Source organism: Artibeus jamaicensis, unplaced genomic scaffold (assembly GCF_021234435.1).
Source record: "Artibeus jamaicensis isolate MK-2021 breed Jamaican fruit bat unplaced genomic scaffold, CSHL_Jam_final contig_467, whole genome shotgun sequence".
Classification (NCBI taxonomy): domain Eukaryota; kingdom Metazoa; phylum Chordata; class Mammalia; order Chiroptera; family Phyllostomidae; genus Artibeus; species Artibeus jamaicensis.
Genome location: NW_026521845.1, coordinates 113,650 through 180,934, shown reverse-complemented (window position 1 = coordinate 180,934; position 67,285 = coordinate 113,650). Strand labels below are relative to the sequence as shown.

Below are 67,285 nucleotides of genomic sequence, written 5' to 3'. Positions count from 1 at the left end.
CTGGAAGTCTGGCACCGAACCCTGCGTGAGCAGAGGGGCAGTCCCTTTGAACTGGGGTTCTGCGTTGTCCATCGAGAAGCATGGAGGCCTGAGCGAAACAACTACAAATTCCGGAAAACGTTTTTGAGCCGCCAATTTTCCCCATTTTTTAAAGAATTCACACCCAGTTCTTGAGAGAATATTTTTCCTCACCCTCCATCCATCCCGCCTCTCCGGGGTTTCTCATCTCCTCTGACGCCCAGACACGCTGGCCCAGTTCTCAAGTCCTCTCCAGTCGCGCTTCCTTTCTTGGCTCTTCCCAGGGAAATACCTCTCCTGTAGCGGAGTGATCTCGGTGGCCGAGCAGCGCCGTAATCTGTGTTCTTTCTTCTTCATCCTTACATGACCCCGCCCTGACTCCCCGCTTACCCACCCCCACCAGCCTTTAGAGTCCACAGCAAGTTCCTCTCATCTGTCAACTAGCTCCTCATGCGGGCCACCTGCCATCCTGGGACTTTTTAGCACAGAATGGCCTGTGTCCAGGGGCCTGGGACAGCTGGACACGGCACGTACAACCTCCCATCTCACTGATCTCACGACCTCTCAAGTGATCCATACAGTTGATAAAATACATCCTGTCCCCGCCGGCCATCTCCTCACATGTGTTACTCTCGACCCCGTAAGCCCCCCGGTGTTGACAGCAGCTCTAGATTAATTTCCCCATCTCCACTTCCTGCTGTGAACTGCGTACCCGCCGCACGCCAGAAGCCCTTCCTTACACGGATTCCTCGGGTAACTTGCCCCTCCTTCTTCTCTGGGGTCACTGGTTTTAATAGCCTTTGTAGGTAATAGTGGGTATCCTTTCATAGTGTTCCAAAACTCAAACTCAGAAAGTGGTGGTCTTTTTCTTCCTTTTTTAAAAATATTTATTTTTTTTTAGAGAGGGAAAGGGAAGGAGAAAGAGAGGGAGAGAAACATCAATGTGTGGTTGCCTCTCCTGCACCTCCTACTGGAGACCTGACCCACAACCCTGGCACATGCTGTAACTGGGAATCAAACTTGTGACCCTCTGGTTTATAGTCCAGTGCTTAATCTACTGAGCGACAATAACCAGGCCAGCAAGTGGTGGTCTGTTAAAGACTCGTTGCCATGAAGGATCTGAAACCACTATCTGTGAACTGGATAAGTCACCTTGAATGGTCTTCTCCATTGTGATTTTGTGACATAAAAAGATATTTAGCCTTGGCTGGTGTAGCTCAGTGGATTGAGCGCAGGTCTGCAAACCAGAGTATCACGGTTCAATTCCCAGTCAGGGCAGATGCCTGGGTTGCAGGCCTTTTTCCAGCAGGGGACGCACTAGAGGCAACCATACATTGATGTTTCTCTCCCCCTGTCCTTCCCCTCTAAAGATAAATAAATAAATAAATATTAAAAAAATATATTTATACTTGGAAAATATTGGTTCAACTGAGCTTACAGATCTTCCAAATGTTGACCATTACACAATATCAAGAAATCACATTTGTTAATATCACTACCACCTGGATCAGAAAATATCTTGAAGTGTTTGGGAAGTTGTCAAAGGACCAGGCCGGTGTCCAGCTCCAAGCGCAGCTCGAGCGCTTTTGCACAGAGCGGCCGTCTCACTGGGGAAGGCGGTGCCGTTGTTCCACACGGATTTCCCGCGTCGTCACACGGAAGGTAAAGGCCTGCACTGCAGTCTAAATGCGATAGACTAGCAATCCTTCCTGCTTTGTGGAGGACATCTCAGCGTGAACCCGGCATGTTTTCTCCTGCTGCATCCCGTGACACCGAGTGTTAACTCTAGTGCAACTTGGTATCACGGCCCGGACTCGTCGTAGTGGCCGACCACTGCTTTTGCACTCAGTGCAAATGTCAACACAGTGAAAAAAACAATGACGTTTTAGTGTGATCGTGAAAAGAACTTCTAAAAATTTATTGGGGGACATTGGCTAACGAGATCACACAGGGTTCAAGTGTACCTTTCTATGCCCCATGATCTGTACATTGCCCTGTGTGCCTGCCACCCAGAGTCCGGTGGCCTCTCATCACCACACATTATGTCACCTCCCCCCCCTGAACCCCCCAGCAGTCTGCTGTCTGTCCAACGGTTTCAGTTTTGTACCCCACGTATGAGGGAAATCATATGGTTCTCAGCTTTTTCTGACTGCCTTGTTTTTCCTAGCATAGTATTCTCCAGTTCCGTCCATGTTATTGCAAATGGTCATGTTTTGTCTTTTCTTCTGGCTGAGCAGTATTCTGTTGGTTTTTCTCCAGGGGACACAAAAATACTGGGATTATCTTCTGGAGGGTGAGCCGCTTGTAGTACAGGCCTCCCCCACTAGGCGAGTGTTCTAGAAACCCATCCGTGTCAGTGCGCCTACTGGCGTTGTTGTGAGAGGCTGTGTTCTGCTTCAGTGAATTTTTTTCAAGACTCAGCGTGTTCGCCCATTTCAGGGTGGATGACTTATGAGTGCATCTGCCCACGCCGCACTGAGTGTTCAGGGGGTTTTCACCAAAAATGGCATGATGCCCTATTCACCTGATCTGTGCTATTCACCTGATCTTGCCATGAGCAACTTTTGTTTTGTTTCCCCCAGATGAAAAATGCCCTCAAAGGGGAACATTTTGCTGACGTTGGAAGAGGTGAAACAAAAAAACGCCAGAAGCCAACAAAATCATTGAGTTCCGAAACTGTTTTGAGCAGTGGGAAAAAAAACATCTCAACTGGTGTATTGCATCAAATGGAGAGTTTTGAAGGTGACTGAGTTTAAACATGAAATAATATATACATAATTCTTTATAAATAAATTCCTGAGGGTTTTCTTTTGGTCCCTCCTGATATACATGTACCACATCTGTACACGGTCCTCCATCAAAGGCCATTCTTGCTGTCCCCGCATCTCGGTCACCGTGAATAATGCTGCCATGAACATAGGGGTGCGTGAAAATAGTTTTGACCTTCCAAAAACTCAGACAGTCTCCGGGCTCTCTAGGGGCCCACAGATGGCGCTTTAAGAACCGCTGAGTGCAGATCATAGAGGCAGTGGGAATGAACTAGAGAAAGATTCCCAGAGAGAGGAGGGTTCCGAAGGCTGGCTGAGTTCTCCTTCCACAGTCAGTATGGACACACCCACCTCCTGGGTTTTGGTTGGTTGGTTTGTTTTGAAGGAGAGCAATGTCCTATGGCTGTTTTCTGTTTTCCCTAACACCCTCCTGTTATCCTCTTTGTCGGGTTCTTTTTAATTTTTCTCCCCTGACCCTTACTTTTACCAACTTCTGTTTCAACATATTTCCCGTGGAAGTTCTGTCTCAGCCCTCGGATTCTGTGTCGTGTTGCTGTGCGGGCTGCACAGGGCTCCTGGCTCCGGAAGGCACCTCTGAGTGGTGCGTGACGCCTCCTCCATTTCCTCAAGAGTGAGGTCTGGGGGCTTCAAAAAAGACACAGAGTTAACAAATGATGAATTTTAAGATAATCCTGCCCATACAGGCTCCCTGTCCAGAGCTCCCTAACAGGGAAAGGCCCCAGGGACTCACCCTGTGTGGGGCACAAGGCGATCCACTTGGGACTAGAGTGCGTGTATGAATATTAACATTCCCAGTTGAGTATGGGGTCCTGCTCATAACCAAACATTACTACTGCTGCCCCCAAATATAAAAATCTCACAAAACGGGATAAATAAAGACCACCAACAGCTTCATGTCTTGCAAGTTAAGTTTTCTTGTGTTGCATCTTGGTGCCGGGAGTCTTCACCACCGGGGGCTCCTCTTAATACCAGGTCAGCAAGTTGAGCCAGGCTCAAGGGTAGTTGAGATGGAAGGCTCTGCAGACTGATCTGTTCAGAGCTGGAGAGGCTGGGTCCTGCAGGGCAGGAAGAGTCTGCCGGGGTAAATGAGACTGTCACCCAGCTGTCCACAGGCCTTCGAATACAAAGGCACGCACCAGGTAACTCTGCTCTCTCTATGGCCCAGGAAGAGTCCCCTTCAGCCTTTGTCCTCAGCTTAGAGAATTGCTTCTAAAACTCAGTTCCTTCTGTCCCCGCCCACCTTCCCCAGCTCCTGACCCTCTGACCTTTCAAGCATAGAACTAGTTGCTCCAAGTCATCCCAAATTCCAAATTCAACATGTCCAAAAAAAAAAAAACCTTTCTCTAAAACTGTTCCCTAGGTCATCAAATATCATTAGCATCCACCTAATTGCTTAAATGAGGAGCTCTATCCTCAATTCTAAAATCCAAAGAGCTGTGAAAACCAAAACCGACGTTTCAAGGTGTCATCAAACTCACTTGGCAACACAAGAAAACTTAACTTGCAAGACATGAAGCTGTTGGTGGTCTTTATTTATCCTGTTTGGTGAGATTTTTATATTTGGGGGCAGCAGTAGTAATGTTTGGTTATGAGCAGGACCTCATACTCAACTGGGAATGTTAATATTCATACATGCACTCTAGTACCAGAACTCTCCAAACCCTAAATTCTGGAACTTATCTGGACCCCTGAGTTTGGCTTAGGGGTTGGGGTCCTGTGACTGCTGGGCTCGTCCTGACTCTTCCTTTTGTAGGGTTCAGAGCACTTGTCTCCTTATTTCCTGGTCCCCAGGTCACGGGTTGCTGGCCTCCTAAGTCCTCCCTTCTATTTCCACAGGCCTCTTGCCGGCTTTCCTGTTTGTCGCCCTGCCCTGTCACGCCTGCTGTTTCCATGTTGGTTAACAGTATCTCCACGCAGCGGAGGTCTCACCACGCCACTGCTCTGCTCTGAATGCCACCTGAGCTGTGGGTTCCAAACTTCAGGCATTCTAGGACAGTCTTCTGGATTTTGCCAACTGTACCACTTCAATTGTTTTTCCTTTAAGTCGATTCATTTTTATTTAATTGATTTGCATAAGAATCTTATGTTCATTGCTGCAAATGGAAAACCCACATTACTTGTCATAAACAGAAGGCAACCATAAATGTAAATAGTAGAAAAACAAAACGACGAGAAACTATGTTTGCCAAAGAGACTGAACGGAGACCTGCTTGGCCTCGTTATTGAAAGAGGTCTTAATAGACCTAATGTTTATTGAGAACTTACTATGTGCTAAGCACCTTCCCAAGCCTTTAAATTTAATTCATTCAATTTCCCAACTGCCCTGTGAGGTCCATACTGTTTATTATTATTCACATTTTACAGATGAGGAAACTGAGCCATAGAGAAGTGAAGGAATTTGGTCAAAGTCACAGAGCCAGTGAAGGGTGTAATTGAAAGGACTAAAAGGAACTGAAAAGATAAGACATTTCTCTTTATGTGATTCAATGTTATTGGTAGTAAAGGACCCACACTTCAGGATTTTTTAAAAAAGGTTATTTATTTCTTTTTAGAGAGGGGAAGGAAGGGAGAAAGAGGGAGAGGAAGATCAATGTGTGGTTGCCTCTCCCACGCCCCCTACTGGGGACCAGGCCCATAACCCAAGCATGTACCCCGACTGGGAATCAAACCAGGGACCCTTAGTTTTGCAGGCCCCGCCCCCCCTCAATCCACTGAGCCACCCCAGCCAGAGCTTTCTCCCTGTCTTCTCCCAGTCATAGTCAGCTCCAAAACCGCACAGCGTCCCCCCGCGCCCACAGGCATAATATATTGCTCCTCTACCTCGAGTCCCAGACACGGCTTATTCTCCTGTCCTGGAACTTTATTCTCTCATATCTCTAGAGCTAAGTAGGGCTTTGTAGCCCCAGATTTAGCACGGTGTCACACACAGAGTTAGTACTCAATACATATGGAAAAATCAGATGGATTCACACAAGCCGGGGTTTCTTCCAACATCCCATCAAATAAAGAGGACAATCGTGTGTCTGTGGTGGATGGTGGCCTCTCCCGATTGTGGAAGAAACTGTACACGGGTCAGAATGGAGGGAGAACGAGGCAGAGAAGGGGAATTCCCTGCGAGGCTGGGTCGGGGAAACGCCTGCAAGTGAGCAGTCAGCACAGCTCCGTTCTACTCGCCTTTCCAGGGAGCAGGTAAGGCCAAGGCTCCAGCATCCGATCGTGGCCAGTGCCTGTGACTTCTAAACTCACCTGTGGGCTCACAGAAGACAGGTAGTCCTTCCCCATTTATGTAAACAGTAAAAAGGCAAACGGAGGCTACCTAACACGAATTACAGCTTGGGGGCTGTATAGATCCGCAGCTCACCGCACGGTGATCTGTAATGCAGTCAGCTCTCGCGGCACGTGGATGCAAATGAACACGGCCGGGCCCACTGGCCTGGAACCGCGCTCGGCTGCGGTCGGCAGGCAGTGCTGGTACGCGCAGTGACGCTCGGGAGCTGCAACCCACCTTCTTGTCACGACCTCCAGCCCTCGGTTGTCTTCAAGAGCCGTTACTACTTTTCGGGGAAGAGTGGACTCCCGGGGCCTCACCGTTGGCTTAATTTAAACTTTCCCGTAAACTTTTTGCTGAGCTGGGCTGGCTCCGCCTTCTGGGCTAAGTGGGCGCGGCCCACAGGAGTCCAGATCGCCATAGCAGCAGGGGAGGCAGGGGATGCCCAGGGGCCCGGAGGGGGCGTGGTGGGTCCGGGGCTGTAGGCGGGCCTCGAGGGGGCGTGACCGGCCGTGCAGAGGGCGGGTCTGGGAGGAGCGGGGGGCGGGTCCTGCAGGGGCGGTCCCAGGAGGCAGCCAGGCTGAGTTAGCTGCAGGCCCGCCGCAGGCCCAGCGCGCCACCATGGTGCTAGAACCCCCGCGGGCGCGGGGACCGCTGCAGCAGCAGAAGCGGCTGAAGAGGAACGGTGGCTGAGGCCAGGTTCTCCGGACCGTGGGCTCGCGATCCCCCGCCGTCCCTGAGCCCCGATCCCTCCTCCCTGCCTTCTCGGGGCGCGGAGGCGACACCGCCGGACGATGCGCGCCCACGGCCGCACAGGAGGCTGAGCCCGCCGCCCCGCGCTCCGCCCGCTCCCTTACGGCGGTCCTCGATGGCCTTGCCGGGCGCGGAGGGAGCTGCCGACAGGCCGGTATCCCCGGCCCCAGGCGCCCCCGCCGGCTCCGCGTCGTCGTCGTCCGCCTCCTCCAGTGGCTCGGCCTCCGCAGGCGCGGGGCTGTGGGCCGCGCTGTATGACTACGAGGCGCGCGGCGAGGATGAGCTGAGCCTCCGGCGCGGCCAGCTGGTGGAAGTGCTGTCCCAGGACGCCGCCGTGTCCGGCGACGAGGGCTGGTGGGCCGGCCAGGTGCAGCGGCGCCTGGGCATCTTCCCAGCCAACTACGTGGCGCCGTGCAGCCCGACCGCTCTCCCAGTACAGCCGCCCGCCAGCTCGCCACCGCGGCCCGGCTCGCCCGTGCACGTCGACTTCGAGCGCCTTGAGCTCAAGGAGCTCATCGGCGCCGGCGGCTTTGGGCAGGTGTACCGCGCCACCTGGCAGGGCCAGGAGGTGGCGGTGAAGGCGGCGCGCCGGGACCCGGAGCAGGACGCCGCAGCGGCGGCCGAGAGCGTGCTGCGGGAGGCACGGCTCTTCGCCATGCTGCGGCACCCCAACATCATCGAGCTGCGCGGCGTGTGCCTGCGGCAGCCCCACCTCTGCTTGGTGCTCGAATTCGCCCGCGGAGGAGCGCTCAACCGCGCGCTGGCGGCTGCCAACGCTGCCCCGGATCCGCGAGTCCCGGACCCGCGCCGCGCGCGCCGCATCCCCCCGCACGTGCTGGTCAACTGGGCGGTGCAGATCGCGCGTGGCATGCTCTACTTGCACGAGGAGGCCGTGGTGTCCATCCTTCACCGGGACCTCAAGTCCAGCAACAGTAAGTGGGACTGGGGCGGGGTGGGCGTGGGTAAGGGGGCAATACGCAGCCGTGCCCTCTGCAGTCCACCCTAGTGCTAGAGCTGGGCGGGCTCCCCGGGCCCAGTGCCAAGTGGAATGAGGCGGGGTTGCCAGCAGCACCTCCTGTGCAAGCCCTCCCTCCAGTAATCAGAGGTCCAGCAACACTCTTTGGTGACTTGCTCTGGGACAGGTGACACACTAACCTTGACTTTGCTTTTGGGTGCCTGTTTTACAAATGCGGATCAGACTTGATTGCAAACAACACTTGTAACATATCTGGGTCTTTTTGAAACTTAATGCTGCTGTTATTTAGCCTTTAGTTACCAGTGTGGTTTGTTCATTTGGGTAGAACTTTGCAAACCGAGGCCTTCGTGGATTGTGCGGGACCCCTGGCCCTCCTTCTGGCCTAGTGACTTTCATCAAACAGCCCTTTCCTTCAGCTCCCCAGGTGCTTATTGAGGTTGCTCCTCTCCCACTTTAAATGTGGCTGCGTGCCCTTTGACATCCCCAAAGGCTTTCCATTCAGAGGTCTCTGTTCAAGAAGTGTGATTTTAGTATTGGTGGGGTAGTGTGAGTCTTGGTGAATAGCCTTCAGATAAGAAGCACCAGTTTGCAACATTAAGCGCATTTGGGTTGATTAAGGGCAAGTTCATTGTCCTTGCACAGCTACTTGAAATCTTGAAGAGTTGGCCTGTATCATTTACTTTCTTTATAAATCTGGGTCAGTTTTCCAGATGTAAATAAGGAACCAGCAGCTAAACAGAACACACGTTCTATTGTATTTCACCATGTAAAAGAGCCAATAGAATGGCTGCTTAAAGCTGGTTCTTCGATATGGGAAATCACTCAGTATTCTTAGAATGAGATGCAATCTTACGACAGATTAAAGGATGCAGTCAGAACTGGCATTGGCCTGCCACAGCTGCATGTCTCTCAACCTTGTAAAACCTGCTAGGACAGGAGCTAACTCAACTGGAAACATTGTCCTTCCCCAAGTCTGCAGAAAGAAGAGTGACAAGAAGATATGATACATTTGTTAGATGTTTTTTCCCATTCAAAATCCTTCAGCCCTGAAATTTACTTGACAGTGACTAACGTAGCATTTTGATTATGAGCACTGTAAATAATTTGTTGGTAACTTTGTAGAAACATTTAATACTTTGGGGTTTATTTTACAACTCCCAGTAACCCCTTGTCTTATCATTTAGGTTGCAAGTGCTGAAGTAACAGGAGCAAATTCTAGCAAAATACAGCGTAGCAAAGAGGCTGCAATAGTGTTTTGTGTACGTTAGAGTTCTGACGGAGGCCATTGGAAGGGCTCCACAGTTATTTACTTTGGGGGCTGTGTATAGCAGACAAAGTACAAATGTTAATGTATTTATTTTTGTAAATGCTTCAAAGCTGACAGTCTTTGCTACCACTTGGTGCTTATTCCCTAAAATATGCTTTTAGTAAAAGAAATGTTTAACCTGCTGCCAAAGAACAAGCCTGTCTGTGTGTCCCATAAGCCTGGCTGTGTGTCTGCCCAGATTTTCCACAAAACCAGGTAGTTTAAGGACAGCGGTGGCGTGAGTGCTTGCCCTGCGTCTTAGCAATTGCAGCGATCCTGCGATTCTCACGGAAACTGGCATTCTGCAAGTGTCTTCTGCTGCACAACATCAGATCCCCAACACAGGCAAATGACTGGGGTTGCATTGATCCTCAGACTGGAAAATCTGTCTTTTGCAGGGCTATAATCATACTTGTGGTCTATGTGAGTTGTCCACAAGGAACAGTGTGTCTACTAGTGTTTGTACAAGCATAGAGAGGGAGATTAATCCATGTTGCAATCATGGACTTTTAAATATAAATTAAAAACTTTTAAAGAACCAGGCAACAGTAAAAAGAAATAACATGGCCGTGGAATAATAACTATGGTTAAATAGTTTTTATTGACACTGGAAAAACTTGTACAGTGGAATCCACTCCAGGGTCCATGGTAGATATTATATAATTTGGAGGTGATTATAGGCTGCAGCTCAGTTTTTGAAAGACTTTCCACCACCAAAACAAATTTCCTGGAGCATTTTAATTTTCTATAATTGTCAGGCAGGGTTGCCTTTGTGTTGAAATTTTGCACTTTTTATGAAAAAGACTTAATTGGCTAGGTCGGTAGCCTCGCCAAATTCGTGTTCCAATACAGCCGTTCATTATAGTTCTTAAACTACTGTGATGTGAACATTTTGAATAGGGCCTACAGTGTGTGAATCATAGCACCTAATACCTCGGTTACTCTGGATCTCTGCTGTTAATTATTCAAGGAATAAATGCAGGTACTTTGGAATCCCCTTGTGATAGCTGAAGCCTTAACGTCTTGTTCTATTACAGTATGTTTTGTTCGACTGTATTTGTTATTTGCTTATGGGGGTAGTGGCTTAATCATAATGTAAACAAGATTTTAAGAATCAATATTGAATTTTTTTTTTAATTCTGTGGTCTACTCAGGTAACAAAGACTACGTATAAGACTACTTGGAACCAAGTGAGTGGAAACTATTGTCTAAAACAAATGTTTAAATTTGTCAAAGGAAGATAATAGTTCCCGATAGATTTTCTTGCCTCGTTTTTCTTTAGTCTTTTTCAGTTTGATCATGTTGTTTGCGACGATGTTTATATTGAAATAATACCTAGTATGTTGTGATGGTACAAGCACTTTTGTCCCTTTCTAACAGACTGCAAAAGATTGAAAGTGGAGCTAAATGTGCAGGTTTTAAGCTTTTTTACGTTGTTACAACATGCTAGGCCCTGTCGCTCCGGGGTTGCATGGTAAGCAGAGGACAGTTCGCTAAGTCTCTGTCTGTGCAGCACCTAGTCAACAAGGCGGTGCAACTGGGGTTTGCAGTGAACCCAGCCAGGTTTCTATGCATCCAGGGAATGGAAAAATCATGGTGAGCTGGAACTCATTCATTCAACGTGTTGTGGGCGTCCCTTCCCTACCGGTGACTCCTGGGCCCCAGGGACTCAGTGGCAAACCAGATGATCATATCCTGTCTGGCACAGGGCACAGTCTACTAAGAAAGGTAGATAGATGGCAGCCGTGCGATGAAACATTAGTACGTGCTTTCAAGAGAATAAAGCACGGTGTGGGGCAGGATGGTGGGGGCCGGCGGCTCTGAGAACCGGACACAAACAGGGACGTGGACAGCAGGAGGCACGGGGCAAGCAGAGATCCAGGCAGAGGGAAGATGAAGCCTGGAGAGGCCGTGGGATGAGGCGGGAGTGGAGAGTGCGCAGATGGTCAGCGTGATGACCCTTGCGGGTGGCGACCCACCCTGACCACCTAGCCGTGCGCTCTGAGTGTTGCCCACCGCGAGCCCTGCGCCTGGCGTGCGGAGGAGCCGTGTGGTCTGATTTCTGTGTGTACAGGCTGCTGTGGCTGCTCCGGAGGGCGGACGCACTGCTGGCCTGAGCCAAGGCTGGCCAGGTGGTCCGGGCTGGGCAGGCACAGTGGGCCCGGCCGAGCGTGGGTGCGGTACAAGTGGTTTCCAGGAAGTCCTGCGGAGGAGTGGAGATAAAACGGCACAGTACGCAGGCTGCCGAGGACGGCGCGGATTACGAGAGTGCTTCGAAGTGTTTCGTTTACCCTGGCTCAGCTCAGGATTGAAAGAAGATTGCGTGGCATAACTATGATTCTTTTTTTTTAAAATGTTGTGTCCTGTGTTCCATCCTTTTTGTAAAAGTAGAAAATAAACATTCCGTGAGAAATTGAACCACAAATTTAGGGGGCTGCTTACTTTTATACTTTTTATTTCAACGATGAAGCAACTTTTTACGCTGATTATTTTAGCCTTCTGGGAATAATTGTTACCTATATCATTATCAACAGCCTCTACAATCTATAAATAGACATAAATGTTTATTAGGAAATATAATTTAGAGCTCTAACTAAAAAAAAAGGTACAAAAGGAATTTATTTCTTCTTAGCTTTCCTCATTAATGCAATGTACATAAAGGAACTATTTGAGAAAATTATAGCAAGTGTAATCTCTAAGGCGCTTAAAAAGCTTTTAAGAGTGACTCGGAGGCGCTATTAATTATGCTACAATCAGTTAAAAGACCCGCGCGCCTTCCTTCTCCGTCCGCCCCTTTCACTCCGGATGTGTAGCTTCACGCCACCGTGGCCACTTCCTGCTCTGGGGACACAGGGAGATCAGCCCCGACATCCCAGTGGCTACAGAGCCAGTCTGCTTCGGAAACACAGCCTGCTCCAGGGCAGGCTTTTAGAAGAACAGCAATCTCGGAGGGTCACCCCACCTTCCCCTTCCATTCTCCTGCTTGCATATCAAACAGATAGGCCTCTTCTCCTGCTTTATGGTCGTGAGGGGGCAGGTGTATAGTTCTGCTTCTGCAAACTGACTCTTCGGTGTCCACGCGGGGTCATTTTCCTGGTCAGCCCGTCTGTCTGCACCTTAACGGCAGAGGGGAGGGAAGTAGCCCCCCCTTTCAGAAGGCCGTCTGCAAGTACTGTGTTCCCACGCCAGCACACACATGCCAAACTTTTCCAGACCAGCCAGTTACTGGAAGGAGCGTTGGTTTTTCTAGAATACTACGGTTAACTGGAAGTCACTCAGACCGGTGTTTGGATATTGGTGTCATCATTTACGAGCTGTGTGACCTTGGGCGAGTTATATAACCTCATTGGACCTGAATTTCTTGATTTCTGATGCTGTCTACTGAATCCCTTTCTTGGAGCGAACGGAAGTCTTGTAGGAAAAAAATCTGTTTAATGTTTCTTTAACTCTTCAAAAGCAGTTGAATAAACACTGGCATGAAAGTATAGGGGTTTTTGAGGGGAAAAGGACGAGCTGGGTGTGGCTAGGACGAAAGGTAGACAGATGGTGGGGCGTGGTTGTGGGCAGGACACAGGCACCCAGCACGTGCCAGACCGTGGGTGCCTTGAATGCACACTGACATGTGTCCGCTGTCCAAGGGTGCGAGTGAACTATGGAAGGTTTCGAGGAGGAAAATGGGTAGATCTGCTGAAACATAGACACCTACAAAGAAAAGAATAAGCTCAGGATCATTTGCTTTGTGACTTTACCGCTGTAGGTTAGCGGTGGGGCAGTGAAACGCTTAGACATTGGTGTGGTGCATGTTGTTTACTGCCTTGGACCAAGCCCAGTTTTTGTGGTCACTGTTTGTTCAGTGAGTTCATTCAGGGCACGCTCTCTCTCTCTCTCTCTCTCTCTGGTTCACCGGAGTGAGAAAATAATGGCCAGATTTACTATATCTTGGGGGTGATTTTAATTCCAAATATTTGTGTGACTGTCCCCAAACCCTCTGCAGTACTTGAGGGGCTCCCAAAAGGTGGAGACCCCTTAATGACGGAATTCTGGGGAGCACAAGGAGGATTCTGGGGCGGCTGGGAGAACTGTGCTGGTTTTGTTTTGGGGCCTGAAACTTCAATTTGTACACTTGACCTGAGTAGTGTGAATTTAGTCATTTCTTAAAATCCATATTCTTCAGCTATCACTTCATGTTAAGTGCTTTAGCCAAATAATAGTAGTGACAGGAACAAGAACTAACATTTATATAATGCTTCCTAGGCACTGAGTACAGCCCAGACTCTCACTTCATTTATCCCTCAGAGCAGCCTCTGGGGTAGGTAATTTAATTATCGCCATGTTACAGGTGCAGAACTGAAGCCAGGGATGAATAGACTTTATCAAGTTTCCTTGGCTAGTCAGAGACTTGAATCCAGGACTCCTAGCTCCAGAATTGGAGCTTGTATCTTCTCCATGTATGGTCTCCATTAATAGTCCTCAAGTGTTTGTTATCAGCGCCTGAAAGAACTTTGGTTTATGTAGGGTATGGCTGTTGATATTTACCATATTAGAAGTTTATAGATAGTTAATAATGGAAAAATAAGAATAACTCCATTACATGTTAACATAGCATTTTAGTGGGGGGAAACACCTTATTTTCTAAGACAGTTTTTTGGAGGACACCTGATAGAAGACAGGTGGAGATTCGTATCTGCTTCTGCTTTGGAGCTGTCGCCAGCTTAGGGACCGCAGGGGCCCCCGGGTGATACTCTGAGGGGCGCCCGGCCAGATGCCCAGCTGGGCTGGCAGAGAGTGGCACTGTGTGGCAGCGGCTCCCACACCCCGGGCACCGTCAGCCACTCCCCGCGAGCTTTAAAAAGGTAACATTCCCTGTCTCACTTTTGGATGCTGCAATTCAGCTGACTTTGCTTGGAAACAAGCGATGAATTTGTTTGGAACATTTTATTTTGAAAATCTTGAATTGTACACAGTTGAAGGAACTTAGGCGAACTCGTAGGTCCTGCCATTAACATTTCACTCAGTTATTTTCACACAAATCGAACCCTATCCATCCATCAGTGCATTGGAGCTTTGGATGCAGCGTTGATTTTGTTAAGAGCTTCTGGATAATTCAAACGTAGAGCTGAGTTTGGCAACTGCTGTTCAAAGAACCAGGATTGTGGGTTCCTTCCCATGGTTGTCTGGGTCGATACATAAATCCTTCACGGCTGCAGACTTATCCCCAATCCTGTTAACTGGTGACATGGGACAGTGGGTCATAGCAGGCATCTGTGAGAGTGTGGGTGGCTTGTTCTGGGCTTTTGTCCCTAGGGGAAGGAATGTCACTAAAAATTTGTCCCCGCAACACAGGGCATGTGGTGCTATTGTGGCGTCTGATCTCCGACCCAGCTGTGGGTTCCTGGGCCCCAAGTCCCTGTGTGGGGGGCCGTGAGGGTCAGTGACGTAGTGTGCACCTGGTCAACACACTTTTCCTGTAAAGGGCCAGATATTAAGTATGTTTGCCTTGCCAGGCAATAAAGTCTCTGTTGCAACATTCAACTCTGTCATTGTAGCCGACAGCATCAAAAGGCAATGTGAAAACAAACGAGCATATGTGTGTTCCAATAAAACTTTATTTATAAAAATAGGCATTGGACCGGATTGGCCCATGGGACATAGTTTACTGACTCCTGGCATATGTCAAAACGTTGAATAAACTGTAAGCCACGATGGTGGCAGTTCATTTTTATATCTTGTTTAGAAACACTCTGACTGCCGATCAGGATGGAAGCGTAGGTAGACATGCTTGGCCTCCTCGTGCAACCACAGAAAAGAATTACAACTAAATCTCAAAACAAGTACCATGCAGAACTGCCAGAAAGTCAAACTATATGGAAGTCTGTCGTCCAAGGGTTTAAAGAAAGCACATTCATCCCGATGGGTAGGAGGAGCAGAGACGTGGAGGTGGGGTGGGGAGGAGTGGTGTGGGGTGAGGAGGAGTGGTGTGGCGTGGGGAGGCGGCAGCGGCAGGGGAACGAACTCACGCCGTCTCACAGTCCCACGTTCACGTGTGGTGGAGAAACACGGGCAGGGACTCCTTGGGAGCCAGCCATCACAGCCTGAGGCCAGTCGGCACAGCCCGGGGTCCCAGCACCAGGAAGATAAATCCCCGTGACTTCTGGCTGTAAACACCAGTGGGGGGTGGGGTGGCAGAAGAAATGGAAAGAATTTCACAAAACCTTGCAGAAAGGGCCCACATGGTTTTAAAAAACATGCAAAACCGTCCACTCTGGGACTCAACACCAGGGCAACAGCTGGAAAAGAGCCAGTCACAAATGGGCAGTGGGTGAAGTGACTGGAAATGAGGGGAGTGCCGGGCAAACCCCCAGAAACCAGGCAGCAGCACAGTCCCCTCTCTAAGCCCTCCCCCAACACAGAGCCACAAGTCAGTGAATTGGGTTGCCCTGCCCTGGTGATTACCTAAGGCTCCACCCAACGCAATTTATAGGGTGTCAAAGCAGCTCTACCTAATACATGGAAACTAACACAGTGAGGCTGCCAAATCAAGAAGATGAAGAAATATGGCCCAAATGAAAGAACAGAACAAAACCTCAGAAAAAGAGTAAAATGGATGTAACCAACCTATCAGATGTGGAGTTCAAAACACTGATGATCAAAAGGCCCTGGCTGGTGTGGTTCAGTGGATTGAGCGCTGGCCTGCCAATCAAAACCCTGGTGATCAGGATGCCCAAAGAACTCATTGAGTAGAGCAACCACAGAAAGGAACACATGAAGGTTATACTAGGTGAAATAAAGAGAAATCTACAGGGAACAATCAGTGAAGGGAAGGAAGCCAGGATTCAAATCAATGATTTGGAATATAAGGAAGAAATAAACAGTCAATCAGTACAAAAAGAAGAAACAAGAATTAAAAAAAAAAATAAAGGTAGTATAAGAAAACTCTGGGACATCTCCAGATGTGCCAATATCCAAATTGTAGGCTTGCCTATGATTTGTAGAAGGCAAAGAGAAAAGGGAAAAGAAGGAAAGGGAAAAGAGCAAGAAATTGAAAACTTATTTGAAAAAAATAATGAAAGAAAATGTCCCTAATTTGGCAAATGAAATAGACATACAAGTCCAGGAAGCACAGAGATTTCCAGACAAGTTGGACTCAAAGAGGCCCACGCCAACACACACCATAAATAAAATGCCAAAGGTTAAAGATAAGGAAAGAATCTTAAAAGGATCAAGAGAAAAGCAGAGTTACCTACAAAGGAGTTTCATAAGACTGTTAGCTGATTTCTCAAAAGAAATTTTGCAGGCAGAAACGGACTGGCAAAACGTATTCAAAGTGATGAACAGCCAGGACCCACATCCAAGATGACTCTACCCAGGAAAGCTATCATGTAGCGTGGAATGGCAGATCAAGTGCTTCCTGGACAAGGTAAAGCTAAAGGAGTTCATCATCACCAAACCATTATCACATGAAACGTTAAAGGGACTTATTTAAGAAAAAAGACCAAAACTATGAACATTAAAAAGGCAACAAATTACAAGTCTGCGAACCAGAGAATCACAGTTCGATTCCCAGTCAGGGCACATGCCTGGGTTACAGGCCAGTTCCCAGCAGGGGATGCATGAAAGGCAACCATACATTGATGTTTCTCTCCTTCTCTCCTTCCCCTCTAAAGATAAATAAATAATATCTTTATAAAAGAAGGCAACAAATTTACAACTATCAACAACTGAATCTATTAAAACAAACAAACAAAAACTAAGCCAACCCGCAAAACAGGAATAGAGTCATAGGTATGGAGATCATTTGGAGGGTTATCAACTGAGAGAGGGAGGGGGGAAGAATAGGGGAAAAGGTGCAGGGATTAAGTACAAATTGGCAGGTACAAAACAGACAGAAGGCTGTTAAGAATTTCATAGAAAATAGAGAAGCCAAAGAACTTATATGCACGACCCACGGACATGAGTTAAGGCAGGGACTGCTGGTTGGAAGGAGGGTACTGGGCAGAAGGCAAGGATGGGGGAAAAGTGGGACAACTGTAATAACACTCAATAAAATATACTATATATATATATGTACACACATTATTATATATATATAAAAGAAAAATCTTTGAGTACTTTTAATAATTCTTAATTTTTTGTGTGTGAATTCACTGATACCCTAAAACTTTTCTAGGACGCTTTTTAACCTAAGATCATTATTATCAATCATTCTGCAAAATGCAGTGCCGTGTAATCATATATTTGCTCATCTCAGCTGGGGGTGAGGGGCTTTGCCTTCTGGCTGCCCGGCCGCCCAGCCAGCCAGCAGGATGAGGAAACAGTCCCAGGCTTTGTTCTCTGTAGGAGCACTGCCATCTGGGCGCCTTGGCAGGCCTGCCAGTAACTTGGGCTGATAAGTTGAGGGTCAAGGAGGAAGCATGAAGTACCGAATCCCAGCTGTAACTGTTTCACGACCAGGGTCAATACTAGGACATTGTTTTAAGCTCCTGGAAAAAGAGTAAATCACGTGCCATTCGGGGAAGTACCTTGCTTGTACATGTGACGTTTCAGTTATTATTGGCTCAACATGGTTTGAAGGAGTTTATTTTGTTGAAAATCCTAAGGAGATAGAAATACAGAACTAGACTTCACGTACAACGAAACGGAAGGCGTTGCCAGTGTATCGACTGTGAGCGTTGAATGTGGCCGGGGCAGGTTGGCCCAGTGCCTTTTATTTGTGGGGTAAGAGCAGTGGAAGGCTCCGGGTCACCTGACCACGTGGGGATTTTCTGTACAGAGTCTGCCTCCTCCTGTCTAGTAGGCCCGTCTGTGGTTTGTATTTTATAGTCACTAACCGACTGGATTCTGTGTCCCAGGGGCTCTCCCAGGTCCCGGGCATTCCAAAGTGAGCAAAGCAGGCACAGAGCCCTCCCCTCTCGGGATTTGCATTCCAGTGGGCGACACAGACATTAAACGGTCCATAGGAGGGGGCAGTAGGACAGGGCGGGGTGTGTGGGGGAGACAGGTCTTGCAGGGTCTCCTAGGTCCCCCAGGGCTGTTGACTTCCCTGGGACACTGGAGAGTTTGGAGCCTAGAATTGGGTTGTGATTGACATTTTCATGGGATTGCATTGACTGGGGTTCTGAGAATAGACTGGACAGGCCCAGGGTGGAGGTGAGCATCCGGGTGTCACCGGCATAGAGGGGGAATTTAAGCCCTGAGAGATCGGCTGCACCTCTCTGGGGAGTGAGTGCTGACAGAGAAGACCAGAGGCCCAAGGACTGAGTCCTGGGGGTCTCCAGGAATTAGAGGTCAGGGAGATAAGGAGGGGCCAGAAAAAGGAGCAGCTCGAATAGGAAGGAAAACCCAGGTGCTCTGAAGGCCAGTGAAGAATGTGTTTCGGGGAGGGGCAGTCAGCTGTGTCAGATGCTGCTGATGGGTCGCCATTCAAGTAACAGGTGTATAGTAAGGGCCCTTTAGGGCAGTCTTCCTTTCCTAGTACCATTCCAGTTAGTGTTGTATAATGAGCTGCTGACTTCACGTAAAAAAGCTTGCAATTCATTTTCTTCATGCTCCTTCCCCTACAGTTTTCATTTACTCTTTCGTTCAACAGATATTTAGAGAGTGTATAAAAATGCTAGTTGCTGCACAGTAGAAATAAAAACAGACAGAAGATTAGTGAGGTGCCGTCTGTCCTTTGGTTCTTTGTGCTTCACTTAGGGAGATGAGACCAAGCGGTATGACAAGGCAACCGCTTAGTGTGACACCACTTAGAAATGCAGAGAAGGCCCCTCTGAGGTTCCAAGGCAAGGCACCGGGGGACGTGCTGTTTAGAGATTCACGCAGCACTGGAGCAGGGAGAATGTGGACGTCACTCGCGTCCTGCATGGAAGGAGAAGCTGAGTTCGCAAAGGCTGTGGACTTGGGAGTGGTCTCGCAGTGAGCAGCTCGGTGGGAACCCCATGCTCCTGCCTGATGCTTAAGGGGCACCCGAGGTGCGGTTTTTCCACAGGGCAGATGGGGAGACAGCCCCACAGCACGCGCAAAGGGGTACAGGACAGGTGTGGGGGTGTGTTTGTTAGAGGTGGCTTTTAGTGCCCAGAATTGTCCGTTTGTAAGGGTGGGTCATGTTGGAGAATACGGGAAGAAGGGAAAAGATCACGTAGCTGTGATGGATGGACCTGGAAGTCCAGGGTGTGGGTCTGGACTTGATTCCATAAACCTGGGTGTGAGTGAGTGGCGTGTGTGTTGGGGGGGCGGGGCGGGGACAGATGGAAAGAAATGTACAAAAATTGGGAGCTGCTTGGTGAACTTAGAAAGTTAGCATTTATTTATTCCCTGTAAATGGTCCATTGTTCTGAGTTGAAACTCATGGAGTCACCTTATTTATTTATATCTTAGACTCAGAGAAAGGCGTGTTTGTCACTCTATGCTTTCACATTGTTGCTTTTCTCCACTTGTTTTCTTTCTTATGACTTTCTGTTGGTGATAATATATTTGAGGTTAAAGATTAATCAAAGCGAACCCGTTTGACTCACATGGAACTTGGACATAGCAATCCCATAAATGTTGAGAAAGTAGAATGAATACATTGTAATTCCCTTTTTTTAAAAAAAAGGTATGCCTTATATGCCATAATTCTGAAAATACCAAGGTGAAACTTCAAAGGAGCCGGGAAAATCAAGTGCCTCATGGTTGAGTAAGTAGGCGAAGTGCAAGGTTGTAAAAGCTTGATTGCAAAGACCGGGGTGAACAGGGGTCAGAAATCTTCACTGAAGTGCCCCAAAAGGGGCTCCGACACTGTCGCTAGGTTACTAACAAGAATTTACAGTTCCTGTGGCCAAAAAAGTCGATTTGCCTGGTTTGCACATTGCACCTTCTGGGGGGCAGCTGTGCCTGTCACCCTCCCTAGTGAGTGACAGGAAGCGGAAGTTGGCATCCACCCTTGTGTCCTTAGGCTGAAACCTGGCCAGCTGCCCCATTATGTTACCTGTTGGGGCACCAGCTATTTTTGGTTTCGGTCACTTTGCCCAAAAGATAAGGAATTTCAGGAATTTTGCTCAACACCTCTGAAACAGACTCCCAAACAATGGGCCTTTCATGGAACTCTAAACTTGACATTCAGAGTGTTATTTTAACTTGTTTTCTGTTAGTTCAAAGCATGGAAGCACTTGGCTCCTGGGGAGGCTTTGGACTGGGGCTGGGGGAGGTGCGAGACCGTCAGTGCCAAGGCTGCCAAGAGCACCCTGCACCGTGACCTTTATGTAGAAATGCAACTCATTTTAAATGCTCTGGTTTTAGTTCTCACTTTTAGTTCTGTTTTCACTTATTTTTAGAGCTGCCTTTCTTTGGCCTTTGCTTCTCAAGGGCTGCCAGCCCTTCCCTGGGGTCGGGGGCATGGGATTTCCTTCGTGCATACCTCGGCTGACACAGCCTCACTCCTCCCTGTGTGGGTGTTCATGAGAACGAGGAGCCAGTGCCTCTGAAAGTGCCCTGGAAAGCCAAGTTCTACAGAGTTGAAAGCCGTTTTAATCACTAATTTGGAGTCTTTTTTGGTGGTAAGAATAATCACTGCTTAAAAGTGAAATTAGTAGTATTATCATGGAAAAATGTAATACAGCTGATGAAGTAGCTAATTATCTGTCTGGAGGGGTTGTTTTTGCGGTTTAAGAATATGGGGTTGGATTTTTTTTATAAACATGAGGAGTAAGAAGTGAGAAATAAATATAGCACAAGCTGACATGGAAGGAAGAAAATTCAAAAATTGATCTCTGAAACCAGGTACCTAAGGACGTTTCTGGTTGGTCCGCCCCACTGGTGGCCCACAGCGTTACTGGTAGCGCAGGGACTGAGGACGTGGGGACGCAGATGGCATCTGACACTGGCTGCGTGTTGTAGCCCTGCGGCCCGGGAAACCACGTCTAAACTGAGAATCACAATGGCCACTGCACAGCAGGGGGTGAGGCTCAAGTGGAGACAACCACACAGAAAGGCTCGCTCAGTGGTGGGCAACATTCTTATCAGAACTGGTGCTAATTATCCAATTGTCGTTAATGAAAACTACTCCATCCATTGAACGTCTGATGCGCAAGGTACCGTGTCAGGTGACACTGGGGGACCCAGGGGACAGCTGTAATACACAGCTCCTGGCATTGAGTGGTTCCTGTGCAATTTAGAACCATACGTTTTAGGTGACAAGGTAACCAACGAAACAATATGTGGATAACAGATGACTGGGGAGATGAAACAGTCGCTGTTTTGTAGGATGTTCTGGAAAGGTTGCCCAAGGAAGCTGGCCCTTGAATAGTGTAGGTGGGCGGAGAGAATGAGAGGCTATTCCACCAAAGTGAGGCCCACCCCAGGGTCCTTTCCCTATCCTTCACTACAGGGTATGGCGTTACGTGTGTGAGTAAGAAAATGGTAAGAGTTTTGGCCTTGCTACTTAGCACCTGCGTGACCGTGAGCATCCACCCACCTTAAAACCCGGCGTGGCCTCTGTGTGGTGGGTATAAAACTAGGCCAGGGGTCGTTGCTCTCTAGTCTCCCAGGGAGAAGAGTGCTTGGGGGAGGACACATTGAACTCCACAACACTGGCTCAGTATTGGCGACAAATCCCCACTCAAGTGGCCCTTCTTGTTGACAGGGAGCCCCAGGTTGGTTCTCTCCAGCGACACCAGTTCTTTGACTTTCATGACCGTCGTTCATTGTAAACATTGGATGCCATGCTGTGAATATCATGGAAATCCACTGCAAAGTGAAACTTCAAGCCTTGCGAGAAACCTAGTATTTCCTGCCAGCCAAGAAACTGGTTTTGAAGATTTGCTAACAACACGTGCAAACCCGTTGATAAAAGTGTGCACGTACCCGTGTGCATCCGTGAGTGCACGGTCCTTACGAAACGCTCACTGAATTTCACCATTCTCAGCACTTTGCACAACTCCCTCCTCACTCCAGCCGTATGAGGTGCTTGTGATCATGGTCCCCATGGCAGCCAGGGACGGAAGCAGGACTCCACCCCGCCCCTGCCTCCCCTCGGGAGTGGTCCAGTGACAGGAGATCGGAAAGCAGCGTGGGTCCAAAACAAAGAGAAGTTTCCCTCCTGAAAACCAATACAACCCGCCAACTGAGCAAAGCAGGCCACACTTAGGACCTGGGCCTCTGGGGTCAGACTGCTTGAGCCTCACCGCCTGTTCATTGCGTGACCCTGGGCAGGTGACTCAGCCTGGCTGGTTGCAGTTTCCTTATCAGGTCCAGATAATTAATAGTACATACCTGTACGGTTATAGTGGGGTGATCTGATTAAGATGCCTGCAGGTGTGCCCGACAAGTAGAATGGACTCCGTCAAACACTGATTTTCCCTGTAACTAACATTTGGGGTAACGGCTCTCTGTATGACCATGCTCCAAAAATGAAACATGAAGGTTGTCTAGTGTTGTTCTCCAGTTTCGAAGTAGTGAGGCCAGAGGTCATGTAGCGACCAGGGAAATGGAGGGCATTTCCCCAATGGAGGGAACTGGAGAGCATTCAGGTGTGGAGTGGGACGGCGCAGCTGTGTGTTGGAGTGCAGGGTTTTAAGGCAGGAGTGAGGAGATCAGTTAGAAAACACAGCAGCATTAGCCCTGGCTGGTGTAGCTCAGTGGCCGAGTGCTGGCTGCAAATCATAAGGCTCTCCAGTTCAATTCCCGGTCTGGGGCACATGCCTGGGTTGTGGGCCAGGTCCCCAGTAGTGGGTGTGCGAGAGGCCACTACACAGTGATGTTTCTCTCCCTCTCTTTCCACCTCCCTTCCCCTCTGTCTAAAAATAAATAATACAATGTTTTTAAAAATAAAAGAAAAGAAGAAGAAAGAAAACACAGCAGGTTTAAACTGCCCCCTTTGCAGCAAGTGGGAGGAAGGACATAGGTGAGCGGCTGCTGGAGCATTTCCGTGTGGTTATGGGCAGAGGACAGTCAGCCCTTTGAGAGAGGAGCCTGGGTGCAGGGCGGGGTGAGCTGGTAGGCAGGAGGGGAGGGAGTGAGAAGTGGCTTATTTCAGCTGCTGTCACCTGCCCGGCCTGGCGCCACCGGCCTGCGCCGCCCAAGTTGCGCCTGCGCATTCGGTGTTTTGTGTCCAGGGGCTGGGGGCTGGGAAGTGAGCATCTAGATCAAGTTTCTATAAAGTTTTCACTTTTTGCTCTATTTTGAACTTCAGGAAAGCCCTCCTCCCTCCTAAAATTTCTTCATGAGTTAAAGTACCTATGAGCATTTTTCAAATGTACGGTTCGAGAACAGTTTGGGGGCATATGTCATCTATTTGAGAGATTCTTCAATACAGTCGGTAGAAAAGACTGTGCCTCCGGGTGAGGACCGGCCTTGTAGAAGGACACAGTGTATCGGGTAAACTCGCAGGGACTTGGGACCCTGCCTGTGCTCCCTCGGGAGATGGTCCCAGCCCCTTGAAATCGCTTTCCCATGAAGAGAAGCAGCCGCAAAGAGGGCTGCGCTGTACCACGTCTGTGGGCTTCCAAAGAAACACTCGCGACTTGCGGCACAAGTGACCCACTAGCGGTTAGGGTGCAGGTGGTGTACGGAAGGTAAAATGGTAACACTGAAGTTCATTCTTATGTATTCTGTCCACTGCCTTGAAGGCTACTGAAAATATGAAGGAAAAAAATGTGACTGGAAAATGATAAAATAGTTATAAAAATATATCGCTTTTTTTTTTTTTTTTAAGTTTTGCTGCTTGAGAAGATAGAGCACGATAACTTCTGCAGGAAAACGCTGAAGATCACAGACTTCGGCTTGGCCAGAGAGTGGCACCGGACCACAAAGATGAGCGCGGCCGGCACCTATGCCTGGATGGCCCCCGAGGTCATCAAGTCTTCCCTGTTTTCTAAGGGCAGCGACATCTGGAGGTGAGCACCCGGCTCTTCTTCGCTTTGCACCCCTCTGCAGAAACGGGCTGCTCTGTGTCCCGGGGTGGGGGGGGGCCCGAAGTATTCAGTAGTTCTGAGCATAAGGGGCAACTTATGGAAGAGGGTTTGGAGGGTTTGGAAGAGGGTTTTAGAGTTTTGATCATAGGATCAGAGTGGAGCAGGTAACATGAGGTTTTTATTGTCACGACTTCCATTGGATAGGAGAACCTTTTCATTAAATCTGAGGTTTCAGTAAAACCGGCTATAATTGGAGTTCACAGTAATGCCAAGATTTTGTGAGTAAGTACAGTTAAATTTTCACTTTAAGCAAAATTTCGATTCCTTGTGATTCCCTGACAGAATAGTAGCATGGAAGGAGTTTGAGGTAGATGGCATTTTCTAAAGATTAAAGCTCCCAGTTTGAGAACAGAGAGCTGGACCAGATGGGACCCCTGGTTACCTGGGTTTTCCGTTCAGCTGCGTGTCGTCTGGGGGTAATGCTGCTCCACAGCAGAGAGACGGACAAGACCACTCTGCTGAGTAGTTACCACCCACCAGGGGCTTCCTTGCTTTTATCTACCGCTCACAAAGTCCTTTGTAGGGGAGTTTGGCATTCTGAAAATACTGTAAAAGTTAATTGGGGTGTATTAAAATTCCAGTGCTTTCTTTTGAATTTTAATCATTTTATTGAGATATGATTCACATGTCATACAATTTACCCATTGAAATGGCATCATCTGAGGGCTTTTAGCATTTAATACAACACAAACAAATTTTAGAACATTTCTATAATCCATAAAGGAAACCCTGTGCCTCTCAGCCATCATCCCCAGCATTCCGCCCCTCCCAGGCCCCCACTGATGTTCCATTTGTATCTTTAGGTTTGCTGATTCTGGAAATTTCATATCAATGGAATCATACAGTATGTAGTCCTTTGGGACTGGGATTTGTCAATTAGCATAACGTCCTCAAGGTTCATCCATGTCAGAGTGTGACAGAATTCCCGTCCTTTTTAAGGGTGAATAATATTCTCTTGGATGGATAGACCACATTTTGCTATCTGTTCATCCCTTGGTGGGTATTTGGGTTGTTTCTACTTTGGGGCTATTCTGAATGATGCTGCCATGAACATCTGTGAACAAGTATGTGTGAGGGTGTATGTTTTCGGCTCTCTTGGCTGTATATCTAGGCATTTAATTGCTGGGCCATACGGTAAATATGTGTTGAATCATTTGAGGAGCTGCCAGACCACCTTCTAAAGCAGCTGCTGTGCTCCCATCCCACCAGTACAAGGGTTCCAATTTCTCCACATGCTCGCCAACACTTGTTGTTATTTGACATTTTGATTGCAGCCATCCTAGTAGTCACGAAGAGGCATCTCATTGTAGTTAAAATTCCAAGGCTTTTGTACCTCAGAAAACTCAGGCTGAGAGAGGAAATGTCACTTTGCTAAGAGTCCATATCTGAGAAGTGGCAGAGCAACTGCTTGTTGAGTCCACAGCTTTCTGACTCCCAAAGTTGTCACCAGCAACACTTTGCCCCCTCCAATTATTGGGCGCAACAGAACTTACTCTCAGATTCACAGGTCAAGCCAGTGGCAGACACCCTGCAAGCGTAACTTCCAAAAAAATCCTTTAAATTGAAACCTGACCCTCTGCATTTAAAATATAATTTCATTGTGCTTTTGAGAAATTTGTCAACTGTCAGGGGTTCCAGAACACCCTAGGGCTATTTTGAAAACTCAAATGCTGGGCCATACTGCCCAGACTCTGTTTTGGAGGAGACCCATCGCATAGGTCTTCCTGAAACATTCAACATTTTTTTCTTGGTTTAATTACAGTGATTTTTCTGACCATGCGATGCCAAGATATGTAGATGAAATAGGTGATTCTTCTAAGAAATTATACCTCAAGGCTCTAAAAACTAGTGAAATACATCAAAATTTATTTTACATTTAAGATATTACTGACGACTACAACCGGTCCTTTCATGTGCTTCCTTTATGCACTGTGTGATTACAAGCTATGCAGATGCTGTATAATCTATATAAACCCTTCATAGCAACCCTATTATTCTAAGCGTAGGGAAGAATCAAGAGGTATGAAAAAAAATTCTAAAACCACCAAAAATATAGGTCTTTGAGTCTATGCAGTTCTTGGACAGGTTGCCTCTCAAAGCGTGTTTATTTCTAATTCTCAGTTTCATAAGCTGGAATTATCGGATTTTAAGTCAAATCAGCTAATTAGAAGAGGGGAGAGGGAGGCTAAGCTGAAAACAGTAAAAATTGGCAGCTGGAAGCAAAATAGACAGGAAGGAAGAGGCATGAGATGCTATGAAAAGGACTGGAAACGACTGACTCTGGAGCCATGGAATTCATTAGGAGAGGAACGCGTGCTGGGGCCCAGGGGTGTCGGATCCGGGCCGCCTCTGGCCTGCGTGAACTTGTGCTTTCCGCCCTCCTTTCCGAATGTCCCCATGAAAACGATTTCATTCAGGAAATGCCGCTGCCCTCTGTGCAGTGCTGCGGGCTGTGCGTTGGCTGGTGTGTTTACAAACGTGCCTGCCAATCACTTCCTCCTTCCCGATGGGTAGTGTGTTCCCGATGGGTTTGGACAGTGTCTCCTGTACCCCAGTTTCACAGAGTCGGTACCAAGGTACCGAGAGGTAGAGAAATTTCCTCAGCTTGCAAAACCGGCAAGTGGCTGGGGCCCCAGGCCTGAGATGCTGCTCTGGCTGCCGCAGCCCTTGACCTTCAGGCTGCTAGAGCGCTGGGGCAGGGTTTCATGTGTCCCGCCCCCTCCTGGTCGCACTGTACTTCTGATACGCACTGCGCTTTAGATGCGTAGTTCCGCAGAAGCAGTTCCAGTTTCGCTTGGGTTTGACCTGGGTAAGCCCTCCTCTCTCCTTAAACGGTGACCGGGCGTGAATTAGTCATTCTCTGAAACTCCCCAGAAACCAAGCTAAGTGGGCGTATAATTTGGTTCTGGGTTCCTATTTGCTAATGAGAGTAGCAAGGACACTTCTGTGAATTTAGACGGACGTTTCAGTTACCCCAGGATTGCTTTGGGCCCCAGTTCTGAGGTGACTTTGATTCATCTGTGAGTTAAATTTAATTGTTCTTGAAATTAAGAATTTGATTTTCAAGAAACTAAGCAGATAACCTTTGAAAAAGGTCAGTTGCAACTTCATTGTTGATAGTTATAGCATGATGTGATTTACTACTACACTGTATATCCCTTTAGAAAGATTACTAGTCCCCAGATGGGAGGGGGTGGAGGGTGGATAAAAGGGGTGAGGGGACAACGAAGTACAAATGGCTGTTACAGAGTAGTCATGGGGGCGATGTGGAGCACAGCTGAGGGAATAAGGTCAAAATGGAATAACCACGTAGAGAGTCACGTGGCCACTAAACCGATCGGGAGATCGCTTTGTAAGTTACCTGTCTAATCACCACATTCTACACCTGAAGCTCACAGAATGTGGTATGTTAAGTGTAATTAAAAGATAAGTTTAGCACCCAAATTGTAAAGAATAAAGAGTGGTTAAAACTAAATAGGAAGAAGAGTGCTTTGAGAGTGCCAGGCAGACGGTGCTATATTGTATAGATGAGTTAACTCAAGGTCAAGTTCAAGGGTCCTGTGAGTGGGGACAGAGCTGGTGGACGGGCCCCCCCCCCCAAGCTCAAACTCCCGTCTGCTGCTTCCAGGCCGCTGCCACTCAGCGGTGTCCGCTCTTCGGGCTCCGAGGAGGAGCCGGCCTCCGGGCCTGGGGACAGACACACACCTCTGCTGGGGCCAGCAGGGCCCTGGCTGGTGGGCCCCTGCAGCCCTGCCGCTGGGCACATTCTGTTGCTTCCACATTCTTTCTTTCTGAATGCTTTCTGTACACAGTCTAGAGCAGCGGTTTCCCACCTCTTTGATCTCATGGCACACGTAAACTAATGACCAAAATTCTGCGGCACACCAAAAAATACACTTCATTATTTTATCTGACCAAAAAAATAGGTATCATTCTGATGCATTCACTCCAGGCGGCTATTGTGCTGGGCTGTGGCCATTTTTTTTTTAGTTGACGATCTAAGGGAAAAGAGGTCGGTGCCCCTGACTGAACCGTCAGGCAGTGCAGGTTGTGAACGCTCTCGGGGGCACGCCGGTCAAGCGTCGCTCATCCGGAGCCCGGCAGGCACACTGGGAGAGTCTTCAGGAAGTGCCGTGGTACCCGGCGTGGCCGGAGCCTCAGGCCAGAGAGTCGGCAGCTCTGCAGGTGGGTCTGCCCCCCAGGGGGCCTTTCCCAGGGTCTCTGTGATGTGGTGGCCCCACATCTCACGGCAGAAGATGAAAGATTAGAAAAGTAAACAGGACTGTAGGGCTGTATGAGTGATGTTAATAGAAATAAAGAAGAAAGTAAATAGGACTTTCATATGTGCTTATGGGTTTCAGTGTAAAGTCAAGGGAGTAGTTTGGAGTGACTGACTTTTTTGTGTGTATTAGCAAAAGATAATTTGAGTGCACTTCCCATTTTGAAGAAGATAAAGGGGAACTAAGGTACTGACCGATCTGGTAGGGGAGATTAACTATATATAATATGCAAACTTATTTCCAGCCTCCTGTGTTGCCTTAGAGTCTGCGGCGTGGATGCGGAGTAAAATGTGGTTCTTTGGCTTTATTTAAAAAATTGGTTTAGTTGCAGCTGGGGTGGCTCAGTGGACTGAGCACCAGCCAGTGAACCAAAAGTTCATGGGTTCGATTCCCTGTCAGGGCACATGCCTCGGTTGCCAGCCAGGTCCCTGGTTGGGAGTGTGCAAGAGGCAACTGATTGATGTATCTCTCGCACGTGGATGTTTCTCTTCGTTCCTTCCCCATTCTGTCCAAAAATAAAATAAATAAAAAATTTAAACATTGGTTTAGAAGCCCTTCTATACTGTATCCTCTCTCATATTTGTCATTGCATCTGCCTTTGACGACCTGGAAGAGCTGTGAACCTGGGTCGCACCTGCCAACACTGCCAGAGCTTGGCTGCAGCCACAATCCTGGGCTTTCCCCTCCCAGCTCACCTCGTCCTCCTCCCTACAAAGTAGACATGTGATGTGCCACCAGCAGCCCAGGGAGGCCCTCCCGATTTCCGGGGCCTGTTACTGTTAAGCTGCCTGGGGAACACATTCTTAAAATAGCTCCTAAAATAGGAAGTGAAAGTCAGAAAGATAAACAGTTTTGACAAACTATTTAAAAATCCTTCCATTGGCATCCAGCGGTGTGTAGCATGAGATGGACGTAGGGCGAGCATCTTCTCGTCCTATCAGTCCTCACGAGGTTTTATCTGCGTGTGGGAAAAAGGAGGCAGAAGGAGAAACGTCACAGCAACCATGTGACTCTCAAAGAGCGGCCGGCTCTGGCCCCTGCTTGGTTCAGTGTGACGACACCTGAGTTTTCCTGTTCATTACGCAGTTTTCATCCGTGTAGTGAGTGCATGCACAGCTCATTTCTGGGAATGACCATGTTTGAGACACTGACCTCTCCCCTCTGGAGAAGGGCCGCTTTCTTGGAAGAGAAGGGTCTCACGAGCAGCTGGAGGAAGGCACTGATACAGCTGCCCCACCAGCTGTGCCCGAGGGAAGAGCCCGGTCACCCGCCTCACTGACTTTGTGACACCCTTGCCTTCCAGCTACGGCGTGCTGCTGTGGGAGCTGCTCACCGGGGAGGTCCCCTACCGCGGCATTGACGGTCTTGCTGTGGCTTATGGTGTGGCAGTCAACAAGCTCACCTTGCCCATTCCCTCCACCTGCCCGGAGCCCTTCGCCAAGCTCATGAAAGGTACGTGCGTGCCCTGCCGCTGGGCGTCTGCTGGGGCAGGGGGACCCGCTCATGAGAACGTCTATATTTTTTTAACCACAGATGAAATTTCTGTGGTTCTGAGTTTCAAGTGCTTTTATGGACTTGCACTGTTTTAGAGTTAGAAACCTTGTCTTTGATCTCAGATGTCAGGGAAAATTTTGACGAAGTAAGTAATTTAAAAACAGTCCTGTTTTTATCAGGGACTCATTTATGTGTAAAATTCACCGGAATGGTAATAAAGTTTTCACCGAGTAGAATTCACAGACGATGTTGTGTGGGCTCCAGATCTGCCAGTTTAAGTCTTACCGAATGATCAAAAATGTGTTACAGCCTTACTTGGCGTGGTTCGCCCTGACCTTAGGTGTTTGGTCCTCATCTCTTAAACATTAACTAACTCTTCTTGTGAGCAGCCAGTTACCTCAGTTATCAGGCTCAGAACCTCTCTTGTGATTATAATGCATTAGAGACTCTGGCAGCGCTGGGTTGAGTGGTGGACGTCACAGCAGTGAACCACCCCCCCCCCCCCCAGCCAGGGCAGCTTCGGCCCTGACCCTCAGAGCTCATGGTGAGGCATGGAAGGCATATGTCCCCTTAGAATGCCATATGCTATAGATGACAAGAGCCTTGTTTTCAAAGAAAAAAAGGACAGATCCCATGTATGTAATAACAAAATGTCTCATTCTTTAAGAAAATGTTTTTAAGAGCTCGCTACAACAAAATTTTCTAAAAGAAAAACCAAAAATAGTAAACAAATTACTTTATGGTAAAGAGTATCATCAACTTATTTATGTAACACAACAGGCAGGTTTTGTGCTAGACACAGAGGGGGGAAAAATCTAAACTGAATACCAAATACAGGAAATGGGTATTCATAAATTTCTGGGTAACTGAGACTTAAGATTGTTAAGGACCAGGGGGTCCCAAACATCGGAAGTCTGTTTTTCTACCTCAGCAAAGGCTTTTTTCCTTTTACAAGTCAGAACCTCACTATTCATTTATCAAATATGTAGACAGTGTCTGGATGATTTGTTCAACTTCACTGCCAGTATCACCTTCGGGGGCTGGCTTTGTCACGTTTTCTTACACACTTTCCCCAGTGAACCTGGGGCCTGTGACCGGAGAGATGCTGAAAGGTGCTTAGCAATATTCATGAATAATTCAGCAAATATTGTTTGAAAGCCTGCTACATTTCCAGGTCAGAAAGAGCAAGACAGGCATGAGGCCTGCCCCAGAGAGATCACCATTAAAATACTGCAAACCCAGGCCCTGGCCAGGTAGCTCAGTTGGTTAGGACATTGTCCTGATATGCGAAGGTCGTGGGTTTGATCCCTGGTCACACATATATAAGAATCGGCCAACGAACGCAAGAATCGTGGAAGAACAGGTTGATGTTTCTCTCTCAAAAAAAAAAAAAACAAATTAAAAAACATTTAAAATACAGCAAATCAAGCACTGATTCTGAATCACTGCGAGCCTTCTTTTCAGTTTCAAAGGTTGGAATAGACATTGATTTCCTCTGTAAGGACAAATGAAATCATTCCTCACACACACCACCCTTCAGATTCTCATACAGAGGGTTTTGAAACCTGTGTGTTGACGAGGCCTATACTTTGCTTTGTCTTCTCCTGTGACAATGTCAAGTGTCCCCTCCGTGTTTTCCATCACAGCCCCCGCATTGTGCCTCCCTGCCTGGCTGTTTCTGCGACAGCTTTCTGTCCCCTTCACTGCTGTCATTTCTCGGCTCCTTACTGACGCCTGGGCTTCCCCATTGTCCCTTCCTCGGCTCCTGTTCACTTGACTCATCTCAGTACTTCCGTAAACACTGGGTGTGCCGTGAGCACAGGTCACCAGCACTTCCCATGACCGTGTTCTGGAGCTTCGCCGTGAACTTGAGGTCTTTTTTGCAATAGTCTCTTCCCGAGTGCATTTGGAAGTGTTATCCTGAGAAAGACAACGTGAGAATTCTTTAAAGTCTGCCTTACAAGAGGCTGATAAAGGAATGCAGAACTCACCACAGGACGCTTTTACTTTATCTTCAGTTGTTACCGTTCCAAGTTTTAGATTCTGCAAGATCGGAGTTAAAACTGTTCGTTTGGTGTGCGATAATCAATTTTACACATAAGGGCTAGGTCGAAAAATTCAATTTTGGGCTTTCTGATATTAAATTAAAGTTTATATGGACCTGTGAAGCTTGAAACTTAAAAAAATACCCACATGATAAAAAATTAAGACAGTTAAGTATTCCTTGATATGTGTCTGTCCTTTATCGTAAAGGGTATATAGTTAAGAATTCAGCTATTTTTGAGTCTGCAAGTCAGATCCTATCAAGCAACCTGCCCTGTATGATCTATAATCCTTTCAAAATTTTAAGTTAGCTGTGGCCAGTGTGGCTTGGTTGAAGCATCAGGCCACACACCGAAAGGTTGCAGGTTCAATTCCCAGGCAGGGCACATGCCTACGCTGTGAGTTCTGTTCCTGGTTGGGGCGTGTATGGAAGGCAACTGATCGATGTTTCTCTCTCTGTCTCTCTGGAATCAATAAACATACCCGTGGGTGAAGGTTAAAATCAATCAATAAGTAAGTAAATAAATAAATAAATTTAACTTAAAGACAAATAGAAACAGTCAATAAATTTAATCTCCCAAATGTTCTCAGGAGGAATGATGAGAAGCCCCCTCCAGGAATAAAGAAGAGGTGGGTAACCCACGTGCCCCAAAGGAACCAGCCGTGTGCTCCGCGGGGTGTCAGGGAAGTGCTAAGGTCTCTGTGAAGAGGGAACCCACGCTGCTTATGCGTTCTCTCTTCACAGGAGTGAAAGTCACTGGGGGCCAAGAGTCACCCCTCATTGTTTCATCAGCCATCAGTGTTTTCACAGCGTTTTAAATGCCTGGCTTCAGTTTCACAGCAACAATACTAATATTTATTTTGAAAGGTAATCCTATCTTCCAAGTTGAGGACGTGAACAACTTCCAACGTGACCTCTAGGAATAATCTCTAGGAATAACTGCAGGAGCTTTCTACTCTTCTGCAGCAGACTTGAAGGCTGCGGAGAAACTGTGTGCTTCCAGCCACACTGCGTACCTTGTGCGGCAGCTGCGGGTGGGAGGTCAGCGTGCTTTTAAGGGAAACAGTGAACGAGGTGGAGTCGGCCTCCAGAGCCCTGCCCCACAGTGATTTTTGGGCCTGCTGCTGGCAGGGACCCCGTGTGAAACAAAATTCCCAAATCCCTATCAATAGAATTTGTAGTTTCCCACGAATCTGTCAACACGGGCTGATAATGTGAACTCTGCTGAGAAATAGTATTAATGAGATACTTGTTTGTTTCAGAATGTGGTAGTAATGAGATTCTTGCTTCTTTTAGAATGTTGGCAGCAAGACCCTCATATTCGTCCATCATTCGCCTTAATTCTTGAACAGCTGACCGCTATTGAGGGGGCGGTCATGACCGAAATGCCTCAGGAATCCTTTCATTCCATGCAAGACGACTGGAAGCTGGAAATCCGGCAAATGTTTGACGAGTTGAGGACAAAGGAAAAGGTGAGGGACATGTAATGACTCGCCTGGTAGATGTTATGGAAAATGTGAGGCGAGAGCCACCAGTAGCATTATTCTAAGGTGTTTTCAGGCATCAGTATTTATTTATTATTTTTTAAAAGATTTTATTTATTTATCTTTAGAGGGGAAGGGAAGGAGAGAGGGAGAGAAATATCAATGCATGGTTGCCTCTCGTGCGCCCCCTGCTGGGAACTGGCCTGCAACCCAGGCATGTGCCCTGACTGGGAATCGAATTGCGGTTGTTGGGTTTGCAGGCTCACGTTCAATCCACTGAGCTACACCAGCCAGGGCAGACATTAGTGTTTATTGATTCTTGTTTTCCAGCTAAAACAAAACTACTGGGCTTGAAATGTGGAACTGGAAAATAGAGACCATCTTGTGTTCCCTACCCTCTTCTTTTTTCAGCAGACTATTTTAAGTTAAATCCTAGACTCACATCATTTTACCTTGAAAGGCTTTAGCTTGCATCGCTAACTAGTAGGAATTTCCCAAATAACCTTCTTGCCATTATTATCTTCAAAAGTAACAGTTGTTTCCTTGATACCATGTAATGTTCCCCATTCCACAATTTCATTCTGTCTCAGGGGCCTTCTCAGAGTTGGTGGGCACAAGTCAGAATGTAAACAAGGCCTGTGTGCTGTTTCTAGTTGTATCTTTTAAAGGCTTTGTTAGGCTAGCCGCCCCCCCTCTTTTTATCTCCAAGATACTGGGAAAATGTGTAATTTTTAAAACTTTTTAATATGAGTTAAGCTTTGGCTGGTTCATATGTTTTAAGAAGGAGGAAAAATAAAGCTGTACGTTAAAGATGTTGAAGCTGCATTTATATCCCCCCCCCCAACATGACATACAAGAAGTACAAACACACCGAACTGGAAGGCAGACTTGCTGGGAAGTGAGTTCAGTTGGCCCGGTCTCCTTTGACTGATGACAAATCACTGGTCATGGTCACTGAAGAACTCCAAGGTCAAGGCATGGGTCTGTGCTTTGGAAGCAGTACTTGCTTTTTTAAAAGACGTTGTAATAGTAGCGTATTTTGATAAGTCAAGGTTTATTCTGTTGGTCTGAAGTGTAAACTGTTCAAAGGGTTGACTTCTCCTCTTGTGGGTGCAATAAATGGGCTAAAGTACAACATTGCAAGTTTCTGATAAGCATTATAAAGCCATATATATAATTGTCCAGGAAGGAATTTGTATGCCTCACACACTTGTGATTCTAGTAGCAGAGTTCTTTTTAGGCAATAACACTGTGCTAAAGAGTCTGTTTGCTTATTCCAATTTATGACCTTGAAACATGGGATGATGGTATAGCTGAGCGCCATTCTTCCGTGGTAAAGTGACCTTGACTTATGCAGTGTGGCTCTGAATTCCATCTCTAGACTTTCACATTGACTTTAATCCTAAAGGCCCATAGCCAACCTTAATACAAAGGAAAGGGAGGGCAAAGGAAGAAATAGGGAGTTGTGGTTTGAAGATACACACGTAACCATTTCTTGGGCCATTATTTACATATATATGTGTAGATACTGTATATAATACTGTGCATGACATCAAGACAGCCAGTGCCTAAATTCTGCCCTTGAGTAGCTTACTTTTGTTATCTCGCTGAATGGGGAATTAATAAATGTTTGTCGGAGTTAGTCCTCAAAGTGCAGATTGTTTTCTAAAACAAAAGTGAGTTGTAAAAACGTGTCCATGGGGAGACCGTTCTGCACTTCAGTGCTGTCATCTTTCTCCGGCGCACAGATGGTGAATGTCCACTGTGTCCCGGGAACAGAGCCAGAGTCCTGGGACACGAAGACGAGTGTGGCTGCCTGTGCCCTGGAACGGGGTCCTCTGCACACCAGGCTGGACACTGGATCTTGTTGACAAGTTTTTAAAAGGGGGTTCATGGGCTCTTCTGTCAACACTTTTTTTAAAAATATTTTATTTATTTATCTTTAGAGGGGAAGGGAAGGAGAGAGGGAGAGAAACATCAATGTATGGTTGCCTTTCGTGCGTCCCCTGCTGGGAACTGGCCTGCAGGGAACAGGTCTGCAACCCAGGCTTGTGCCCTGACTGGGAATCGAACCGCGATCGTCTTGTTCGCAGGCCCGCGCTCAATCCACTGAGCTACACTAGCCAGAGCCTGTCAACACTTTTAAGCCAAATATTGAAGTCAACTTCCCCACCCTCTTCCCTGCTTTCACTTCCTTTTTTATGTTACTGGAATTACTGTTCTTTTAGGTACTCAGTCTCAAAGGTGCCTGAGGCTCATTACCCTAACCCCTGTCCTCACATCAGCTGATCACCGCCCCAGCATCCTACCTGGTTGCCCTTCATCCAGTCCCACTTCCCTACCTTCCCCCTCAGCACTGCCAGTGAGCCCTCTAAATGCACACCAGAGCATCCTTCTTCATGGATGCTTCTTCATAAGGAAACAACTCCGTTTCCTTATTAACTTCTCTTGCCCTTCCACAGTTAGCCTCACCTTGTCCCCAGCCATTCTGAATTCCTTCCAGGTCCTCTGATGCCACGTCCCTCACTTCCGGCCTTTCTGTATGTCTGTCCTCTGTCGAGAGCACTGTCCCCTCCCTAGCTCTTATTCCCACCTCTCCTTGCTGCACCTGATAAAATCTGGTCATAGGAGCCTGCTCCTCTCTTATAATGGCTGGGCTGAGTCATCATCATCATTATTATTATTTGCTTGTTTAATTGTTCTCAGTCTGCCTTTTCTGCTAAATAATAAGTTCATGAGCTAATGCTACTTCATTCTTGGTCTTTTTCATCCATAGCATTGACCAAAGTACAAAGTATGATACTTGGTACATGGTTGGCATTAAATAAATACATTAAATAAACCTGAGTAAACTTTTTAATATGCCTTCAATTTACCATTAAAGCCTATACAAGCTTTTTACAAATTGCACTGAGAGCTCCCAGCAATCCTGATGATTACAATTACTATTTTAAGTGACCAATGAATTTGAAGTGTGTGAATGTTATGAATCTTAGGCTGTAGCAGAAGCCTATAGCTCGGCTACTTAACCTTTAACCTCTGGGTGTGTATTGTTCCGAAACTCACACACACGCACAAGGAAGTTAAGGCTGATCACTTAGGTATTGTCTGTGTCTGTGGAAAACAGGAAGTGACCCAACACCCAGCGAGAGGGGAGCAGGTGCCTGACCCTTGGTGTGGACGCACCGGGATCCCGCAGGGCGGCTCAGATGCGTGATGACCTTGGGCTGCCTGCTCTGCGTGGGTGACTCTCAGACACAGCGCTGGGCGGGAAAGGGAGATGCAGAAGAAGGTTTACATCGCGCTTTCCCACCGTTGGTGTAAATTCGTACAACCATAGACAACGAAACTATTCAGATGTACCAAACGTCTAACAGCAGAGGCCCGGGAGACCAGAAGGGGACCAGCTGATGGGGGGGGAGCAGCAGGCACGGGGCAGGATTAAAGCCCGACACCAAGGATGGAACAGACCTGAAACACACACTTAGCAGCTATTAAATATTGGTGGCGAGTGTGTGGGTGTTGGCTGTTATACTTATAGTATGTTTTAAATATTTCATAATTTAAATGATTGACATAAAGTTTAGAGAGAAATATGTAAGCTGCAAATTCTTCTCTCTTTTTTCTAAAATAATTTTTTTCAAAAAGTGGACTTAGAGGTAATTCACTCCCTTAGATTTTTCAGGATTTTGTAGGTTTAAAAATCTGAAACACGCAAACGCAGCCTTAGGCCCTGACACTACCAATACACAGTGCTCCTGTAATAAGGACGAATAGTCCTGTTTGACGGTTCAGGGCCAGGCCACCGTCTGGTGTCTGATGGTCTGCCTCCCCAGGCCGGTAGCCACAAGGCAGGAGAGGGGCCTGGACGTCTGGGCAAAGACCAGACATGAACACAGAAGGGGTGGGGGTTGCAGGGCTGCCCTCCAAATCCGATGAGGGAGGGATGATGTTGCATGTTGTTTCAAATTCAGAGGTACAACCTCTTGGGCTCCAGGCATTAAAATCTGGTCCCCAGACGGAGAATGTTCCAGCCTATGGCCTGTTTTTCCCCCAGGAATTCCCCTGGGCCATGGGGGTATCTGTATGGGATTCCAAAATCCACAGGAGCCCCTCCCCCATTTTCACGTGAAATCTTTGGCAGAATGCCAGGATCTAGAGCAGTCTAGGGTCACGGTCAAGACCCACGCCTGGAGCCAGACAGCCTGCTGGCGCTGGGCTCTGCCGTGGCTGGCCCAAGGCTGTTCTCTGGCCTCCTCCCCCTTCCGTGTCCCAGGAGCACTCCCTCCAGGGCAAAGCCGCCAGTTTCCAGCATTAACAGTTAGCCTCAGAACAAAGACATTGGCGGCTTTGAGGGCAGTGGGGCAGGTCCCAGCAGCTGCACCGCCCCCCAACCCCAGTCCGATCGGGTAATACAGGAAAATGACCGGCTGGATTAACTTCTTCAGTCCTGCAGTTCTTTGAAGAGGTATTATCAGTGATACTATAAGTGTGTTTCTTGGAAACTTGAATATGATTCGTGGAGTTAAAATGATACAAAAAAGACTCTAATGGATTTTTTTTCACACTTCCCCAAATTGTTTTCAGGAATTCTAAAATTAGATGTTTTACAGCAAAAATAAAAAAGATTTTGGGGTATTGGGAGAGGACTTTCAGTAATAATAAAACTTGAAATCACAGATTTTAAAATTTGGAAATAATGTTAATAATTGTTATCTTAAACTATTGTGTTCGATTATCTTTAATTAATGACAATCACATTGGTGGAGATATAGCTAGTGAGCTCATTCTTACTTCTCTGGTGGGTTTGGTAAAAACCAAAAAGCATGTTTTTCACAAGTGGATTCTGCTCTTAATCCATGTCGAGGTTTTTATAATAGTCCCTTTGTTATTCTTTGAGTCTGTTTAGCTGTCCTAGTCATACAAGTGTGTGCGCTTTTTCTAATGTGACTTACACAGCACTCCTTGAAATACAGCATTTATGGTGTATTTCAGTTTACAATGTGAGCCTGTACAGTCTTTTTCTCTTTTTTACTCCAAGGTTTCTAACCGCATCTCGTTGCCACAGAGCCTGCTCTATCTACTCTCTGGCTTGCTGATTGCCCGAGGTAGGAGGCGTCAGACTTGGAGTTAATGGTCAGTGACTTGGCTGGCTGAGCTCTCTGTTATTCAGTAAACTGTAGCCTCCACAGATACTGGTTCCTCCCCGAATTCCTGGCTTCTTATCTCTGAGTGTCTGCCTTTGTGCGCTGGGCGAACAGAGTGCCTTTGAACCACTATATGAAGGCATGTCACCGTTAATGATTAACATCTTCACCAGGAGTCTGGATTTGCCATTAGAAGGGCCTGTGCCAGGCAATTAAACATTACTAAATATTACTACTTAGTAATCCTCAGCCACCAAAAGAATTTTCTGTGTGCTTCATAATTTCAAAGTATTCAAAGGGGTTCTAATGCCCCATATGTTTTTTTTTTTTTTTTACAGGTGGATGTTTTAAAATCCATTCAGAAGGAAGAGTACTTAGGCTGTTTTCTTTCTGACCTTATTTTTTTCTCTTATGAAGTCTCAGGCAAGAGATTTTTTTGCTTTTATTCATCACGTTGTCGAGAGGGGATTCACATTTTAGCTTGGGACCGGGGATTAAAAATGGCTCCCCATTCAGTTACTGTAGCAGGAACAAACAAAACCCCTGATTGAATGTACTGTCCTTATCTCTTCCTCATGCCATTTCATTTCACAATAGCTAATTGGATTGATATCAGCACCACTGAAAAGTAATATCTTAACAAAAGGGCATACAGTAATGAGTTAGAAATTGGAAGTGGCTGGAAATTATCCTCTGTCCCCGAATACACTGCAGTAAGATCTCCAGTTTGGAAAACTGGTGGGAGAATGCCACCAAGTAAATAATGCATTCCATAATATTTTTAAAAATATGTACTATAGTCTGTCTTTATTTCTTTTTCAAGCAGTACATGGCAGTTTGCATCTGGCACAATCTTAGGGAGAAATGCCGACCTGCTCTGTAAATAAGCTGGCTGCTGCGTATAAGCAGCAGTGACTTGAATATCAACTGGTCTTAAGTAAGTCATTGCTCCTGCAATTTTGCTATGAAGTCTCCTTAGACAAATACACTTAAAGACTGTTTTAAAGGCTAATTACAGTCCACTTTGGTAGGATTACCGTAATTTCAGAATTTGTGTGATCTGAATAAGTGATGTTTTGTTTTGTTTTTAGAGCTCCTCCTTCTCTCTGTGTCTCTTTTTATCCTCACTCAAGGATGTGTTTGATGACTTTTAGAGCAAGAGGAACAGGGAGAGAGAGAGAAACATTGAACCGTTGCCTCCATTACACACCCCGACTGGGAAACCAGCAACCTGGAGTATGTGCCCTGGCTGGGGATCGAACCCACAACCTTTTTGTGCATGGCACAACACTCGAACCAAGGGAGCCACCGGACCCGGGTGTCTTCTGTCTTTTCTTGATAGTATTGTATTTCTTTGTGGAAGGATAGACTTCTGTTTATTTCCTTTACGATAACTGTACTCACAGCCTCCACTAACTCTTTGAGTCCATCTGTCCAAAGTCAAGGGCTTAGCGGACTCATGTGGCATTGTCATGGGTTCAGCTATAGTTTCTTTTCTGAGGCTCATCTTACAGTTTCTTCACGCACCTATTTTGTTGTTGTTATTGTTGTTGTGCAGAGTGGTAGTGATTGTATACAGCATGCTGTGTTTGCACAGCGCTCAACGCTCACAGCCCCAGCACCGCCTGAGAAGGTGGGGTTTCTAACTGGGCATTTGGCCTTAGGCAATTGCAAGGTTAAGTGCGTTGGGAGCAGTGTCAGGACTCATTTGCAGGAGCCTGGATTCCCGCGAGGCGAGGGTCTGTAGCCTGTAGCCGGGAACTGGAAGATACATCTTGCAGCAGGAACGGCAGTGTTTGCCTCTGGGAGAGGATGGAGCACTTGGCAGCAATGGAATTAGGAGGGGCTTTCAAAAACATGGTCCAGTTCTCAGTCTCCCTCCCAAGTACATTTTTTAAATAGGAACACAAGTGCATACATTCCTCAGTCCCTAGATTTTCTCTTCCTCAGAACTTCAGTAATTCTAAATCAAAAGCAGGAGGAAGTTAGACTTTAATCAGAAAGTACTGTGACAAAGGGACTTATGTGAGCTTGCCCGTGACACCTGTGGATGAAGTGGGACTTGCCGCCCATCCATGGCGTCCTGAACAGTTCTTTGGGGATCGTTCTCATTGGCCTATTGCAGAAATGTCTCATGTTCACGTCTGATGGGCCTTCCACTGACTCCTGACACATCAGTCCTGTTCTTTCCCACAACCTCTCCCCCAAGATGCTTTCATCTCTAACGGATTCCTCAACACTCTAAGAAGTCTCTAAGTAAAGGAATCTGACCTGCCATCTTTTGTAATATAATCATCCTTTATGGAATGATTATTCCATATGGAATAATCACCCTTTAATTGGCCAAGTTTTCACTTTGGGTTTATTTTAAACTGGATCGCATACATCTATCTGCACTTTGTTGCTATGTGTTCATGTGTGTGTTATGTGTCAGGTAATCATACAGGCAAGAGGGAGAAATGTTAAAATCGAGTTAAAAATAATAATGATGCCTTTTAGAATCATAGAACTAAAGCGGAAGGAGGGGCCCATAACACACAGGCGTTGGTTTGGTCTGAGCTGAGGATGTGCCAACAGGTCTCTGTCCTGACGGCCCAGGGCCACGGCCAGCAGCCAGCACTGTCCTGTGTGGCCTGCTCGGTGGTGATGCTACTGTCCCTCTGGTCCCAGGAGCTGCGGTCCCGCGAGGAGGAGCTGAGCCGAGCCGCCCTGCAGCAGAAGTCACAGGAGGAGCTGCTGAAGCGGCGGGAGCAGCAGCTGGCAGAGCGTGAGATCGACGTGCTGGAACGCGAGCTCAACATCCTCATATTCCAGATGAACCAGGAGAAGCCCAAGGTCAAGAAGAGGAAGGGGAAGTTCAAGAGAAGTCGCTTAAAGCTCAAAGATGGACATCGGATCAGTTTACCCTCAGGTATGACTTTGTCTTCATGTCTGCCAAGGCTCTTCTTGTATGTCACCCTGTCATCAGCCCCTTTGTGTGGTCAGGACTGGGGAGAGGAGGGGAATGAGATTCCCAAACATTGCACATCTTCAGTTGCTTCGTTTAGTTCATGGCCACCGTGTGATGAGCTAATGGGTTTCCATGCATGAAACAGCATCGGGTGAGCCTTGGGGTGCGTCGCAGGCTGAGGGTTCGCCTCTCAGAGAACTTTCTAGTATGGATTCATTGATCTTCGACTTTGAAATCAACTAAGGTCCTTTGTATTGCTTGTGCCGAACCAGGACCGCAAGGCCCATGGAAGTCCAGGACCATGATTGCTGTTTCGCCTTTAAATTTATGTCCCCACAGGATGGGTCTGTAGTGTCCCTGGTAACAGCTCCCTCAGGACCCGGAAGATGCTGGTAGCACCTTCAGTGAAATCTACCAAGCCCTTTAATCACTTTCCTCTGAGGGTTTAAAGTCCTGTGGGTATAAAAATGAACCAGGACATGTAGGGAATATTTTTAAAATATTTTTAAATCACTGTGATGATAATATAAAGGGATTACGCGTGTTAGGAGAAGCTAAGCAAAATAAAAAATAGCAAACCTATATTTATGAAATGAATTCTTTAATGTTCTGTTTTATACTTGGTTTAAGGAAGGACCAAATGCCCTCCATATTTTGTGATTAGTTTTTTCTAATAGCAGGGAAGAGTGGAGGCAGAACAAGGCTGGTAGAGCTTTAGAGGATGCGTGTTAATTATCTTCCTATCTGTACTGATGTACCTGTTTATTTCTCTATGTACGTTAGGTGTATTGGAGTGTTTAATGGATTCTAGTGTTCTAAGATATTGGTTAATGTCACACAAATTAGATTTAAATAATAACAACAGTTAGGTTTTATAGAAAGTATGTATAGTTGTCCTGTGAAAATGCTTATAACCAAAGACTGGCAGCACATGTAGGGCTTTGTAGGTTATTTCAGAAATCCCCAGGTGACCCGCTGATTGCTGGCATGGGTCATCATGAGCGCACACCACACATTGTTGACTCTTTGGTTGGATGAGGTGAGGACAGGCTAAGGCCCCTCTCTGGGAGAAAGGCTCTTTTCCAGGCTCTCTTCTGACGTTGGCTTTCGACTTGAAGGACCCCCAGCTGGACTGTCTTACATGTCAGAGATGATGTTATTTATGGTGAGACTGCTCCTTTCAGGGTTAGATGATAGGAAAAATTCAGAGAGGCACCTGATGTGAGTTTTCTTCGGTTCTTAGCGACCGCCGCTTTCTTCTGTGTTGTGACTCTGTTATCATCATTAATAGTCATTGATTCACTTGGCAGACTTGATGGGGGGCAGGGATTAGTGTCTCTCCTCCCACCATTTGTAGCCTGTGATCTGTCACTCAAGTGCCTCGGCCCAGTTCCGAGTTCTAGTTCTGAGCCTGGCAAGAGCACACCTGCCTTCTGCTCTGGGCTGGAGGCTCCTCCTACTAAAAAGAAGGAAACAAAAAACTCATGGAGAATTTGCTTCCATAATTTTATGACAGATCATGGGGCCCCACTCCCCACCACCCAGTCGTCCTCACATCCCGAGGACCCGTGTTCCCTGCTCTGCCTGCTCACGTCTTTCTTAATTTCTCACTTGCTAGATAGAAGGAGCTCCCCATCTGGTACTTCGTTTCTTTTGGCCTTGTCTTCCAGATGCCCCTCCACCCTGCCACATGATACTCAGCAATTACCTGTGAGCACCAGTTTGAACCTATTGCAAACCTCGTGCGGTTTTCTCATCCAGCCAACACTTGGGGATGTGCCATGAACCAAGTACTAGGAATGGCAATAAGATAAACATGATCTCTGCCCTTGTGTTACTGAAAGTCTTAAACAGGGAAGATATCTGTCCAGCCAGGATTGACGGCACCGTTTACGTGGGAGGCTCTGGGCCAGGGTGGACTGGGATGGGGTGCAGCTGTGCTGGAGGCCAGACGGCCTCTGCCCGAGTGGAGCCAGCATCGTATAGGGGGAGTGGTGAGCCTTAAGCTAATCATTAAGCATATACTTATTTTCTTGCTGTAATTATTAACTGCTGTGGGGGAACATGTCCATGGTTAGCAGAGAGATGTGACCTGGTTGAAGATCTGAGAAGGGCCCTTCTTTAGAGGTAAACGATGGAAGCAGGGGTGTCCCACCTTTTGGCGTCCCTGGGCCGCACTGGAAGAAGAGTTGTCTTGGGCCACACATTAAACACACAAACGCTAATGAAAACTGATGAGCAACACAAAGGTTTTAAGTAAATTTACAATCTTGTGTTGGACTGCATTCATAGCTATCTGGGCCCGTGTAGGCTGTGGGTTGGACACCCGTGGGAGAGTCAGATACAGAGTGAGGGAGCCTTTATTACATCCTGAGCCCTGTGCTGAGGACCATGTTTTGCCGTGTATAATGCACACTTTTTTGCCCAATCTTTGAGGGGAAATTAAGGATGTACATTATACACGGGTATAATGATTACATACCATGGGTACAGTAATGGCTATAATAATCCTGTACATAATACATACAAAACATGGTTGCGCGTTATACATGACAAAGTATTTTCTACTTATTTGTATTTAATTTTTCCTAGCTGTCCTATGAAGTAGGAATGATGATTCTTTCCCACTTGAGACAAAGAGGCTCATTTGCTTTCCCAAAATCCACAGAGCTAGTAAGTGGTAAACTGGGGTTTAAATCCAAGTTTGCCAACTCCAGAATCTAGAATATGAATTTCTCAACTATAACTATGAGAAAGGAGAATGCATGGCCCAGCATTTACAACATAGTTGGGATTTGATTGGCTAGGGAGGGTCAGGGAGAAGACAATATTAAGAAGACTTTTCAGATTTCTAGCATGGATCACCAGGTAGCTGTCTTGCCTACCGAATTCCACTTCCTTATTTCAAATATCAGGTGGTTCTTTAAAGTATAATTTTTTAAACAGAACACTAATTTTTAAAAAGATTTTATTTATTTATTTTTAGAGGGGAAAGGAAGAAGAAAGGGAGAGAAACATCATGTTTGGTTGCCTCTTGTGTGTCCCCTGCTGGGAACTGGCCTGCAACCCAGGCATGTGCCCTGACTGGGAATCAAACCTCGATCCTTTGGTTCTCAGGCCCGCGCTCAATCCACTGAGCTACACCAGCCAGGGCATAAAGTATAATTTTCAGAAAGGTAAACGGTAGTTCTCCTGCAAGTGTGAAATGAACACGTGCCAAATATTTCATTCAACTCACTGATTAAGGAGGGAAGCAGATGAAGTGGGTTCTCGTAGAGTTAGAGGAGCCAGTTCCTTAAGGACCATTTCATAAAGGAAGGTTAGGATTGGAATGCTCATTTAAACGCATGCCTGGTTAATGCCCAATACAGCAATAAACCGTAACCTTTCGGGTTGTCTTTATTTGCCAGACGGAAATAATTTGCATCATCACCAGACAAAATCAAAAAGTTAACCTCTGCCCTGGCTGAGTTGTAAACATATTTCAGTCAATCAAAGGTTAAGGCACTGAAAGAACACCCAGTGATTTCTTCCACCGGAGTCTGAGATTTTAGGATTTTTCTTTTGTCAGTTTACTAAGTTTCTCAGTCTCCTTTTCCCTCTGGTAACATTAATCTCCCTCTCATATATCCCCCTGGTTCTTTGCGTCTCTCTGTCATTACCCCTCTTACAGCCAGGTGATAGACACTGCCATTCCTAGAATGTGTGACTACAAAATACTTTCAACTGGAGGAGGGGGAAAAGTTTTTCTTCACCCTCTTAGGGGCCTTGGCTGGTTCTAAAACTTAAACTAACAAAGACACCAATGGGGGGAGACAAAAAGAAAAATCTATTTCATGTAAATATTCTGTGACACAAGAGCCTTCATAAGGAAATGGAAGCCCAAAGCAGCAGTGAGCCCCGAGTGTTTCGGTGTGGGGTGTGATGAAGAGTGTACAGTTGACAGGCACTTAGTAAACTCCATTTCTCTGTGTGTGTGGGTGTGTGTCTCCACTGTACCCAACACAGATGCTGAATCATTACTGACCTGAACCCTGACTGGCAGATGCATAAGAAACTAAGGACCTGGTTCTGAGCTATGCTTCATTCTTACTGTCTGGCCATGTTGGCTTGTATTGCTGCATGCTAAAGACTCAAAACCGCGAACCCTCAATTCCTCCTCTTTCTCCTGCCGACCAGATTTCCAGCACAAAATAACCGTGCAGGCGTCTCCCAACCTAGACAAGCGGAGGAGTCTGAACAGCAGTGGCTCCAGCCCGCCCAGCAGCCCCACAGTGATCCCTCGGCTCCGGGCCATACAGTGTGAGTTCCCTCCCCGCCCATGGGCTTCCCTGCGCCTCTGTCATTAGATCTGCTGAAGCAGACATGCCTTCATAGCTGGCTGTAGCTAAGTGACATTGAATAGGTGTCCCTACTGTTTGGGAAACAAAATTTAGTCTTATATTCCTTAACCTAATTTTCTTAACGTGTAGTATAAATGCTTAATTTTTAGTGGAAAAATGGTTATATATATATGTTTTATACACACATTATATATTATTTTTATCTGCACCTCATTTTTTATGGCCATAGAGGGTAAATGTCATAATGTTTTGAATTGTGTTTTTAGAACACCTAGTTTTTTATGGGATTGTGTTTCTAAGTAGTGTGTGGTAATAACAGACATTTTCCACAGTGATTCCTACATCAGTTGTAAGTGTGTGGAAAAACACCAGCCCTCTGAGAATTTCAGGTTTCAGGACACATGTTATGATGGTGGGCACGCACACCTCTTCCCTGGTGTTGAATAGAATCGAATGGTGCAGAAGACGGCCACACAGCCTCCTCTCACTCCAGGAACCTGTGCCTTTGCCCACCCTTGGCATGTTTCCCAAAGCAATAAGTATCATAATGCAGCGGGTAGTAATCTTGGAGCTCTTATTTTTCCAACGAGTTGACTGATACACAGTGAATTTCAGTAACGCTCTCCCATTGCACCCAGTCCTGCTCATCAATCTGCCCAGCAGATGACACTAAGTGTAGGGATGGCGATGGGGTGGGGGGCCAGCAGAGACCCTGGGCCCAGCCCCGAGCACGAGGATGACAATAGGGAATGTCCACTGCACACACGCTGTGTGCTGGGCACCGTTCTGAGCTATTCCCATGCGTTAGTCTGCTTACTTCTCAAAACAACCTCATCAAACGGACACTTGCCATTCCGAATAGGCAGACCTGTTGTGAAACGTGACCGAACCCGGCAGCTACGGAGTGGCACAGATGTGTACGGTGGAATCAGAGAGGAACAGGCCGGCAACTTGTATTTCCAGGAGAGCACCAGAGCAGAGCAGGGAAAGCTCTAAGTTGGGAGGAGATGAGACATGGGTTTATCTCAACCACACGATGAACCCGCAACAATCTCTCAACTTCAGTTTCATCTTCCTCCTCCTCCCTTGGGTTGGCTCTTCTGTTTCCGCTTTCGTTGCAGCGTTAAACGTTTACACGTTTTGAGGAAGGTAGTTTTACGAGTTAGATTCATTTGACTTTAAAATTTTAAAATTGATCAGTGTGTGATTCTCTCCATTAGTGATTTCAGATGAAAGCAATAAAACTTGGGGCTGGAACACGGTCTGTCGACAGGAAGAATTTGAGGATGTAAAAAGGAATTTCAGGAAGAAAGGCTGCACCTGGGGACCGAATTCAATTCAAATGAAGGAAAGAGCTGACTGCAAAGAAAGGTGCGTGCATGATGCCTGGCCATTCTGGGTGCGCTATGCCAACATGGCAGAGACTTGTTGACTATCGCATTGGGCAGACTTAACCTTGAAAAGAAATTAGAATAAAACGGAGACATCTGAATGTGATTTTACTTTCTAAGATGAGTTTATCCTACTACATTATTATTTAGTGAAGCCGTTTAAAAAATCCTTGATATATTTCTGCCTTACTTGTGCTTTATTAGCACCTGATTCGGTACGTGGTTCTATTACATGGAAATAAACGTCTTTCTTTTGTAGGATAAGACCTCTCTCGGATGGCAACAGTCCTTGGTCAACTCTCTTAATAAGAAATCAGAAGACCGTGCCACTGACGTCATTATTTGTGGACCAGCCAGGTATGTGCTTCAGAAAATAGAATTTGAGTCAGACTTAGCTTCTGCGTGTTCTAGATTCTAGCAGCTTTGCTCTGATAGCCTCAGTCACAAGGGCATAGCATTTCTTATGCCTTTACTTAAGCTCGAAGTTCTTTCCTGTCCTTTGAGTCTTCATAGTAGAAGACTCATTAATTTGGCTCCACATTGTTCATTGGGAATTTATCACCCTTATTTTTTACCAGAAAAATTAGTATCATAGTTAGTTATGTAGAACCAAATTAATTTATTATAAGACATAGGAAAAATGAAAACATAGACACCTTGAAATTCTGCTAGATTAAGCGAGGATCTTCTGGCTAGTTGCCACCTCTCAATATGAAATTATGTTCAGCAGGTTAACTATGAAAATCTGTTGGTTGGAGAGCAATACGGTGGAATCTCTCATTTAAGTGTCATAATTATTTTTAATATTCAGCATTCCTACTCAATATTTGCACATCAGAAGTTTGAAGAGGAATGGACATTGTTGAAAAATGTCAAGAATTGTTATCATCAAAGAAAAAAATGGTCTTTATTTTTTATTATTTAAATTACAGATGTTTAGCAAAAGGTGTTGTAATTTTTTTTACTTTCTTGTTGGTGCTGTGCTCAATTTTACTAGCACTTTATTGCTCGTTACCCACGTTCAGTTTTCTTCTGTATTTTCATGAGGCCGCGTTTTCAGTGTGAACACCTCCTTAGATACATCTGCGTGCCCCTGACACAGCTGCCGTGTCATCCTGGGTAAATGCTTTCCCACTTACTGTGGTGTCCTGACTCTTCCCCTGTGAAGGCAAGAGCTTTATTGCCAAACATAGTTGGAGGACTAATAAAGATACCACTATAAATAGTACTGAAACTGCCACTTCGGCCCTGGGTGGTGTGGCTCAGTGGATTGAGTGCCGGCCTGTGAACTGAAAGGTCACCAGTTCAATTCCCAGTCAGGTCACATGCTTGGGTCGCGGGCAAGGTACCCAGTAGGGGGCGTGGGAGGGGCAACCAGTCTGCGTATGTGTCACACATAGATGTTTCTCTCCCTCTCTTTCCCCCTTCCCCTCTCTCTAAAAATAAATAAATAAAACCTTTAACCCCGCCCCCGCTACTTCTATAGTTTGTTGTTCATTATTTGCAACTGTCCAGATGAAGGAATCAATCAGAGAAGTAATCCTGCTTTTTCTCTCTGAGACTGTTTAGACCCTGTGAGCGACTCCTCCCAAGGACAGTTAGAGGGATGAAAGGGCGCACTGGGCTGACGCAGTTCACTCCCTGTTAAGTTAACTCTGCAGTTCCCTTGAAGGTTAATGAGCAAAAGGTTGACACTTGTCTGTCATGCCTGAAGGTCCCCTCCCACTGCCCCTTTGTGTGGCCAGATCCTTCTAAACATTCATGTTCCAGCTCAGGCCTTTTCTGACCGCCTTAGCTGAAGTGGGATCCCGCCCCAGCCGTCTAATGTAATACCCATTAGTATTTATTCCTGGCTCTTCCCTGAAATTCTCGTCTTCACTGACACCGGAATGCTTGTGCTCTCTGTCACCTCCAGATGAGAAAGTCAGCTCCATGGACAAGGATTTTTTCTGGTTTGTTCCCCACTCTACTCCCAATGCCTAGAACTGGGCAAGCATGCAGTCTCTCTCCCGAATGCCCAAATCCATCCTAAAAGGGCTCTTTGATCTTATATGATATTGATTATATTTACCTCAGTCTGGGGGCTACCAGTGCTTGTCATGGGTCCCGAGAAGGACTGGGAAAGGTTATGATGGGTCAGGGGAAGTTCATGACCACTTCAGGGGGCAAGTGTATATTGTTCTGATGAGTGAAGGTGTGTGGAATCACACAGGAGGATACACTCAACATGCTTTGAAACCTACTGGTTTCATCTGACTATAGCCTCTCCCCACCTCTTTTGCTTAAACAATGGATGGATAATTAGTGGTTTGTTACGTACACTGTGCGATCAGTTCACCAAAGGGCGTGGTGTGGCTGCTTGATGAAGGCTCTTCCCCAGGAAGACCCCTCAGGAGACACTGTCACTGTGGTCAGGCGCTCACCATCTTTGGGCCTGCTTACGTGCCTGTGACCTGACAGCAAAGAAAAGGAAGAAACTGGGCGCTGCCACTGTTGGGCCTCGGAGAATTCCGAGATCCCGCGGGGCGGGGGCGGGGGCGGGGACGCCGGGGGGCGGGGCATCAGGCTGAATTAGTGTTGGGTGCTACTTAGACAGAGAGTGTTGAGGGGAAAAAGAGCTGCGTCGTCAGTGTCGCAGAGAGGACAGAGGACACACGGAGGAAGAAGGGGGTTCCCTGGGGAAGGGACACTGGGAAGAAGCGGGCCTGTCAGGAGAAAAGCTGGCATCTGGCTTGTTTGGATGGTAGAACACGGTTCAGGTGTAGTAGGAGTCAGTCATGGGAATATAATTAGAGGACTGTCGTGGACTGAATCATGGACCGACTCATGGACCGGAGTAAGCAGTGTGCCTGTGCCATCACTCATTGTTAGTCACCTAAGTGATAAGAGTGATCTCTTCGTCCAGCCTGTAGAATTTGTTGCCCTTGGGAGCTCAACCCTCTTGGAGGCATCTTCCTCTCTTGCAGCGGCTCCCAAACCTGAGCAAAGGCTTCTGAAACGCAGGCTGCCGGGCTCCAGCCCTGGACTTTCTCATTCCATGTCTGGGGTGGGCCAGGCACTGGCATTGCTACAAGTTTCCAGGTGATGCAGGTGGGCCAGCCCGGGGACACAGTTTGAGGACCACTGCTGTGACGTGTGTCTATTCTTTCACACATGGGCAAGGTGTAGGTAACAGTCCCTGACCCTTGCATGTGTGGAGATGAGGAAAAGACATGTTTTGTCCGATAAGCTACAGAGCCTATGGATGCATGTGCACATTTCTGACCCTAGACGACTTTGCTTCAAGAGTAGTTTTATTTCCCCAGTGAGGGACTGTTTCCTGAAGGCCAGGAAATGGCAACGGGGCTGCTTGGACTCCGCTCTGTAGGGCCTGCCTGGGTGAATCCTTTGCTGAACTGAAAAGGACTCCAGCATGCACTTTGATTTAGAATATTTATCAGATTTCAACTTTATTCTTTGTAGCTTTCAGAAGATTTATACTGTAAAATGCTACCACCACTGTGTGTCTGTATCTTTATTCAGGTGCTTGTGAAGAACCAACCCCTCCCACTGATGGAGCAGAGCCTAGAAAACCAAAGCAGACCAAACCAGCCTATGTGGACTCCCCTCTGGGGAGAGATGGCCAGAGAGAGAACCCTCTGGAAGTGGAGAGCTGGGAGGAGGCCTCCTCTGGGGGCCCCACAGCGGTTGCTCCCCAGGTGACCCCCAGCAGCAGTCCGAGCAGGTCCCAGTGGAAGAGGACAGAGTCCGCCCTGTACAGCTGCACCGTGCTGCTGGCCTCGGTGGCCCTGGGCCTGGATCTCAGAACACAGACTACAGAGGAGCCCTGGCCCAGGGAAGAGCGGAGGAAACGCGAGGGGCTCCTTCAGCGGGCGCCCAAGCCCCGCGCAGCAGATCGTCCTCGGCCACCACCCGCGGGCCAGGGGCCCCGGGGCCCAGCCTCGCTGCCCTCACCGGGCGCCCTGGGCCTGCTGTCCAGGCCTTCCCTTTCCACGAGGTGCTTGCTGCAGACGGAGGGCATGGACTCATTCGAGGGCAGTGCACATGGTGCTCTGGACCCCGATGCGCCCCCTGCAGAGGTCTGCTGCACTTTGGGAAGGGGTTGTCCCCAGCCAAACTCTGCACCAAGGTGGGAGTCTGATGGCTATGTGTGGAAACCCCCCTGCCCTCCCTCCTCAGAGCAGACTCAGGGGAACGCACTTCCCTGTGCTTCTTCCAAGGAAAGAGCTGCACATCACCGGCGGACCGTGTCCGACGGAAGCGCTTCTCAGGCCCCAGGTGAGTTGTGCTGTGGGCGAAGGTGCAGTCACCGCTGTGCACATGGTGCGTCACCTCCTAGTCTGGGTGTCTGACAAGTGATTACATTTCCGAGTGGTTCTGTTTCCCAATTTGTTTTCACCGTTCACGGGACCTTCCAGTTTCACCCTGCTCTTTCATGTAACTATCATTTGGATCCTGGGAAAAGTGTAATTAAACTTCAGTGACTCAAACAGGTAACGGCATATTAAAACAGAAACCGCATGTGACAACAACTGCCCTGCGTCCCTCATGGTAAGGAGACAGGTTGTCCAAACTATTGGCCAGTAACTAATGGGAGAGCTGGAAGTAACACTGGTCATCCCCCCTGTTTGTGGCACCTGTGTCCTGCATCACCTGGCCCCACTGCCCAGATGCAGTTTGCAGGTGACCTGTGAAAAGCGAACAGCGCACTAGGTGTGGACTGGGCTGACTGTCACCTCTTTCTGAGAAGGTTGTCGCAGGCCCCTCATAGACCTGTCCCGAGTGCGAGGGGAGGCAGAGTCTGTGGGACTGACCCTCTGTGTTGGGACACGTTACTCTGGGGTTGGCGGTAAAGTGCATTAAGGCAGAAAGCGCTTTCATTCTCTCCACTTCCTCTTCTCGTTAAGTGCTACGCCCAGGTGTGGTTTTTCTAGATTATTCTTCATTGCCTTTAAACAGATGAGTCTGCTAGGCCTTTGTAACACAATGAACGCTTCATGCTTTATCACTGTGCCAGGAGAAATCCTAGCACAATCGTCCCATAGGCAACTGTTCTTTTATTTTTATTAGATTTATTGGGGTGACACTGGTTAATGAGGTTGTACAGGTTTCAAAGGTACATTATATAGGTTTTTATGATATGTGATCTATAGGAAGCCATTCTTTTTGTTTTAATTTTGTAGGCCTATAATTATTTGTTAGAGTGGTAATAAGTCAGTTCTCCAGAACAGAAAGAGAATAGGTAACATGGAAAAACGCTATTCTTCTTTATTTTCATGAGTTTTGTCAAATAATAATCTGGAAGTGACATTTAATCATATCAACCATCATGTTTTTAAACCCTCACTTGAAAAAAAATCCCGACCCAAGGGTAAGATTACGGATGAGATAGAGAGTTGGGGCAGCAGAGGAGAGGGAGATCAGTGTGAGAAACTTGGCCGGTTGCCTCCTATCTGTGCCCCAACTGGGATTCGAACCTGCAACCTAGGTATCTGCCCTCACTGGGGATCGAACCCACAATTTTTTTGTGTAGGGAGTGACACTCCAACCAACTGAGCCACCAGGTTGGGCTAAGCATCATTTTTAAGTCTCAGCTGAGTCCCGGTCCCACCCATCTTGGAACCCGCCCTGTGTGTGCCGCGGTCCCACTGGTGGCTGGCCCCACTGGTGGCTGGCCCGAGCGCACGGAGAGGCAGTCCAGCCCCAGTCACAGCTGTGGTTTCCATAGGGGAAGCCCTCTCTCCAGCCTTGCTGTACTTTTTCATGAGAAACCAAACAAGCCCATGTCCTGACAGTTTCAAAAGCTTCGGGATCAGGATTTGTTTATGGAAAGGCCCTTTAAAGCGACTGCGTCAGTGAACTGTCTTTGTAGTTGTTTTTCTCAATAAGGTTTGTTTCAGGCGTCGCTGTCTTTCTGACCACACACTGTCTCTTTTCTCAACCAGCTGGTGCCACCAGAGTCCCTGCGCTGCCCCCTGAGCAGGCCTGGGGGCTGCCCCTCGCCCTGTCCTGTCCTCACAGTAACGTGACACACGAGGCCTCACCTGGAAGACAGACAACTGTCACCGCCGTGCCTCTGCCTCGAGCCCCACCCCTGAGAGGCCCGTCCGACCCCCCCCAGGCCCCCCCAGGGAGAACAGAGCCTCAGCCACCCCGGGCCAACGCTGGCCTGGGTGACGGGGGACCGCCCCCTCACTGTTCCCTTGGTGCCAAGGACAGAACTACATTGCACGTGCCTTCCTTACTGGACACAGACACAGCGGGCCAGAGCAGGGACTGCACGGTGCCCTTGTGCCGGATGAAGAGCAGAAGCGGCCGGCCATCCATCTACCAGCTGGAGAAGGAATTCCTTTCTTAAGTGCCTTACGTTGTTCAAGCATTTCTTTTTTTAAGGTGAACAAATTAAAACACTGTGTCTACCTTTGAATTGTTTTATGCTGCTGTGTTTTCCAAAGCTGTGGCCATGTTCCTACGACGGTAATGCATGGCTAACTTCTCAGACGGTGGACGTGGTCACTGTAAGCTATCTGGGTAGATGGTTTTTCCCTTGGGAGTCCCACCTGGTAACTTGTACTACACGCCCGTGTGAAGCAGGAAGTGCACAGCAATGCAGAGCTCTGCTGGGAGCCCGTTCCAGGAGCACAACTGTAATGCTGCTGTTCTCCCTATAGCCTTGTCTGCCCCACAGGGCAGTAGTGAGGTCTAGAATCCCCGCCCCCCGCCCTCCCTGCCTTCCTGTGTTTTATGTCTCCTTTCCTTCTCCCGGTTCTTTCTCTATCTCTGTGTCTATCTCTGCCTCCATCTCTGTCTCCATCTCTACCTCTATCGCTACCTCTGCATCCACCTCTATCTCTAGCTCTACCTCTATCTCTGTTTCTCTCTTTCGTGCAACAAAAAGCCCAGAAGAATGATGTGATATTCCTAAGTAAAGGTGTCTGTGTTTTCAAAATGGATAACTAGAACAGACACAATGTCCTGTTTAAAGTGCCTGTACTCAGCAGTAGGTTTATAACACATAAATATTTCTAATCCCTGCCTAAATTGTGCACTATTTCTCTCTTGGAGGAAAATCTACTGAATGTAACTTGAAAAAGTTTTACTGAATGTAACTTATAAAAATTTTAACCATTCAAACTCCAGATTTTTACAAGATCAGTCACTGACACTTGGCTAAGATATGTGTGTACACGTGGGGACTTGTGTCCATGGTCCTTCTGGTGGAAGGACGCTTCCTTCATCAGTGCCCATTTTGTCTGAAGTGTAAAGCCTTTCTGTTTTGTAGCAGAATTTTTAAAAGTTGACACATATATTTTGTATTGTAAACATTCGGGTCCTTTAATTTCATTTTTCTCTATTTAAGTGCAGAACTATCTTAATACATCCAAGTACAGATAGAGAGAGACATGGCCAAGTCACAAAGCAGCGGCACTGTTAGAATTTGAGTCCTATGTGGTCCTTCATACTGAGTTTAATTGTGAGTGAAATGTTGGACATCTGTTGAGATAAGCTGATATGGTGGAAAGGACAAATGTATTACAGATTAATTTCCAATATGGGTTTATAAAACAGATCTTTGAGTAGCAAATCAGGATTTTAAATGATTTAACATTATAAGTGAGCCACATAGAAATCATGTGAAGAGACCACTGAGTTACAAAACAACAGAAGTCATTACCCAAGAGCTTGCAAATTGGTAGGGGTTTCTTTTGCCAAATCTTTTTTGTTCCTCTTCTGTTACTGGAATGTGATTATTCTGATGACAGACCATGGGTATTTACATTTGTCCATAGAATGAAAAACTAAATCACAAATCCCAGTTGATCTGTTATTTACAATTTTACCCTCTTTAAGGTTTATTGAGTAACTGAAATGTCAGCAATTTAAATGAAATCAGGTGTGATAGCACACTTGCCTATAGAAAACATGAAAAATTCTACTTGGCCACTTTGGAACACCTTCGTCACCTTGCGGGTGTGTGCCCAGCAGACGACAAAATGAGCACCTAAGGAATACAGGGACATTTTGCCCCAAAGAATGCAATCTTGTGTTTAAGATTCTTGTAGAAAAATCTCAGGTACTTACTGCCTTTTGTTGGATTATTGTCCATTCTATGATCTGGCTTTACTTTAGGGTGGATGTTGAATTAGGCCATCAATTTGGCCTCCTGAAAAATTTTTCACATTCAAAACTGTGGTTGGCTGCTTTGTCCTCTGTCATTTGGGGGCATGTAACTTCCAGCAGAAATTAAAGAAAATGTTTATTTTATACCTGAAATAATACCTGGGAGAAGTACAGAAACTGTGTTCTCAGTTTGCTTCTCCCAAAATGCCACATTGGGGGAGGTCTGGAGGGGATCCGTTTGTCTCATCCCTCTGTTCCTCTTCCTGTTTAATTTTAGTCAACTCTGTTATAATGAATTTATAAATGAAGCCATTTAGAAAGATAATTGCAAGACAAGGATTCACTCTCACCTGTTACTACAGACAGATGGTTTTCTGCTGAAATCAATTGTACCTTGCGATTTCCTCTTTGTACACTTCGTAGGATCTGGTTACTTATTTCTGAGCCGACTTCCTAGCTCACTGAAAGGTAATTAAACTGACTAGTCCACAGAGAAGGTGCTGTACTGCAGAGGGGAAAGGCCTGGCCCGATGCTGGATTATGAAGCCTCGTGAATGAAAACGATGTTTACATTTGTTGTCTATTTTTTTAATAAACTTTTTATAGTTAGTCTACTTGATCAGTGGCTGTGGTCTTCTCCTGATAACTGACTATATCTTGTATTGGTTTATTTTGTATTCAGTGAAGGAAAGCACGTTAATAAAGATTATTGATGCTTAATTAGCCAGGCATTCACCTGCCAAGTTCATTACACTGAAGATGACTACATGAGTCTCGGGATCAAATACTTTTTGAAAGTGAAACGAAGCACTTCGTGTAAAATGTTGCTTGGTGACACGCACACGGCAGAGTTGCAGTTCCTCATAAGAATGTGCAGCTTCAGCTGCTCTAAAAGCACTTGTTTGCCGCAAGGAGTGAGTACAGCAAAGAAATGTCCATTGAGGCCACAGGACTGTGATTAATGCGTCACGTCAACTGTTAACATGTTTACATCGTTGAATTTCAGAAACCATCCAACATCTGGGGTTGATTCTTAATCAGAGATGAGAACCTGGGTGAATTAGAAAATTAGATCACAGATTTCCTGCAGATGCCAGCACTTCCTGTAGATGCCAGCACCATATGAGATGGAGGGATTGTTATCACCATTGTATATCAACTAGGTTCCCATATAAGACGCCTGTTACTCTAATAAAATGTGTTAGGTAGGCAGTAGTATCCCTGTGTCACTGATTTGAAATAGACACAGAGAAGTCTGGTAAACTTCCAAAGAGCCAGCCTGCAACTGATCAGTGTCACCTATCTGTTCACCCCTCTGGTAACCACACATATGCACAGAAGGTTAGGGTCTTGACACCTGAGCTTTGTCAATGAAACCCAAAGCTGAGGTAGTCTTTCATTGATCAAAAAGTTCAAAGTCCACAGTCGTGTGCATACTTACTTCAAAGCTAATGGTGGGCAGTACTGTAGCATGATTCTTTGGTGAGTGTAAAATGGAATGAAAGTACTTGAACACTCATCTCTAATAGAGCAGCTAAGAAAAATGATCCGTTTGTAAATGGTGAAATTCAGAACTTCAATATAAATGTAAAATTATTGTGCTTAAGCTGTCTGTACTCTCCAGTTCTGAAAAGGCCCCAGCTCGCCATGCACGCACCCACGATGGGTTCTCTGTGGAACATGGGCAGGCAGCTGGGGGAGGGGCCAGGTCCGGAGGGAGGGGGGGCCTGGCCCTTCATGGTTTTGGGACCAGCACCACCTCACCCCAGCCTTCTCACTGGGCCCTCTGCTTCCTGTCCCTCTGTCATCCAGTCCAAACTCCACACTGACCAACTCAACCTTTCTAAATTAGAGGCCTAACCCTGTCACTTACATGTAGAAGCACTACCAACAGCTTCACCCAGCCAGAGAATAGCGTCATCAGCACAGTGTAGAGACTCTGTCAGGCCCCGGTTCCTGCTCCAGGTGAGTTTCCTACCTCACCACTCACTCTGGTCCCTGGGAGTCCAGCTGCCAGCCCCGAGCTTTCTTGCTGGAAGGCTGGCAAGGGCTTTAGCCGACAGCAGTCATGCCCGCTCCCTGGCACATTAATCAGCCTCCCCCAGATCGCATGTGGGCTCATTTTGCAGTTTCTTCGCTCTCTACAAAGGGCAGAGACACAGCCCAGGGTGTGAGGGTATCGTTGCTCAGTGAAGCTTGGACATTGTGTCTCCACTTGCTCTGTCCTTCGACCACGCCTCCCCCCACCTCACTGCTCAGTGCATGCTCCCCTCAGTGCACACACAGTTAGTGACCCCAGTCACACTTACACTTCTTAAATCCCAAATTCATTCCCTTTCAAACTGGGAAGTGGGGCAATTCTATGCAAACAACATGGAGGTGGCCTGGACACCACTGCTGTTCAGTGAGGGGGTGAGGACAGCCCTGACATGAAGCCCGGAGTTTAAAGGGCAGAGGAGGTGGACACTGTGCACGTCCAGATAGCTGCTCTGGCCAGGCTGTGACAGCCGAGGGGAAGCAGCCACTCAAGGGAGCAGCTACCAGCCCTTCTGGGCCCCTGCAGAGACAGATTCCATGAGACAACAGACATTGGGAAGAATAACTTGTATTGTTAGCAGCATGCACTTACGCAGAACCCGGTCTGCCACTGAACAGGCTCATTCTGCTCATGTACAAATGCAAACTCAACAGTGTGCTGCACTGGGTACTCCACGGAATAAACGTGCAAGTAGCCCTACTTATAGGATGTGGAGGTGCATGTACACTGGGCACACATGCACACACCACTGTGTGCTGTGTCCCTTTTGTGCCCTGGTCTTCACACAAACACACAGCATTTGTCTAGGACCTTCTTCAGCCCTCAGCATTTCTCTGGCTAACTCCACCCTGTCTTCAGACCACAGCACACATGTGGCCTTCTCGTGGATTCCCATGTGGAGTTGGACCCTCGCTGATATGATGGCTGTGATGTGGGGTTGCCTTGGTGACATGGGGCTGTCATTATGATCGGCTGCTTCGTCCAGGACAGATGAGGGTCTCCATCTGAGTCCACGGTGCCTGTCCATGGCGTGTTCCCATGTAATGTCCAGTAAATACGGGTGTGGAAGTCAGAGCCATCGTGCTGCCCCTCACTGACTCTGACCACAGAACCTTCCGGAATCCTCCCAACAGCCTGGTGGGGTAGCTGTTGCCTCACACTCCCAGAGAGTTTAGTTGCTCGTTAAGTGAGGTTATTCACACCACAGGTAGTTCCCTCAGAAGCCCAGGTTACTTCCCCTGTAACAGCCCATTTCCACTGGCGACTGGGCCTCAGGTGTTCCAACTGCCTCACAGCTACTGAGAAGATAAAGGGACACCTGTGAGCATTGCCTCGGGGTGGGGCTCACCTGGGGGTGAGTCCCTAGGGGGTGTGCCCCTGATGGTGCTCCTGTGGCTGAGTCTATGGGACTTGAGGTAGGTTTCTCGCTCCCCAAGGGCAGTAGGGCCCCCTGTCACCCACTTCCAGGCCACAGGTTCTTCTGCACTGGCTCCTAAGATGCTACGTAATTCCTCATGAGGAATTCTCCTTAAATATCCAAAGTGATTTTACTTTTTCTGGTAGGCGCACCACGGGAAGAGTGACTGAGAGGTGTTGACAACCAGCATGCCATGCTCTGACCACTGAGGAGCAGCCCACGGCTCGAGGAGGAGGAGAGTCAGATGTTTCAGAGGGTGCTGTCGGGGGGGATCAGAAACATGGGGAAGCACAGGCTGCCCCAACATGCTGGTGATGAGTTTTCTGTGAAGGGAGGGGAGGGAGGACAGAGGCCTGGTGACCATGGGAAAGGCTCTTACTTGTTCCATGTTTAGGTGGCAGCCTGTGCGAGGACTTGGGGCTGAGCAAAGGTGGGTCTGGTCACATGGAAACCCAGGCTGAGAGGGGGAGACAAGAAGTAGACGGTAACGGGCTTCACCAGTGACACAGCAAAGAGGGTGGGCAAGTGTGGGAGGGAGCAGGCCCACAACCTGCTGTGTAGAGCATGGACCAGACCTGTGGTGGTGCCACCGTGTCCATGGTTTCAGCATCACCATCCAGAGGGCGGCATACAGAGGGCCCACAGCTCTACAAGGACGTGCCCACAGCACTCTTGAGTTGCCAGTCTGGGCAGGGGGCATCTCTCTCATCCAAATGGCACTGGTTCAGGTGGCTGAGCTGGACCCAGAGCTACAGGCAGGAAGTCTGGACCCAGGTCAGGACAGGACAGGCATCTAGCTGCTGAGCAGGGAAGCTCTGAGGGTCCCCATGCTCGACAGGACTTGTGGACCCCCTGCAGTCTCGGGCTCCCTGGCAGGCGTCTGGGCTGAGACACCTCTGCTCTGCAAGCTGCACCCCTCCCACAGCTTCTTGAAGAGGTACAGCTGGCCTGGCAGGACACTTTACCTCTGACCAGACTTTGGGGTCTTTCCACGCCAGGGACTGGCACTCCGCTCATGCTGGGCTGTCTTCGCTGGATGAGTTCGGCTCTGCTGCAGGTCACTGAGATGTGTGCACCCTCCCCACCGCCAGGGGAAGGGGCCAGCATCCCTGCAGCTCACAGCCACAGCCGGAGCTGGGGGTGGCCTCTGCCCCAGGCCTGGGAGGGAGCCAGCATCTGGAGGTGAGCGGTTGACAGACTGTGCAGGTGGAGAGCATGAGCTGTTAACCATGTGGCCTGGGCTTCTCCGGGACTTTGCTTGCCCTGTTTACTCACCTGAGGCCAGAGTCCAAGAGTCCATGAAAAAAACAGGTGGCCAGGGTGCCTGTCTGCACTCTGGGGTCACCATGAAATCAGACCCCACCCAATAGGGAGAAAAACTGGGCATTCTGCCCAGAGCAGGGTATAAGAAAACACATGGTCGCTGCACCCCCTTTCTGAAGCCCCAGGCCATACTGAGCCCAGTCCCCTGGTACTCATGGCCTGGGAGCCTCTGGAGGAGAGTGTGGTGCCTTTGCTCTAAAGCCCATTGGAGCTTCTTGTAAATAATACAAGAATATGATCGGGCTGTGCACTGCTTCACAGGACTTCTCTTGGCCTTTTGGAATTTTCTGGAATCATACCTTCAAGTCACCCAGGCCAGCCCACCACACCAGAGAAGCTGGTCTGTTGTGAGCTCCTCTGCAGTGACCCCAGCACCCTGCTATACCCAGGGAGCTCAGTCAGAGGCAGCCCCAGCCCACAGAAGTCATGGCTGTCATTGCACAGTCATTACCCACAGTGATGGGAAGCAGGTCACTACACTGTTCTACCTCCAGTCCCAACCTAACTCCTTGGGGTCACAGGAAATGAGCCTGGCTGCCTTTTCATATGAGCTAACTCTGACTGAAAAATTCCTGGGAAATTCAGAATACAGTTACGGTACCAGAGTGATTCTATGTTCAGGAGGGGCAGTGCTCAGGTCGTTCAGCTCCGGGCAGACCACATTCAGAGACTCCATGCTCTAAGAGGTTCATTCTGAGAAGCACTCCCTTCCTCAGTGATACATACTCCCCAAGCCCATGTTTGTGAGGGTGTACGGTAGGGAAAGGCTATGGTTCAGTGTTACAAGGTCAAGAAGAACAAACACACCCAGAAGGACTGAAATCTGGAATGTATATTCTCATGATTTTTGCATTACTGATAAGAAACATGAACAAAAAAGGATGACATTGGGACAGTTTATAACATGGAGCACCTCAGAGAAGAACCCACACTTACCAGGTCCATGTGAGAAGAGTTCAGCCACAGGGGGATACAAAGCCAGTAAAGTCCATGTTCAGAAAGGTAAAGACTCAGGGGTTGTACATGATCAAAGGGGACTGGACAAGAAGGAGAATTGGGACCAGCGAGTTAACAAATAATCAGAACATGAGCAGGGCAGTAACAGTTTGGGGAATTCATGCTGAGGAAAGTACAAAGAGAGGGCACCCATTAACCAAGGGGAACATCCTCTCTACAAAAAAAAAAAAAAAAAAAGGCGAGGAGAGTTATGATGAAGGACATCCAAAATCAGGGAAATCCACACTTACCAGTATCATATTTAGAAAAGTTTTAACTCAGCGATTGACATGAGAGAAATCCATGAACTTAAACCAAGTGTAAGAGTGACTGTAAAAAGAAACTCTGCATAAAGAACTTGCCTTTGTAGAACAATTCAACTGCTAAGGTATTTCAAAATTCATCCAAGATTACCAAGTGGAGGCGCTGGCCACAGAGCAGAGTCCATGATTGGAAATGATGGCAACCACCTCCACACTTGGGCCTCCTGGACACAGAACATCACACATACTGGACTCAGGATTGACCTCTGGAGCAAAAGCTCATGTGGAGCCAGATGATGGTGGTTGGCTGTGGCACAAATCACGATAAGAGGATTTCCCATTTGGGTGCCCCCGTGAGGAATGAACACGTACAGGGCTGATGGGAGACCTGTGGTTCAAGTGCGTCAAATGGGCTGCCATCAGGGAAACGGATGCCTTGAGCTGGGCAAAATTCGGATTCTCCATTGTCAACGGAGCGCGTTGACATCCACGCTCAGAAGAGAGTCTGTCCGGAGATTTCACGGTCCAGAGGGGGATGTTGACGTGGGTCGCCGTGGTGATGGCCCCTTCAGGAGCGTGAAATCGCAAAACCCTTCCATTCCTCCCGGGGGTCTCACGTGAGAAGGACCCCCGCTCAGGTGTGCCTGTGGTCCTTTCGCTGACCTCCCTTGCCCAACAGACACAGGTCCGTCGAGAGTGAGGGGGTGGCCACGAAAGGGAGAACACCATCAGAGCACATACATCAACAACGGGGACATGTGAACGAAAGGCTACAAGTGGTAGGGTACCTCACAGCAAGGGGTAACAAGTAGGAGAGGGTGCCCTTCTAAGGGTCCACGCATCCAAGTGTGGGCCACAAGTCTGGCCTTTGCCCAGAAGATACCAGAGGCAACACTGACATGCTCGGGGGGGGGAGGGTTGCACAAAATCAGAAGGTACACGTCCAAGTTCGGGACAACCAGCAGGTGGTCTCAAAAGGAACGGAAGATCAGGAGGGTCGCAATTTGGGGCTTGCGTGCTCAGAAAGTACAGGTATAGAGGGCACACATAAAGGAGGGTGAACATTCTCTCCGCACACAAAAACGTTAGCACAGTTATGGCAAGGGGCATCCATATCGGGAAGATCCGCACTTACCTGGTTGATCCTCAGAAGTGTCTGTGCTCCAGGATTCCATGATCAGAGGAATCCACGATCACATACTGAATGCCGAGGATGTCTGTAACAGGTAAATGACGTGAGAAGCAGGTTTCTTCACCCAAGCATTCCTGTGTTAAGGCATCTCCATACTCACCCAAGTCTACCACAGGGGAGCCTACGCCGCAGAGCGGGAGTCCATGATTGGGGATCATCATGGCCACCTGGCTCCACACTCGGGCCTCCTGTGCTCAGGACCCTACATACACTGGGTTCACGCCTGATGCTTGGGGTACAAGCTCAGGTGGTTGGCCCAGGCGCTACGGATCACGGTAGGAGGGTTTCTCGTTTGGGTGCCCTTGTGAGGAATGAACACGCCCAGGGCAGGTGGGAGACCTGCCCTGCATGTGCTCCACATGGGCTACGATCGGGGAAACTGACGACTTTGGCAGGGCAGAATTCAGAATTTCTTTTCCACGATGTAGACATCCATGCTCAGAAGAGACTCGGTCCAGAGCTTTGGCCTCCCAGCGGGGAGGTCGATGTGCTTTCTGGTGTGGATGGGCCGCTCAGTGGGTCTACACCCAGGAAGGTAAGTCCTCAAGACTCTTCCATTCCCAGATGGGAGGCAAATGAAATGGGTTTATGCTCACGCGTGTTTCCTCCGTTGACCGACTGACGCTCAGTGAGCAGAGACACGCCCGTCCAGAGCGAGGGCAAGACTTCTCAGGAGAGAGCACGCCGAGGGAATGTACAACAACAAGGGGTACATGCAAACAAGAGGACACAATAGCGAGGGTACACAACAACAAACGGATTCAAGGGTGAGGGTACATAACAACAAAGGTTTACAAACAACAGTGTGTACCCTTCAAGGGCCCATTTGCACAGGCATGGGCCGCAAGGCTGGTCCTTGCCCAGAACATGCCAGGGGCAACAGTTTCATGCTCAGGATTACACATGATCAGCAGGGTACATGCCCAAGTGGGGCTAGGACCAGGCGGTTTTCAGAAACTGGCACAAGATCAGGAGGGTCACAATTGGGCGTTTCCATGCTCGGGAAATTACAGGTAGAGAGGGTACACATAAACAAGGGGGTACATTCGCTTTACAGGAAAAACAAGGTTAGGGGAATTAGGATGAGGAGCCTCCAAAACCAGGAAGATCCATGCGAATGTAGTCTATCCTCAGAAGCGTTTCGGCTCAGGGATTCCACCATCAGAGGAAGTCACCCACAGGTAGGCAAACCCTAAGGATGTCTGTTCGGAAAAATTCCATGGGAGGCAGGTTTCTCCATCCAACGATTCGTTTGTTAAGATATTTCCACGCCCACCTAGGTTCACGGGAGGGGATCCTATGCCGTGGAGCGGAGTCCATGATTGGGGATCATGGCCACCTGGCTCCACAAGAGAGGCCTCCTGTGCTCAGAACATTATGTGCGCGGGGTTCCAGCGTGATCCTGGGCTAGAAGCTCAGGTGGGGCGAGATCGGAGTGCTTGGCCTTGGCGCACACAAAACCTCAAGCGAGGGATTTCCGTTTGGGTGCCATTGTGAGGAATGAATGTAACAGGGCTGATGGGAGACACGTGGTGCATCTGCTCCAAGCGGGCTACAAGCAGGGCGACTGATGACTTGGGCCCAGGATAGTTCGGAATTTCCCTCGATGTTTCCTGACATCCATATCCATGCTCAGAAGACATTGGGCCCAGAGCTTTCAGGATCCTGACGGGGATGTGGACATGCTTTAAGGTCAGGATGGACAGGCTCAGGGAGGTTAATTCTCAAAACTCCTCCATTCCTCCAGGGGGATCCCAAATGAAAAGGATCCCCGCTCAGGTGTGCCTGTGGCCCTCTCCCTGACTTATCCTTGCTGGACAGAGACAGGTCCGTCAAGAGTGAGGGCATGGCCACTAAAGGAAGAACATGGTCGGGCAAGATACAGCAACAGGGGCTACATGTGGACAATGAGCCACAGGTGCTACGGTACCACCCGGCAGGGGTTAACAAGCAGGAGGGTGCACCCCGAAAGGGCTCGTGCATGCATTTGTGTGCCACAGGGCAGATCCTTGCCCAGAACTTGCCGGGGGCAACGCCGACATGCTCAGGGGTTATCCTTGGTCAGCGTGGCACATGCCCTGCAGGAAGAGGAAGAGGGGGTGGTAGAACCTGGTGGGTTTTCACGAAATTGTACAAGTTCAGGAGTGTCACAGTTCGCGAATTCCATGCTCAGGAAGTTACGGGTCAAGAAGGTACCTGTAAATGAGAAAATACATTCTCTCCACAGGAAAAGAGGTTCAGGGACTCATGATGAGGGGCATCCATAGGGGGAAGATCCACCCTTACCTGGATGATCCTCTGAAGTGTTTCTGCTCAAGAGTCCACGATCACGGGAATCCACACTCACACAGGGAAGGCCAAGGATGTCTGTCTGTAACGGGGAACTCCACACGAAGCAGGTTTCTCTGTCCAACCGTTGGTTTGTTAAGGTATTTCCATACTCTTCCAAGTCCAGCAGGTGGGCGCGTTTGCCGCAGAACAGAGTCCACGATTGGGCATTGTGGCCTTTTACCACCACACTTGGGCCTCCTGGACACAGAACATCACACATACTGGGCTCAGGATTGACCTTTGGAGCAAAAGCTCACGTGGAGCCAGATGATGGTGGTTGGCTGTGGCACAAATCACGATAAGAGGATTTCCCGTTTGGGTGCCCCTGTGAGGAATGCACACGTACAGGGCTGATGGGAGACCTGTGGTTCAAGTGCTTCAAATGGGCTACCATCAGGGAAACGGATGCCTTGAGCTGGGCAAAATTCGGATTCTCCATGATGTTGACATCCACGCTCAGAAGAGAGTCTGTCCGGAGATTTCACGGTCCAGAGGGGGATGTTGACATGGGTCGCCGTGGTGATGGCCCCTTCAGGAGCGTGAAATCGCAAAACCCTTCCACTCCTCCCCGGGGGTCTCACGTGAGAAGGACCCCCGCTCAGGTGTGCCTGTGGTCCTTTCGCTGACCTCCCTTGCCCAACAGACACAGGTCCGTCGAGAGTGAGGGGGTGGCCACGAAAGGGAGAACACCATCAGAGCACATACATCAACAACGGGGACATGTGAACGAAAGGCTACAAGTGGTATGGTACCTCACAGCAAGGATCAACAAGTAGGAGAGGGTGCCCTTATAAGGGCCCACGCATCCAAGTGTGGGCCACAAGTCTGGCCTTTGCCCAGAAGATACCAGAGGCAACACTGACATGCTCGGGGAGGGGAGGGTTGCACAAAATCAGAAGGTACACGTCCAAGTCCGGGACAACCAGCAGGTGGTCTCAAAAGGAACGGAAGATCAGGAGGGTCGCAATTTGGGGCTTGCGTGCTCAGAAAGTACAGGTATAGAGGGCACACATAAAGGAGGGTGAACATTCTCTCCGCACACAAAAACGTTAGCACAGTTATGGCAAGGGGCATCCATATCGGGAAGATCCGCACTTACCTGGTTGATCCTCAGAAGTGTCTGTGCTCCAGGATTCCATGATCAGAGGAATCCACGATCACGTACTGAATGCCGAGGATGTCTGTAACAGGTAAATGACGTGAGAAGCAGGTTGCTTCACCCAAGCATTCCTGTGTTAAGGCATCTCCATACTCACCCAAGTCTACCACAGGGGAGCCTACGCCGCAGAGCGGAGTCCATGATTGGGGATCATCATGGCCACCTGGCTCCACACTCGGGCCTCCTGTGCTCAGGACCCTACATACACTGGGTTCACGCCTGATGCTTGGGGTACAAGCTCAGGTGGTTGGCCCAGGCGCTACGGATCACGGTAGGAGGGTTTCCCGTTTGGGTGCCCTTGTGAGGAAGGAACACGTACAGGGCAGGTGGGAGACCTGCCCTGCATGTGCTCCACATGGGCTACGATCGGGGAAACTGACGACTTTGGCAGGGCAGAATTCAGAGTTTCCATGATGTAGACATCCATGCTCAGAAGAGACTCGGTCCAGAGCTTTGGCCTCCCAGCGGGGAGGTCGATGTGCTTTCTGGTGTGGATGGGCCGCTCAGTGGGTCTACACCCAGGAAGGTAAGTCCTCAAGACTCTTCCATTCCCAGATGGGAGGCAAATGAACTGGGTTTATGCTCACGCGTGTTTCCTCCGTTGACCGACTGACGCTCAGTGAGCAGAGACACGCCCGTCCAGAGTGAGGGCAAGACTTCTCAGGAGAGAGCACGCCGAGGGAATGTACAACAACAAGGGGTACATGCAAACAAGAGGACACAATAGCGAGGGTACACAACAACAAACGGATTCAAGGGTGAGGGTACGTAACAACAAAGGTTTACAAGCAACGGTGTGTACCCTTCAAGGGCCCATTTGCACAGGCGTGGGCCACAAGGCTGGTCCTTGCCCAGAACATGCCAGGGGCAACAGTTTCATGCTCAAGATTACACATGATCAGCAGGGTACATGCCCAAGTGGGGCTAGGACCAGGCGGTTTTCAGAAACTGGCACAAGATCAGGAAGGTCACAATTGGGCGTTTCCATGCTTGGGAAATTACAGGTAGAGAGGGTACACATAAACGAGGGGGTACATTCGCTTTACAGGAAAAACAAGTTTAGGGGAATTAGGATGAGGAGCCTCCAAAACCAGGAAGATCCATGGGAATGTGGTCTATCCTCAGAAGCGTTTCGGCTCAGGGATTCCACCATCAGAGGAAGTCACCCACAGGTAGGCAAACCCTAAGGATGTCTGTTTCGGAAAAATTCCATGGGAGGCAGGTTTCTCCATCCAACGATTCGTTTGTTAAGATATT

The 67,285-nt window shown here is 47.9% G+C and overlaps 1 protein-coding gene across 1 annotated transcript; it reads left to right on the top strand.

The window, feature by feature from the left end:
- The first annotated feature begins 6,632 nt into the window (after nt 1–6,632).
- On the top strand, nt 6,633–56,028 carry MAP3K21 (mitogen-activated protein kinase kinase kinase 21). The gene is made up of 10 exons (XM_037136743.2): nt 6,633–7,760; nt 23,797–23,977; nt 29,639–29,787; nt 33,170–33,345; nt 41,175–41,415; nt 45,634–45,756; nt 47,018–47,168; nt 47,448–47,545; nt 50,711–51,466; nt 53,134–56,028. Exons 1-10 carry the CDS (start codon nt 6,944–6,946, stop codon nt 53,544–53,546), a joined length of 3,105 nt encoding a protein of 1,034 aa, XP_036992638.2. The 5' UTR covers nt 6,633–6,943; the 3' UTR covers nt 53,547–56,028.
- Nucleotides 56,029–67,285: the final 11,257 nt, after the last annotated feature.

Bases quoted from the DNA above. Each gene is read 5' to 3' on its own strand.
- MAP3K21 (XM_037136743.2), top strand. From the start codon at position 6,944: ATGGCCTTGCCGGGCGCGGAGGGAGCTGCCGACAGGCCGGTATCCCCG. The intron at 29,788-33,169 runs GTACGTGCGTGC...TGCTTCTTTTAG, and splicing joins CTTCGCCAAGCTCATGAAAG to AATGTTGGCAGCAAGACCCT. The intron at 45,757-47,017 runs GTGAGTTCCCTC...TCTCTCCATTAG, and splicing joins TCGGCTCCGGGCCATACAGT to TGATTTCAGATGAAAGCAAT.